The sequence below is a fragment of the Elephas maximus genome, chromosome 7 (genome assembly GCF_024166365.1).
Source record: "Elephas maximus indicus isolate mEleMax1 chromosome 7, mEleMax1 primary haplotype, whole genome shotgun sequence".
NCBI classification, from domain to species: Eukaryota; Metazoa; Chordata; class Mammalia; order Proboscidea; family Elephantidae; genus Elephas; species Elephas maximus.
In genome coordinates, this window is record NC_064825.1 from 115,707,271 (window position 1) to 115,779,359 (window position 72,089).

At 38.4% G+C, this 72,089-nt stretch overlaps 5 protein-coding genes and 1 pseudogene across 5 annotated transcripts; all 6 read left to right on the forward strand.

Moving 5' to 3' along the window:
* The first annotated feature begins 5,351 nt into the window (after positions 1-5,351).
* On the forward strand, positions 5,352-5,888 carry LOC126080489 (endogenous retrovirus group K member 25 Pro protein-like). Its single transcript, XM_049891698.1, has one exon. The coding sequence runs from the start codon at positions 5,352-5,354 to the stop codon at positions 5,886-5,888; it is 537 nt and encodes a 178-aa protein (XP_049747655.1).
* A 5,956-nt stretch (positions 5,889-11,844) lies between these two features.
* LOC126080490 (olfactory receptor 140-like) lies at positions 11,845-13,848 on the forward strand (annotated as a pseudogene).
* Positions 13,849-19,480: 5,632 nt separating this feature from the next.
* On the forward strand, positions 19,481-28,915 carry LOC126080491 (olfactory receptor 140-like). Its single transcript, XM_049891699.1, has 4 exons — positions 19,481-19,635; positions 19,935-20,876; positions 21,540-21,612; positions 28,616-28,915. The coding sequence occupies exons 1-4, from the start codon at positions 19,481-19,483 to the stop codon at positions 28,913-28,915; spliced, it is 1,470 nt and encodes a 489-aa protein (XP_049747656.1).
* Positions 28,916-32,582: 3,667 nt separating this feature from the next.
* Positions 32,583-33,518, forward strand: LOC126080492 (olfactory receptor 4C6-like). Its single transcript, XM_049891700.1, has one exon. It carries the CDS (start codon positions 32,583-32,585, stop codon positions 33,516-33,518), a length of 936 nt encoding a protein of 311 aa, XP_049747657.1.
* A 12,897-nt stretch (positions 33,519-46,415) lies between these two features.
* On the forward strand, positions 46,416-47,351 carry LOC126080775 (olfactory receptor 4C15-like). The gene has a single exon (XM_049891948.1). It carries the CDS (start codon positions 46,416-46,418, stop codon positions 47,349-47,351), a length of 936 nt encoding a protein of 311 aa, XP_049747905.1.
* A 7,990-nt stretch (positions 47,352-55,341) lies between these two features.
* On the forward strand, positions 55,342-56,277 carry LOC126080776 (olfactory receptor 4C15-like). Its single transcript, XM_049891949.1, has one exon. It carries the CDS (start codon positions 55,342-55,344, stop codon positions 56,275-56,277), a length of 936 nt encoding a protein of 311 aa, XP_049747906.1.
* The last annotated feature ends 15,812 nt before the right edge of the window (positions 56,278-72,089 follow it).

The following is a 72,089-nucleotide window of genomic DNA, read 5'->3' on the forward strand; positions in this document are numbered from 1 at the left end:
TAACCTTGACACACATCCTAATGGTCCACCATCGCTGCTTGAATTTCCACCAAAATTCCACATTCACAGAATTACCATTTATTATGACTTTCATTTTCATTTCATTGGCCAAAACTTAGTCATGTGGCCACACCTAGATACATGAGATGTTGGGAATTGTGGTCTTTTAACAAGGCAGTAGTATGTCTTAAAAAAAAAAAAAGGAGAAAACAAAACAAAATCTGTTGCCATCCAGTTGATTCTGACACATATCAACCCTATAGGACAGGGTAGAACTGCCCCTTCAGTTTCCAGGGTTGTGGTCTTTATAGAAGCCAACTGCCATATTTTTCTCCTGTGGAGCAGCTTTGCTTCATAACCAACCATTTAACCATGGTGCCACCAGCTCCCCTTAGTTATGTGTCTAGCTAGTACTATAAATGGGAGTTCTATTACTAAAAGGGAAGAGAAGAACAGGTGTTATGGACTGAATTGTGTCCCCAGAAATAGGTGTTATAAATCCTAACCCCAATGCCTGTGATTATAATCCAATTTGAGAATGGGTTTTCTTTGTTATGTTACTGAGGCTGTATTAGCGTTTGCTAACCTGGATTAACCTGTTGCCCTCGAGAGGATTCTGACTCATAGTGACCCTGCAGGACAGAGTAGAACTGCTCCATAGAGTTTTCAAGGAGTGCTCAGTGGATTCAAACTGTCAACCTTTTGGTCAGCAGTCGTAGCTCTGAACCAGTATGCCATCAGAGTTTGCATTAGAGCAGGGTGTGTCTTAAATCAATTTCTTCTGAGATATAAAAGAACAGATTGAGCCAGCAACAAAGCAAATAGAGTTGGGGGAAGATAAAAGCCATGCTACACGAGATGTCCAAGGAATAGAAGCTGAAAGACAAAAAGACCTCCCTCTAGAGCCAGAAGAGAAAGGCTTCCCCATAGCCAGCACCTTGAATTCAGAGTTCTATCATCCTAAACTGTGACAAAATAAATTTCTCTTTGCCAAAGCTGTTCACTTGTGGTATTTCTGTTATAGCTGCAGCAGATAATTAAGTCAATAAGACCTCTGCCTCACCATGATTGCCTTAGACCAGAGATTGGCAAACTATACCCTAAAGGCCAAATTTGGTTTTCCACCTACTTTAGTTGTTTTTTCTTCCTTTCTTCTTTTTTTAATTGTGACAAGTATATTTATAACAAAACATTTGCCATGTCAACAATTTTTACACTTACAGTTCAGTGATATTTGTGTTGTACAACAATCACTATTATCCATTTCTAAATATTTTCATCATCCTTAATAGACTCTCAGCGCCCCCTAAGCAATGACTTCTCATTTTCCCCTCCTTTCTGCCCCCGGTAACACTAATAAACTTTATACACTTGCCTATTTTGTAAATATTTCATATAAGTGGGATCACATAATATTTGTTCCTTTTGTAACTCACTTATTGCAATCAGTATAATATTTTCCAGCTTCATCCATGTATCAGGACTTTACTTCTTTTAATGGTGAGTAATTTTTTAATACTCTGCCTTATGCATGTAACACATTTAGTTTATCTATCTGAGCCTACTTTTAACACTAGAAAAATTACCCAACAGATCAAAAATATTTAAGGTGAGGAATCTCATTTTGGTCCCTCCAATTATTAAATTCTATAAATGAAATAAGAAAATGATCATCATAAGGTTCTTACACAGGCAGACTTATCATGCTGTCACATACTTTTTCTCTCCTTCTTCAACATGGAGCAAGGTGAATAAATATAAAACGAATCCAGGTATTTAATTCTAAAATACTGTAAGCAGGCAGCAAATGTTATATTCTACTACAGGTATAACAAAAGTTAAATGGAAGCTATGTGCAAAGGTCTCGGTACTAAGTTTCTAGAGTCATCAAAAAACCCATGAAAGATTTCTTTTTTAGTTGTTATTCCAATAGAGTCATGCTGATGTCCGTGTTCTTTTTGGACTTAACTGCTGGGAGCCAGGCTGCAAGGGCGGCCCCTCTGCACCCACTGCCCCCAGCATAAACATCGAAGAATTCCTGAAAAGTCAGGAGGAGCCAGGCTGCAAGGGCAGCCCCTCTGCACCCACTGCCCCCAGCATAAACATCGAAGAATTCCTGAAAAGTCAGGAATATCTCTGTCATCTGTGTTATGTTTCTGTTTCATTTTCAGCCTGTGTATAGCAGAATGCATAAGCATAAAATTCCATTATAGATTTAGGGACCTTTGGAGGGGGGCGTCCTACTCATAATCCCCTGGTAAAATCCCGGGCAGGGACAGCCCGTGCATTACCTGAGGATCAACATGAAGTTGTCTTAGGGGGAAAACGAATAGCTCGACTATGGAAAACTAAAACAGGATGGTGGAATCCTGGTATTTACTGAGGCCCTTTTGTGATTAAACCACCACCCACACATGATCCCATAAAAGTGGAAAAACAAAAGGCAGTGAGTTCTCTCAGCCAATTTCTCAGCCAATTACAGGTCAACCTTCTCGTCTACCCCGCTCACTGCTGCGCTTGACTGGTCTTTGGGTATAGAGATTGGGCTAATTGTCCTTGGCATAATCGTGGACAATATAATGTAACCCAAAGTGGCTGGACTTCAAGAACTTGGCCACCCTGGACAAGATGGACAAGGCCTATGTGGCAATGGTTTTGCAAAAAGATTAATTGTTATAAAAACTGTGGAAGGTATTGCAAGATTAAGCATAAGTGTAAAGCAGTATGAAGTCAATTGTTACTTTAAATCAACTAAACAAAAACTCATTGTATTTGTGTGCGCATGCAGAACTGTACTATGTGTCACTTGGAAAATTATGTCTCTGGGAAATGATGTTATACTGCCCCTTTGTTGATCATGCGATGTTATGCTTTTGTAAGCTTATGATATAAAAGACCATGTAAAAAATAAAGAGAGGCTTCTTCTTCTGCAGAATGAAAATATAAGACACACTACCTCTCATTCTTTTTCGCCGAACTCTACCCCTCCTCTGGTAACCCTGTTCATTGCTGAGGCTGGCCCCCGGCAACTGGCGCCCGAACAGGGACCTGAAGGTAAGCATTGTCGTCTCGGGGTAGATAGGGCTGTTGCCTAGAGCTAGATAAGAAAGGAGAAAAGCTCCCTTTAGCCACCCCGTCGTTAGAGAGGACGGGGATAGGAAAGGAAAGATAGGCAAAACATATGAGAAGTTGTTAGACCCCTGTATAAGCAGGAGAATACTAGAAAAACACTATGGGACAAACATCCTCTGCAGAAAGAAAACTGTTTATTGATATCATCACGTGTATGCTCAAAAAAAGGGGAACCGCAGTGACTAGAAGCCAAGTAGCTCAATTTTTACATTTTGTTCAGGAACAACGCCCCTGGTTCCCAGAGGGAGGCTCGGCTAATTTGGACATATGGAAAGCTGTGGGAGAACAGCTACAAAAACATTATACTAGATGTGGCCCTGAGGAGGTGCCTGTTGATGCGTTTGCATTATGGATGCTTATCAGAGATACTCTTGACCCAACTCCCGATTCTGTTAAAGCATTCCAGGTACTAGACAATCCTGACTCTGATCTCATTTTAGAGGAGGAAGAAACACCTCTGCTTCAGAAACATCCTTCTGTAGTGTCTACCCCTTCAGCCCCCCCCTTTGTTGGTCTATCTAATCCAATCACGAATGACACTCTGAGCCCGGAGGAGCAAGTCGATCTAGAGGAGGAGGCTGTTAGATATCATCAAGATGAGGATATTGTTCTTCCTTTACGAAAGTTGCAAATTGAGTCACAGCCTCCAAAGTATGAGGTTAAATCATTGACCTTTACTCCTCGAAATAGAGTACCTTTACCTCCCCCACCTCCTTCTCTGGCAGGAAAATCAAAAATCAAAGCAGCCTTAAAACAAGGCTTGTCTGAGGGGGACGTTACCCTCCCTTTGTGCTTTCCAGTACATTACAGTGGGGAATTTGATGAGGATGCAAAATGGACTCCTGTTTCTTATAAATTCCTCAAGGAGGTTAAAAATGCCTGCAAAGAATATGGACCCCTGTCTCCATACACATTGTCGTTAATAGATATTCTGTCAACCAGCTGGATGACTCCTTATGATTGGTATCAGCTGGCAAAAACCTGCTTACCAGGGGGTAGTTTCTTGTTATGGAAAATGGAATATGAAGAACGAGCAAAAAAAGAAGTTGCAGCTAGTACCAGGAGGGATAAAATAACTCTTGAGGCTATCCTAGGGACAGCAGACTGGGATCAAAATCAGACTCAGTTAAATTTATCAAAAAAGGTATCTCAAATAGCGGCCCGCTGTGCTACAGGGGCTTGGCGTTCCTTACCTCCGGGAACTGAAAAAACGTCAGTATTGACCGATATCAAACAAAAACCACAGGAACCTTATGAGGATTTTGTAGCTCGACTGCAAACGGCGGTTGAACGCATTATTACTAACAGTGAAGCTTGTGAGTTGGTTACAAAACAGCTGGCATATGAAAATGCTAATGCTACTTGTCAAACCTTATTAAGACCTATAAGGAAGACGGGTGATATTAACGCATATATTAGACAATGTGCTGACTTTTCCCCTGCATTTGTGCAAGGTATCACCCTGGCGGCCTATCTCAAAGGTGAATCCCCCCTGGTATGCTTGCAAGCTATGGCAAACTTTGATAATAAGAGGAAAAGTAATAATAATAATACTGGATGTAATGGAAAAAATGGGAACTGTTACATTTGTAATCAACCAGGACACATTAGTAGACAGTGCCCATCAAAAAATACCGGAAAAATAAATTCTGCTGATTCATCGGCTATAGTAAATATGTCAAATCCAAAAACTCTTTGCCCCCGCTGTCAAAAGGGTTTTCACTGGAAGAAGGATTGTAGGTCTAAATATCATAAAAATGGTCAAATTTTAGGTCCAAATACTAACACTACTAATGTTACTGCTCTTGAACCAACTGGGTCGGGAAACGCCTTGAGGGGCCTGCCCTCGGCCCCGAAAATAATGGGGGTACAAACTCAGTCTCACAACCCATTCATTCCCTTTGTCCGTCTCAAGTCTCATCCGAGCCACCCCAGGAAGTGCAGGATTGGACCTCCGTTCCACCACCTCAACAATGTTAACTCCTGATGTCTCTGTTACTACAATTCCAACAGGTATTGCTGGACCATTACCAAAAGGCGTGGTCGGATTGATATTAGGACGAAGTTCCCTATCGATCCAAGGTCTTACTGTTATTCCAGGAGTAATTGACTCTGATTTTATGGGAGAAATCAAAGTTATCATGTCACCTCCAACTCGAACACATTTTATTCAAAAGGGACAGAGAATTGCACAATTATTGTTACTTCCCTATCATACCATGGGGACTGTGGCCTCACAAGTCGAGAGAGGAGATAGAGGCTTTGGCTCCAGTGATGTGGTTTTTTGGTTACAGGAAATCACTCAGAATAGACCTATGAAAGTACTTTTAGTAGAAGGAAAACCAATAAATGGCCTTATGGACACAGGGGCTGATGTATCCTGTGTTGCTGGAAAAGATTGGCCTGTCTCTTGGCCATTATCCCAGACTCCTACCACGCTGGTGGGGCTGGGACAGGCATCACAGGCCGAGAAAAGTTCTCAAATCTTACATTGGCAGGACGAATCTGAGCCTCAGTGTAATGGTACTTTTCAGCCTTACGTTATTCCTCCTATACCTTTTACCTTGTGGGGACGGGATGTTCTCTCTCAAATGGGCGCATTTCTCTACAGTCCTAGCCCTCAAGTAACGGTGCAAATGACCCAAATGCACTTTGACCCTACTCGAGGTCTGGGAAAAAATCAACAAGGTATTAAGATACAGGCCTCTCCTCAGAATAGATCTCCCCGGCAAGGGCTAGGATATTCAAATTTATAGTGGGGGCCACGCTGTTAAAGGCTGCTGACCCCATACAGTGGAAATCTGAACGACCTGTGTGGGTAGAGCAGTGGCCCCTAACTACAGAAAAACTACAGGCAGCCACAGAATTAGTCCAAAAACAATTAGAATTAGGACATATAGAGCCCTCTAACAGCCCATGGAATACTCCTATATTTGTTATAAAAAAGAAGTCTGGTGCATGGAGACTTCTACAAGACTTAAGAGCCATTAACCTTACTATGCAGGATATGGGAGCCCTACAACCTGGTCTTCCATCCCCTGTTGCTATTCCTAAGGGAGACCCAATAATAGTCATTGACTTACAAGATTGCTTTTTTACCATTCCTCTTAGTGAGCCTGATAGACAAAGATTTGCTTTTAGCCTGCCCTCAATTAATCTAATTAGGCCATATCAGAGGTTCCAATGGAAGGTTCTACCACAAGGAACGAAAAATAGCCCTACTCTTTGTCAAAAATATGTGGATCAAGCTATAAGTCAAGTTAGAAATGCGCATGCTGGTGTTTATCTTGTTCATTATATGGATGACTTATTATTATCTCATAAAGATAGGGTTTACTTACAACAGGTGTTGCAAGATTTGGTTGCTGCATTGGAAGAATATGGGCTAAAAATAGCCCCAGAAAAGATACAAATCGATCCTCCCATTAACTACTTAGGAAGGACCATACATAATCAGTATATTACTCCTCAAAAAATTCATCTAAGAACCACTCATTTAACCACTTTAAATGATTTTCAACAACTGTTGGGAGATATTAATTGGGTTCGACCCTATCTAAAGTTGTCCACTAATGAACTATCACCATTATTTAATATATTAAAAGGAGATCCTAATCCTCGCTCACCTCGAGTTCTAACAGTAGAAGCCCGGTTAGCTTTAAAATTGGTAGAAGAAGCTTTAAATAATAGTTTTTTACAAAGACTTAATTATACATTACCTTGGGACCTGATTATATTAGCTACTCTAAATTCTCCTACTGGTTGCTTATGGCAAGAGGGACCCTTAGAGTGGATACATCTTCCACACACTCATAGGAAAAATGTTCCTTCATATCCCTCCTTGGTGGCTTTGATATTTCAAAAGGGGCGACAAAGAAGTAGAGAACTGTTTGGGCTAGACCCCTTCAATATTATAGTTCCTTATAATGCTGAACAAACAAATTATCTTCTTCAAAATAATGAAGAATGGGCTATTGCTTTGACTGATTTTAAAGGTCAAGTTACATATCACTTACCACCACATCCTGTCCTCACATTTGTCAAAGGCCACGAATTCTGTTTCCCTGAAAGGTGTAAACCACAACCACTTTCCCAAGCAGCTCTTGTATTTACTGATGGCTCAGCCAATGGCAGAGCTGTTTACATTGTTAATGGAACAGAATTTACAGTTCAAACTGAAGAAAAATCCGCCCAGAAAACAGAATTAATAGCAGTAATTAAAACCTTTTCATATTTAAAAAATACTCCATTCAATCTATATACTGATTCTCAGTATATCTATAGACTATTTCCTCATATTGAAACTGCTCCTATTCCAATTCAGTCGACTGTGTCACAATTCCTAATAAAACTTCAAACACTTATTCATATTAGAACACAACCTTTCTTTGTAGGACATGTTAGGGCTCATTCAGGTCTACCTGGACCTATTCATGAAGGTAATAATAGAGCTGATCAGTTAACAAAACTTATTTCTATAACCACAATTGAACAAGCTGCTGAATCACATAAACTGCACCATCAAAATGCTTCAGCACTTAGAAAACAATTTCAAATTTCAAGAGAAGAAGCACGAAATATTGTCAGACAATGTTCCTCATGCCCTACTACATTGCCATCTTTGCCCATGGGAGTAAACCCTAGGGGATTAAGACCCAATTGTCTTTGGCAAATGGACGTAACCCATATATCATCCTTTGGGCGACTTTCTTATGTCCATGTAACTATTGATACTTATTCCCATGTCATAATGGCTTCTGCTCGAACTGGAGAAGCATTTAAGGATATAATTCAACATATGTTTTATTGCTTCGCCATACTGGGAAAACCCGTAGAAATTAAAACTGATAATGCCCCTGCTTACTCTTCTAAAGCATTTCAAGAATTTTGTAAAACATTTAAAATTAATCATACCACAGGGATTCCCTACAATCCTCAAGGTCAAGCAATAGTGGAAAGAGCTCATCAGACCTTGAAAACACAAATTACTAAATTACAAAATGGAGAGTTTAAACATAGTACTCCTTATCATATCTTAAATCATGCATTATTTGTTATTAATTTTTTAAATATAAATGAACAAGGTTTATCCCCAATGGAACGCCATTGGTATATGAAACAAGATACTGTTGTACCTTCAGTATATTGGAAAGATCTGTTAACAGGAAAATGGAAAGGACCTGATCCATTAATCTCTTGTGGAAGAGGCTATGCTTGTGTTTTCCCACAGGACGAAACTTCCCCTTTGTGGATACCCGACAGACTCATCAGACATGCAAAGACCCAAAAACCACCAAAAATCCTCCAACACTTCCTCCCTCGCTGCTCACAAACCTAACACCTCCCACGACTCTTCTGAGAAACCTGTCTCTTGAAAATGCTCCATCTACACCCCCACTTTCGCCTGTCTCTAGTTTTTCCTCCTCTTCATCTTCTACTCCACCCCCTCTCACTGACTTTATACAACCCTCTACAAATCTCAACAACTCTTCATCTCGAGACAAAGTGCAGTGGAGAAGCCGGAGATATACTCCTTATTCAAGAACCCATCGAACCATTGCGGCTGAGCCCCCAACTTGGGGCCAACTCAAAAAACTTACTCATCTGGCTCACACCTTAACCGTGGATCAACATATTCCCGTAAATGCGGGTACTCTTTTTGTGGCTATGCTCGCTATTATTTCCTGCCAGGTATGCATTGTTACGGCTGATATACATTGGGCTTATGTCCCAAAACCTCCTATATTTCACCCCGTCACCTGGGAAGATCCTTCCCCCTCTGTATTTACTAATAATTCTGCATTACTGGGGGGCGAAACCATATTTTGGAACCCTCAGGGCTTTAATTCTAATTATTCCTATTCTGGTATGTCAGATAATCCTCCTATTTGTATTCAATTAAGAAATTTGCAAAAAACTATCCCTGGCTGTATTCCTTTTGGCTTCAAATCAATGATTACTGACTCACCTAATGGAAATCAAAACCAACAGCCTTACAGATTATTATGGGCTCTACGCCTCATCCTTCCAGAAAAAAACTGACTTTCTTAAGGGTATCCCAAAAGTACACACTCCTCTTTTTCCTACCTGTGATAAGTCGCCTCCTGAGAATTCTAAGAGCAATCAAGATTGGGCTATGATTGACCCTTCAAAAGGATTTCCTATTTGGAGAAATTGTATGTATAATTCACAAGTTGTATATGCTCTGCCTGAAATGTCTGCACGTCTTATTGATTGTAGTATTTTAAATCCTGAAGATGATTATCGCCAATATTTACAATCAGCTGGATATCGTTTTAATTGGCAAGATGCCTTAGTCCCTCTCCCACAAAAAGTTAATCGTTGGCATATAAATGGATGGGTTCCCCCTATTCTTTCTACCTTCACGGGTAACATACATCCATCTTTGTGGAGACTGGCAACTGCTGCCGGCAATGTCACTTTGTCCCGTCCTTTTAATAATGAGAGTTTTGATATTCAAGCTTGTGTACCTGCTCCATATGTGTTATTAATTAGCCGCAGCAATCACTCTAGTATTGTTATAGAAAACAAGAAAACACATTATGTTAGTTCTTGTGAAGATTGTATACTGACCAGTTGTATAAACCCTGCAATTCCTGTTGAAAGTATGATGATTTTACAACAGCCAAAATATATTATGATTCCTGTACATTTACAAGAAGATTGGTATGATGATTCAGGCCTAGAAGCCTTAAAACAGGCTTCTGCTATTTTATCTCGAGCCAAACGGTTTGTAGCAGCTTTAATACTGGGGATTTCCGCTCTCATAGCTTTAGCAACTTCTCTTTCACTTTCTACTATGGCGTTAACACAACAGATTCATACTGCAAACTATGTAGATAATTTAAGTAAAAATATTACTTTAGCCTTAGCCACACAAGAAGCCATTGATAGAAAATTACAACAAGAAGTTAATGCCCTTGAAGAAGCAATTTTATATATAGGACAAGAAATCACTAATCTCAAAGTGCGACTTGCTTTGAGATGCCATGTAAGTTTCAAATGGATTTGTGTTACTCCAATGCCTATAAATACTACCATACATAATTGGGAAAAAATCAAAAATCATATCCAGGGCATATGGAATCATTCCGATTTGAGTTTTAATATTGACAAATTACATATGGAAATACAAGATATTACAAATGCAGAAAAAGATTTTTCCTCTTCTCAAACAGCCAAACAATTTATTGATTCCTTAAATTCCTTTATTCAAAAGCATAGTCTTAAAAACATTCTGTTAAACACGGGTATTTCTTTATGTTTATTCTTGATTTTGTTGTTCTTTCTTCCAGTCATCTTCCGAATCTTAAATCAAGCTATCCAAAAGGTGGCTTCAGATCTTCATCTGGCAAAATTAAAAAATAAAAAAGGGGGAGATGCTGGGAGCCAGGCTGCAAGGGCGGCCCCTCTGCACCCACTGCCCCCAGCATAAACATCGAAGAATTCCTGAAAAGTCAGGAGGAGCCAGGCTGCAAGGGCAGCCCCTCTGCACCCACTGCCCCCAGCATAAACATCGAAGAATTCCTGAAAAGTCAGGAATATCTCTGTCATCTGTGTTATGTGTCTGTTTCATTTTCAGCCTGTGTATAGCAGAATGCATAAGCATAAAATTCCATTATAGATTTAGGGACCTTTGGAGGGGGGGCGTCCTACTCATAATCCCCTGGTAAAATCCCGGGTAGGGACAGCCCGTGTATTACCTGAGGATCAACATGAAGTTGTCTTAGGGGGAGAACGAATAGCTCAACTATGGAAAACAAAAACAGGATGGTGGAATCCTGGTATTTACCGAGGCCCTTTTTGTGATTAAACCACCACCCACACATGATCCCATAAAAGTGGAAAAACAAAAGGCAGTGAGTTCTCTCAGCCAATTTCTCAGCCAATTACAGGTCAACCTTCTCGTCTACCCCGCTCACTGCTGCGCTTGACTGGTCTTTGGGTATAGAGATTGGGCTAATTGTCCTTGGCATAATCGTGGACAATATGACGTAACCCAAAGTGGCTGGACTTCAAGAACTTGACCACCCTGGACAAGATGGACAAAGCCTATGTGGCAATGGTTTTGCAAAAAGATTAATTGTGATAAAAACTGTGGAAGGTATTGCAAGATTAAGCATAAGTGTAAAGCAGTATGAAGTCAATTGTTACTTTAAATCAACTAAACAAAAACTCATTGTATTTGTGTGCGTATGCGGAACTGTACTATGTGTCACTTGGAAAATTATGTCTCTAGAAAATGATGTTATCTATGATGATTATATCTTGTACTGCCCCTTTGTTGATCATGCGATGTTATGCTTTTGTAAGCTTATGATATAAAAGACCATGTAAAAAATAAAGAGCAGAGGCTTCTTCTTCTGCAAAATGAAAATATAAGACACTCTACCTCTCATTCTTTTTCGCCGAACTCTACCCCTCCTCTGGTGACCCTGTTCATTGCTGAGGCTGGCCCCCGGCACCTGAGGGAACAAGGGGAAGAAATTACTACAAAAGGAAATATAACTGTAGGAGATATCCACTTAACAAGAGCTGTAACCCTAGTTAAAGGTACCCTATTACTGATAAACCACGGGAGGGACCCAGGAGCATAAACCCTGACATTCTTTTTTTCCCACTCTGTCCTCCTAACATTTATCTAGCACTTCCTGTTGGCCAGAGAAGAAGGAGGCCTGGTTGAGGAATACCATGGAAGCCCGCCATGGAGGAGAAGAGTGAGAATAGATATGAAGGGCTGAGAGGAGTATATCTAGCTCACTTTCCCACTCTTTATTTAATTGTTTTTCTAGGTAAGATGGTGAACACTCCTATTTTGGAAAAAGAAAACACAGGAGAAAAAAGTAAATTATCTTCCAACTTGTTTGCACACTTAGTATTTATTGACTACCACTCTGAGTCAAACATTAAAGTAGATCTGGGGATAAAGAAGTGAAGAAGGCAGGTACAGCTTTGCTTCTCTGTGGCCTATTTAAAGAGCTCTTGAATGGAAGAGCCAGGTGGTTTGGTTTTAATGGGTGTATCAACAGTTTGTGAAACCAGAATCAATAGTTGGTTAGCAGCCATACCTCTTAACCACTGCTCCGCCCGGGTTCCTTGTATACGGATACGTATATGTATATGTGTGTGTGTATATATATATATATACACTTATACAAACACACACTTGTGTATATGTGTGTGTTTGTGTCGTTTTTGTTGTGTGTTGAGTGGTTGATTCTGACTCACAGCAACCATATTTGACACAGTAGAACTGCCCCATAGGGTTTCCTAGGCTGAAATCTTTATGGGAGCAAATGGTCAGGTCTTTTCTTCCGCAGAACGACTGGTAGGTTTGAAGCGCCAACATTTTGATTAGCAACCGAGTGCTTAACCATTGCACCACCAGGGATTCACACACAGACATATATGAGTTCTCTAACATTTCTTGCTGGCTGAGAAGGAATTTATAATGTGATGAGCTCCCTGTGCCTGGATGTCCTCCAGCAAATGCCCAGTGACCACTTGTCACAAAATGTTGTAGATGGGATTACAGCATCAATGGAAGAAGCTGGATTAGACAGCCTCGTTGGTTCTAATCTTTTTGTAAAATAGAAAAAGCATATTTTTTCTCTTCCTGTATGCCATGAAGGAAAACAGTTTATTTATTAAAATGCTTTGGTCTTATTTGAAAACACAAAATATGAAATGCTTATCACTCTGCTATTAAGAATGTTGTCTTTACAGGACAATCCCAATATCTGTGTTCATCATCAGCACTGAAACGAAAGAAAACAGGATGAACGTGGCTGATTTAATTCTAATAGGACTTACACAGAATCCTCAGATGCAGAGAGTTCTAGTTGTTGTTTTGTTTATCACCTACATTGTCACCGTACAGGAAACCTGCTCATTGTGGTCACCATAATCTGCAGTCAGACATTGAAATCTCCAATGTATTTCTTCCTGGCCTTCTTATCTTTGATAGATGCCTGCTACTCCTCTTCCATACTTCCTAAAATGCTAGCTGACTTGCTCTTTGAGACAAAAACCATCTCCTTCAATGGTTGCATGACACAGATCTTTATTGAACATTTCTTAGGTGGTTCTGAGTTTGCCCTCCTTGTGGTCATGGCCTATGACCGTTATGTGGCCATCTGTAGACCTCTGCACTATGTGACCATCATGAAGCACCATGCATGCTGCCTTTTAGTGGGGGTGTCTTGGCCAGTGGGTTTTTTCCATTCTCTTGGACAAATTCTTGTCACTTTCTGGCTCCCCTTCTGTGGCCCCAACATTATGGATCACTTCGTGTGTGACATCTTCCCCCTGATACAACTTGCCTGCACAGACAATTTCCTTGTTGGTCTCCTGATTGCTGCCAATGGTGGGGTAATGTCTGTGATTACCTTTGTAATGTTGTTGGTATCCTATGTCTTCAGCCTGCATTCGTTGAGGATTCACAGCTCTGCAGGAAGGAAAAAGGCCCTCTCTACCTGTGGTTCCCACATCACTGTTGTTGTCTTGTTCTTTGTGCCCTGTATTTTTATGTATATGCGACCAGTAGCCACCTTCTCCATGGATAAAGCCATAACTGTATGCTATACCCTTGTCACTCCCATGTTAAATCTCATTATCTACACAGTAAGGAATGCAGAAGTAAAAAATGCCATCAAAATGTTACTGAAAAGAAATGGAATTTCAGATAAGAAATGACCCAATATGAAGATTTTATTTCTATCATAATCTTTATAGTTTTATGTTACATATATATGTTTGTGGGTTTGTGTGTGTGTGTGTGTATATATGTATATATATGCATATATATATGTATATATATAGCTCTTTTCCACCTATGTCACTTAACTCCCATAGAACCTTTGCCCAAGAATGGCATGGAGGTGGTGTCTGACCTCCTCTAACTTCACAAGGGGAAAGGAGAATCAAAATCAACAGCCCAAACCTGATTCTTGGCGGGAGTCAGGCGTGCCTCCTTTCTCCGCCATCTTTACTAATTCTGTTACCATGCAGAACTAGACTAGACAGGTGTAAGGGAATCTAAAGAAATCTCTCTCCTCACCACTTTAGTTGCTTAGTAGAGATTAGGTGACAATTTAATGGGTCACTGTGAATGGATTTCAATCTTTTAGGAGAATGGGCAAAATGACCTTGTAAGTACATGTTAATTTGACTAATTCTGATTCTGTACTTTCATTCCAGAGTTGAAAGATAAAGTTGAAGACATTTTCACAGATGGAAATCCATATTCATTAGAGTTCTTTGTATAGTTTCACATCCCCTGTCAAACTATAGAACCTGCCATGACAAGCGCTATGACAGTCAGATGTTTAGTCAAAATAAGTTTAGTCACATGGTCACAGACAGCTTTCTTAAATTATTTTTCTCCCACTACACATGCTGCTCACAGTGATTGTACCCTCTTGAACCAATTCAGAAGCTAAACACAATTTATTTTTCCTTTTATTTAAACAGCACAGTTGAACATAGGTGAATAAATGTGGTCCCATATAGGAATGTTTCTGAACTGAATTTATTTTGTTTTTAAAAGTAATTTTTCAAACATTGGCATTTTATTATTTTTAATAGGTGACTTGTAATATACTCAAAATGGATGTCAACATAAATGTGCCATGACACTTCTGCTGTAAAACAATAATCTAAAAATAAGAATCCTGAATCAGGATTCAGGAGGGTTAGTTTCTTCTTTAACCTTGGCAGTCAATTTCCTGATTCCCTGTCTTAGTTTTCCAGGTTATAAAATGTGAATATTGATAGCTGTGTCATTCCCATTACACAGGGCTATTGTTTGACTCAATTTAAAAGGCTGCAGAAAATGGCTCGGTGTATACACTACTTCTGTGTATAAATAATTCAAGACATGAAATTATTTCCTCGCTATCATATTAGTCTAATTCAACTGCTATGAGGAAGTACTTAACAATGTACTCAGTATGAAGGCATCATGTCTGTCTCTTACTGTATACCTGAATACAACACTTAAAAATTATGAGCCACATAAAAGGTGGCTTGATAAAGACACAAAATATTATAGCAAAGAATTAAAAAGTCAGATAGTTACACACATGTCATGGATTGAATTGTGTTTCCCAAAAACATATGTATCAATTTGGATAGGTCATGATTCCCAGTATTGTGCGATTGTCCTCCATTTTATCATCTGATATGATTTTCCTATGTGTTATAAATCCTGTACCTATGATGTTAATGAGATGGGGTTGATGGCAGTTATGTTACTGAGTCAGGACTCAATCTACAAGATTAGATTGTGTCTTGAGCCATCTTCTTTTGAGATAGAAAAGACAGATGTAAGCAGAGAGACATGGGGGTCTCATACCACCAAGAAAGCAATGCCAGAGGCACAGCACATCTTTGGACCTGTAATTCCTGCACAGAGAAGCTCCTAGACCACAGGAAGGTTGATGACAAGGACCTTTGCCCAGAACCCAAGGACAGAGAAAGTCTTCCCTTAGAGCTGGAACCCTTAATTTGGCCTTCTAGCCTCCCAGATTGTGAGAGAATAAATTTCTCTTTGTTAAAGCCACCCATTTGTGGTATTTCTGTTATAGCAGCAATACATAACTAAGAATTTGGTACCAAGAGTGGGGTGCTGCTATAAGAGATACCTAAAATGTGGAAGCAGTTTTGAAACAGTGAATGTATAGAGGATTCAGAGGGAAATGAAGAGAGCTGTTACACTGGAGATGGCACAGATGGCAAGAAGCAGGGGCAGAGAACCAGCAGTGGCAGAAGAAGGAGACCAGCATGAGATGACACTGGAGCCCACCCACAGAGTGAGAGAGCTGAGGGCCTTTGACAGTAGGCTTCTTGGCAGAGTGGGGTGCCTCCAGATACTTATCAGTGGAGCTACAGAGCTTTGGAAAACTTTCCCCAGCAGGGCAGATGTGGGTTGTGAGGCCCTAGGGGCTGAGAGGACAAGAAACCAGGAGGCAGAAGCTGAAAAGACAAGAAACACAGGAAAACAAGCTGTCTCAGTCTCAAAGGGTATGGCCACAACCTCTGGGGTCTCAAAGGGTGGAGCCATGGCCTCTGGTATTTCTAAGAGTGTAGTCACCACTCAGATGGACTAGGAGAATGGTGTGCCTAAAGCTGAAGGAGCAGAGTTGCCGTCCCAATGGGCCTGGAAGGTGGAACAGAGGCCCAGGGCCGAGGGACCTCAACTCAGAATCCAGAAAGCATGGCCAATAGCTAGATCTGGAGGATAGGGCCTTTAAGTAAATGGTCTCAGAAAACAGAGGATTACTTTCAAAGCCTTAAGGGCAAATGTAATGTGTTCTGCTGACTTGCATGGTGCGTGTTATCCCTTCTTCCAATTTCTTCCATTTGTAGTGGAAATATTTAGTTTGGGCCTGTTCCACCATTGTACTTTGGAAGCAGATAACTTCTATTCTAGATTTCGCAGATGAGGAAGAGTTTTTGGATTTTGGACTTGGAGTTGCATAAGACTTTTGCTATGATACGATGGGGTGAATGTGTTTTACATGTGGAGAGAACATGAAGCTTTGGGGGCCAAAGTGTGGAATATCATGGATTGAATTGAATGTGTATGAATTTGGCTAGGCCATGATTCCCAGTATTGTGTGATTGTCCATCATTTTGTCCTCTAATGTGATTTTCCTATGTGTTATAAAACCTATCTCTAGGATATTAATGAGATGGGATTAGTGGAAGTTATGTTAATGAGGCAGGACTTTATCTATAAGATTGGATTGTATCTTGAGACAATCTCTTTTGAGATAGAAAAGAAAGAAGTGAGCAGAGAGACCTGGGAAACTCATGCCCCTAAGAAAGCAATGCCAGGAGCAGAGTGCATTCTTTGTTCCTGAGGTTCCTGCACGGAGAAGCTCCTAGACTACGGGAAGATTGATGACAAGGAGCTTCCTCCAGAACCCACAGAGAAAGAAAGCCTTACCTTAGAGTTGGCACTCAGAATTTGGACTTCTATCTTCCTAGACTGAGAGAGAATAAATTTCTCTTTGTTAAGGCCATCCACGTGTGGTATTTCTCTTATAGCAGCACTAGATAACTAAGATAGCAGCTGTTTGTATAATGCCAAACACCTAGAAAATGCCCACTAAGCTAATTTGTTATCAAAATATCCAGATTCTAATATCTTTTAGTTTATTCTTAAGTGGTCAACTCATTTTTTTCTCTTGTCATGTGATTTTTCCTATTGTAGACTTAGGGAAGAATTTAAAACCTAAGATGGATTGTTATAAAAGTTCTCCTCTGATGTAACTGGAAATAATTGGGTGGTTGGTAAGTTCTGCTAATGATGATGAAATACTCCTGAGATCTCATTTGCTACAGCTAAGAAACTTCAGAGAAGTTGCCTGCAAATAGGATATGTGGTAATACTTTTAAGCCTCAAGAGAAAGGCATTATTCAAAGGTGCCATTTATAAATCAGCAAAGAGATTTATTGTAGCTGAGCTATTGGCACTTTAAATCTTACAACTTTACTTATTCCTTATTTCTGTCTGGGTGATTTAACAGTGGCTTGGGGCCCTGGGCATGAAGCTGTGTCAGATAAGTTCTTTTGAGAAAAGAATATAATTGTAGAATCGCAGATTTAAATGGACCTTAAAACTATATGGTCACCTTCCATCCCCCCCCCCACCAAATAACAACATTTCAAATTATTTTCCTTTCTTTCAATTGAAATATATTTAAATTAGTTAGAATCAAATTAGATGTCCAAATTCATATGCACATCATCCCACTTAAATGACGAGAAGAGTTTTCCTATGACATTACACAATTCTTTTTAAAAAAATCCCTTTTAAAAGTTATACACCATTCCATGAAATGCAAAATATTTGGCTTCACCATTTTTCTAATGCTGGACATGCCATGCAGTTTTATTTTTTATTGTTTTATTAATAATAATTGTGTTGAACATATTTGTACATAACAATTTTTCTTTTTAAAATATTTTCAAGGAAAAATATTATTGCACTAAAGGAAAAAGACAAAATGATTTCTATTTCTTCATAGCTATTGTTAAAACACTTTTTATAAATAGTGCCTTATTTTTCCTTTGTGTACATCATACTCTTTTGGGGGAGTCTACCTCAGAATAAAGGAATTGCAAAAAAGCTGCTGCACTGTGTTTTCACATAGGTGTAAGATTTTCATCTTGCCTAATTAAAAAATAAAAGCCCTTTATCTAATTACCTTTGAAAAGAAAATACATAATTTTTAAAGAATAAATTTTCCTTTATGTTTTCTCTTTTCTCTGGGAATTTTATGCTTCCAAATATGGAATGATTATCCTCAATTTATAAATAATGCAAAATCTTGTAACTAAGAGTGACAGATGATGGACCTGCTGGGCAGGATGGGAGAAGAAGGCACAAGAATTTACATAGCAGGAGCACAAAAGACATAGGAGGATCATTCATCTCATGGATGGATGAGCCATTGCTCTTTGCTAATAAAGTGCTAGGGAGAGGTATCACTAAAGCAGTAACAAGGACTTTTTTCATGACTTCATGTAGTCAAACATATATATTAATGTACACAATGAGAGTCTAATAAATATCTATTGAATGAGTGAACATGTAATAAGTAGATTTTATAGGTATGCATGTATATATTCAACATTTTATTTATCTTACCAAAAATATATTTCTTTCTCTTCTACAAGTTAAAATTCTATTCTTAAAACTTTGGAAATAGGGATTCCCCTTTCTTGATAGACCTTCGTGGACTGAAAACCTATCCAAGAGGTTTGGTTGGTTGTTTGTTTTATCTGATTTTATTAAGGCTGTAATTTTACTGAGTGGAACTAAGTTAAATTACATTGCAATATAATTACATTGCAATATAATTTCATAAAATAAACAGTATTAATGAGCCAAAATTATAATTATCTTGACAGTCAATGATCTGGTAATATTCTGTTTCCTAGAGCCAATTAATATTTTCAACTCACCCCACAAAATTTGCTAGAAAAATTAAACTGGAATATAACTTCCTTCCAAAAGTTTATTTTTCTCATAGAGAGTAGTAATAAACAGAGTGGAAGGACCAGAGCACTTGGGTTCCTAGGTTTACGGACTGGCGAAGCATGTGTATTCTTACACAGGGTTGTATAGAAAGTGTGTCAATTCACCAAGCATTCATCACTTGGTAAGTGCCAGACACTACAGACGTTCTTTGACACTTTTGTAGGCACAGCAAGGAAACAGACATGAATAGCATTTGTTTTGTGGTGGGTGTTTCCAACTGGTTACAAAATTCCCTAATCTGTCTCCTTATGATAGATATTTCTTGACCAAGAGACAATGTCTTTCATTCTGCAGTTAGAACTGGGGATTCAAATGCAAATTCTTCCCGAAGAAATAATAACTTTTACCTGTGTGCAGTACTTAGAAGCTCCCAAGATACATTTCACAGTTACAATTACTAAGCTCCCAGGTGCAGAGGAGAGCTCAGAAACGTAGGGAAAGGACTTAGCAAAGTCACCTGGAGGCAGAAGCAGGATGAGAATCCAGTTCCCCTCATGTATATTGCCGAGTATTTTCTCAGTAAATTACACATCAGTTGTTGCCGTATAGAAGATGCTTTATAGTTGATTAGGTGTCTCTGAAAATAAGGAGAAAGCACATGGAGGAAGCAAGAAAGAATAACAAGCTGCATAATTATGGCAACTACCCTATTTGTATATTGTGAAATTCAAACTATAACCCTTTCACCATTAATTAGGTATCTTTCTTTATCTTTTTGCAGGTGATTCAGGTCTCAGAAAGGCATCATTCCCTTAATAGATCGTCTTATGCCTCCCAACAATGTGACTGAATTTATTCTCCTGGGACTCACACAGAATCCACACTTGCAGAAAATACTTTTCATTGTCTTTTTGTGCATTTTCCTATTTACTGTGCTGGCCAATCTGCTTATTGTCATCACCATCTCCTTCAGCCCCATACTTTCGGCTCCCATGTACTTCTTTCTCACCTATTTGTTGTTTATAGATGCCTCTTACACCTCCGTCACCACACCCAAAATGATCATTGATCTGCTCTACCAGAGAAGAACCATCTCATTGGGCAGCTGCCTGACTCAGCTCTTTGTGGAACACTTTCTGGGAGGGTCAGAGATCATCCTCCTCATTGTCATGGCCTATGACCGCTATGTAGCCATCTGCAAACCCTTGTACTACACTACCATCTTGCGACAGGGACTCTGCCACCTCCTGGTGGTTGTGGCCTGGATTGGCGGGATCCTTCATGCTACAGTGCACATTTTCTTCATGATCAACTTGCCCTTCTGCGGCCCCAATACCATTGACCATTTCATGTGTGACCTCTTCCCACTGCTGAAGCTTGCCTGCAGAGACACCTATATACTTGGAATGGCGGTGGCTGCCAACAGTGGGGCCATGTGCTTGCTGATTTTTTCCATGTTACTCATCTCCTACATAGTCATCCTGTGCTCCCTGAAATCCCATGGCTCTGAAGGGCGGCACAAAGCCCTCTCCACCTGTGGCTCCCATTTCACTGTAGTTGTACTTTTCCTTGTGCCCTGTATATTCACTTACATGCGTCCCATGGCCACCTATCCAGTGGACAAGTTGGTGACTGTCTTTTTTGCAATCCTCAACCCCATGTTAAACCCTAGCATTCATACAGTGAGAAACACAGAGGTAAAAAATGCAATGAGAAGTTTTTTGAAGACAAGGTAGCTTAGGCTGTTCATTATGCCAGAAAGTGATGATGTAAATAGATAGGAAGGATCATATCTGTGGTAAACTGTGAAAGAGAATTTTCAAGTTTTGCAGATCACTGATCAGAACAAGGCCCAGAAACTAACATTTATTGAGCATTTAATGGTGTTTAGGCCCTTCAATAGGTGCTTTTGATAGTTTTTCACGTGCTTTATTGAGGCTCCAATGCTCATTGTGCATACATTCAGGATATACATCAGAGAAAGGACTGCAAGTCCCTTGTTTGGTGATTCTAGAGTACACTTTGCTCCAGCCTTACTACTATTTTATGAAATTCTTCAATCGTATGTTACTTGGGTGAAATTGGCTTTCCCACAGCACCTTGGTCTCAGGACTTCTTTTTTTTTGTATATTTGGTTTTGCCTGCAGTAAGCAAAAAAGAGAAAAGAAGTTCCTGGATATATGGGGGTGGGGGGGGAGGATAGACAGCTGGGAATGAAAGAACCACTGCTGATTTTTTATTGTTGTGGTTCACCACTAATCTACCAAGAAAAACAAGAGACGCTAATAGAAGAAACAATTCGTATCATGTTTCTAAATTTTTTCAGCACAAAATATAAGCCAGACATTTTGAATTTACCTTTAATCTGATCTTATTTTCTCAAATGTGCTCGTAGCATGCAGTTTTTCATGACTATAAAGGACTTTTTTTTCTTACCAAGACTTGAGGAGCCATTTGAAACAATGAAGGTAAACATTTTTTTTTTTAATTTAATCTCAACACAAAGACTTACGGTAAGGTTCCAAAGCTATTGCTCTGTAAATGTATTTACATCAAATGAATGTTAGGTCATTTCATCTATGTACTCAGTTGGTAGTTTCAGTATATGCCCATCCTACAGAGAAGCAAATTGAAGCTAAAAGAGGTTTAGTTAATTTAGTTGCCTCAGGTCAGACGTCTAAGATCTCAGCTACAGAATTTAAATCCAGAACTTCCATATCTCAGTCATATTCTCTTTGCAAATAAAATATACTTTCTGTGTTATGTTTACGTCTCTATATAAGAAATTTACTTTCAGTCCTAATGATTCAATTTGTCCTCCAGGAAAAATTACCTCAAATTTGTTGCAGATATTTTTCTCATGTAGCAATATTTTCCAGCAAAAATGCTTCTTTATGCAGGTCATTCTGTTACTATGTTGTTGTTGTAAGGTGCTGTTAAGTCAGCTCTGACTCATAGCTACCCTAAGTACCACAGAACGAAACACCACCCGGTCCTGCGCCATCCTTACAACCGTTGTTATGCTTGATCCCACTGTTGCAGCCACTGTGTCAATCCATATTGTTGAGGGTCTTTCTCTTTTCTGCTGACCCTCTACTTTACCAAGCATGATATACTTCTCCAGGGACTGATCCCTCCTGACATCATGTCCAAAGTATGTAAAATGCAGTCTCGCCATCCTTGCTTCTAAGGAGCATTCTGGCTGTACTTCTTCCAAGACAGATTTGTTCATTCTTTTGGCAGTCCATGGTATATTCAATATTCTTTGCCAACACCACAATTCAAAGGCACCAATTTTTCTTCGGTCTTCCTTATTTGTTGTCCAGTTCTCACATGCATATGATGTGATTGAAAATACCATGGCTGGGATCAGGCACCCTTTAGTCTTCAAGGTGACACATTTGCTTTTCAACACTTTAAAGAGGTTATTTGCAGCAAATTTACCCAGTGCAATGTGTCTTTTGATTTCCTGACAGCTGCTTCCATGGGTGTTGATTGTGAATCTGAGTAAAATGAAATCTTTGACAACTTCAATCTTTTCTCCTTTTACTTAAAGGCAGTATGCAAATTTTATCCTAAAATGAATAAGATAAATCATATTTGGATCTTCTGTGTGAGGATACTTTGGTTTAAACAGGGAGAATATTAGTCATTATCTAATTGAGGGTAGAGAGCTAACCATTGTGGAAGGCCAATTATGAGGCGTACACTTTGTTAGGTTCTTTATACACTAAAACTCTCTTAATTCTAGTCACAAGTACTGTTAGAATGATTGTGAGGATGGCACAGGGTGAGGCAATGTTTCGTTCTGCTATACATAGGGTTGCTATGAGTCAGAACCAACTTGACAGCACCTAGCAATAACAACATTGTTAGTAGGCCTTTGCCCCATTTTCTACAAGAAGAAAACAAGTCTCAATGAGGTTAAGCAACACTGTCAAATTTTTAGACTACGTCTCCTTTATTCTTTTCACTTCATACAATGCTTCCTGGCATGATGCAAAAATATCAAAACACAGACCTGTTCCTTATAAAGATTGTCCTTGAGGTTTTCCTCCATTGTTTTTGAGGGAGCCACTTTCTTCCTTTCATCTCTTTCTTGACTTCAGCTTCCCAGGTTACTCACACTCTCTTGATTCCTGTGTCAGAGAAAATGATCTCATTCCCATAAATGTATTACCCTTCAAGAGAGTATGTGTACTTAAAAAGTGGGATTCAATGGACTCAAGGAATGAATAAATAATTGTTGAATTTAAAAGAAAGTGACCCATAAGTAAGAGAGACGTTTGGAGGAAAAATAAGCAACTCAACCATGCAGGTGAATTGATACTCTGCTTGGGCATGAAGATAGAATCTTGAAGAGGTAAATATTGTTTCTTAAGGGTTTTTCCCAGTGTTATTGCATACCGTGTTATATGCAATATATTACTTGAAAAATGGCTGTGTGGCCAATTAAGTTTAGGAAATTTTGTCTTATTTTTTTATCCAAGAAATATTGTTCAGTGCTTACAGTGTGCCGTACAGTTCCAAAGACTGGGCATATAGTGTAGAACACTATAGACAAGGGTCGTGTTTGTGTGAAACTTAAATTCCAGTGAGGATTAGATGAATAATAAACAAGTAAACAAATAAATGAACAATGTAAGTTTGTTAGAAATAAGTATAATGAAGAAAATAGTTTTATTAAGGAGTGATGCAAAAGATAATAACTGGATGTAGATTTTTGTACTTGTTTGAAGTGTGTGTGTGTGTACGTATATAGCACAGAGATAAATGAAGTACATAAACAGGTAGATAAAATATCTGTGTGTGATAAGGAAAAGCATGTCTCATTGTTGTTTGTTGCCATTGAGTTGATTCTGACTCATGATGACCCATGTGTATAAGAGTAGAACTGCCTCATAGGATTTTCAAGGTTGTGACCTTTCAAAAGCAGAGCACCAGACCTGTTTTCCAAGGAACCTTTGGGTGGGTTCAAATGGCCAACTTTCCTGCTCGTAGTTGAATGCTTAACCATCTGCACCACTCAGGGACCTTAGAAGGCTCCATGTATAAATCGTTAGATGAGAAGGTAGAGTAATTGTAGTAGATTAGCAAAGATGATCCAAATGCAGAGGTTGTCCATCATCTGTGAAGATGATATTTTGTAAAATTTCCTCTCAGGAGACTTGCAAAGTGTAAGATCAAATATGTCAATGAACCAGCTGTAAATTCCCAAGTGTAAGGTCAAATATATGAATTACCCAGTTGTAAACTCCAATGAACAAGTTGCAAAAGTAGGATATTGGTATCTCTTTTATTAATGAAGGTAGAAAAGAATAAAAGCTATAACCTCAAATATATCTAAATTGGAAACAAGTTATTTGAGAATACAATTTCTTATGAAGTAAGAGAGAATTAATCCTTATTTTTCCTGGCTGAGATACTTTTTTCAGTCCTTAATAGTAGAAACCATTTTTTTTTCTTTAACCAGTTTTTGTTGTCGTTGTTTGCTGTGGAGTTGGTTCCTATGCATGGTAACCTTACGCATAGCAGAATGAAACACCCAGTCTTGTATCATCTTTTTTATTTGCCCTTAAAATAATTGTTCACATTGTTTCTAGAGTAGGAGATGAAAATATGACTCAACGAGTCTTACAATAAACATTCAAACATAAAATGAATAATCTAAAAACATCTTTCTTCAATCCAGCAGCGCACTGCCATTGAAGATTAGAAAGTTGTTGTATGAGATAATTATATATTCTGCCATAATTTTATATGCAACTGAGGCATTATGTTAAAAATATCAAGGAAAAATTCTATCAAATGCTATGTGATTATAGACATGTGCCAGTAACCCAAGGCACAGAGGTTCTGTCTTTCTTGACTTTGGAATTCACAAAGTCAGATGTGGTATAATTTTAATGATAGTGTTACAAGATGAAAAGATCATCAGGCTAGGTGATAGAAAAATTCGGTCCTGGTCCTTGCTAGATGGCCAAGAGTAAGTTGTATTCTTTTTTATTTTTTTGCATCTATATTATTAAGCAGAAAGATCATTGTGGTCATTCTGTTATTTAAGGACAGAGCTTAGTTCTGGAGTAAATAATTGAATGGTTAATATGATCTGTATTTGTGCTTGTGAATCATCAGCTTGGTCTGGTCCCAGTGATGCTCAGCCCCTGAGGGCTAGATGGGAATTCACCGCACGGTGATTAGCTCCTGAGTCAGCAGAGACCCAGCCTCAAAGAGATGCAATTGCAATGATGCAAGTTGGTGCATTTCCAGTTTTTGAAAATAGCTCTCTCTCCTCTTTTAGTACAGGTCCGTTACCCAAAGGAAGGTATCTTATTAATGATGCTTCTTCTAAGATATGGATTGGAAACTCCTTTCAAATTAAGTTCAAAGTACAGCCAGATGGCAGGCACAGTCCCTTGAATGATTTTGTAAATAGCTTTCCTGGCTGTCTTTTGGCAATCTTTCCTATTGAGAGAAAATTTAAATTACTCTGCCAACCACAAAGGTCGTTTCCTATATAAGTCCTTGTCACTTAGAGCACCTGTTTTTAATTTCTTTTGAAAATCATTAGACACTCTACCTGTTGCCATCGAGTTCTATAAAAATAATGCCCCATTAAGTAATAGGACTATTTGTTGGCTGTACATGTCCTGATTTACTTGCTTCTACATTTGGAACAACCAAGCTGAAACTCTCACATGTCATAATTTCTTGATGTTCTATAAAAGAAGCTTCATGTGAGTAAATCCTGGATGGAGTCAGACCTTTAGTTACTCTGATGTGATCCTAGAATATTTATCTCAACGGCCTTGTACCCTCTACCTGCCGAGATCATTGGGTAACTGGCTGGCTTCTCAGACGTCAGAGATGACACCAGACTGAGCTTTGGAGATGGCCCTAAAAACTTAAGTATTAAACATGTTCTTATTAATTTAAGTTGCTATTTTGAAATTGTTGAAATAATTGAATCATCTAAACACACACAATTATACCTAAAATGTGTTAATAATTCACCTGTTTGATCTGTTTACACAAATTGTGTTCTCAGGGTAAGAGCCTTGAACTATCAACAATTTTTAGCTTCATTTACCTTAATAACTTTTGGCACGTTATCAAAACAGAAATGTCATCATTTGATATTTGGGCCTTTATCCAGATATGGATACTAGCAAATAAAAGAGTGTGTATACATGCTTCAAAGATGTGCTTGTAGAAAGGAATGGGAACACTTGGTGTGATGAGGATAGTTTAAATTTTTTTATATATATATATATATATACATATATATATATATATATATAGCCCTGGTAGTGCAGTGGTTAAGCATTTGGCTGCTAACCAAAATGTTGGCAGTTCGACTCCATCAGCCGTTCCTTGGAAACCCTGTGGGGCAGTTCTACTCTGTCTTACAGGGTCATTATGTGTCTGAATCAACTCAACAGTAACGGTATATATTTGTACATATTCATTGCCGTTGAGTCAATTTTGACTCATAGCAACCCTATAGGACAGAGTAGAACTGTCCTATGGGATTTGCAAGGCTGCGATCTTTACAGAAGCAGACTGCAACATCTTTCTCTCACAGAGTGGTTGGTGGGTTTGAACTCCTGATCTTTTGGTTAGCACTTGAGCACTTTGACCACTACACCACCAGGGTGCTCTCTCTCTCTCTCTCTATATATATATCTTGTTTCCTTTTGTACCAATTTCTTTAACCTTAATTTTTCTAGTAATAGCCTCTGAGAAAAAACTTACATGGTGTTTTTATTTTTTTCTCTTTTACTTAGTAAATGGTACTTCAGATCTCTCATTTTCATTATCAATGTCATGGTGAGTTGAAATCTTTAAAATGTATCTCTCAATCATTATAAAAACTTACACACTTATTTGTGAGCATCTCTGCTGAAGCAGGTGGTGGTAGTGTTGTGTTGAGGGTGATGCTGGTGATTTGCTTAGGAAGAGGGTGGAGAAGTTAAGAAAGAATAACCCTTCCTTTCTGCAGAAGAATTCCAAGCAAACATTAATTTTTGTGTCTACAATCATAGTAACTTCCATCCTACACAAAAGCACAACTGGAGATTTTTCCATCTTCACTAACAAGTCCTCGACTCTCAAGAAAAGCAAGGTGTATTCGGAAGACTTACGGACGGAAATAGTCCTTTTAAAGTCCTTATTGATGATGTATATGCTTGGGGCACATACCTTCCCAAGAAAGCAGGGCTGCTTATTGCTCATTAAAAATGACGACCCAGAGACACTCACTGAACACATTGCTAACCTCTTCTTGTTATCCAGGACTTCGTGGGAGAAATTATCTCTGTGAGAAATTCAGGCAGAGGAAACATACATCGGCTATAAAGTTCATACAATGCAGCAATGAACATCACTTTACAAATGTCTTTGTTTACTAGTTTGAATATTTTTATTGGAGAAATTCCTAGAAACATCATCACCAAGACCAGAGGCGTATCTACAGAAAATAGTGCCTAAGGCAATTAGTTTTAAGTTGCTGAATGATGTCTCACAACTAGAGATGTAAAGTGCAATGGTGAATAGATTCAAATCCAGACTTTGTCACTTAATAACTGTATAACCTTGAGCAGTTTGTTTGTTTTGCTCTTCCTCAGTCATAAACTGTGCCTTGTCATTGCCAGATGTGAGAATTAAATAAGATAGTTACATCAAAAACTAACCAAGTATAAAAATGCAGGTGCTTAACAATTTATTGTTATTATTAGTTTGACATGGATAGTTGTATATAGACAGTATATCTCTATACAGATGTTACATTGTATTTCACCCAGCTTTTTCTGGGTACCAATGTGTAACCTATGTCATCAATGAAATTCTTTGAATGAATCATTGAATGAATGCAAATTAAATGAGATATTATTTTTCACCCTATAATTTGTTGAATATAACCAAGATTGAGAATATCTAATGTTAGTAAGAATGCAGGGAAATGACTCTTTAATACACTACTGATGGGAATAAAACAGAACTTTGAGAGAGTAATGCTATGGAAAGGAACCCTTGTGGTGCAGTGGTTAAGTGCTCAGCTGCTAACCTAAAGGTTCGTGGCTCGAACCCACCAGCTGCTCTGAAGGAGGAAGATGTAACAGTCTGCTTCTATAATGATTAAAAAAAAAATTTTTTTTTTTTTTTTTTTTTACAGCCTTGGAAACCCTATGGGGCAGTTCTACTCTGCCCTGCAGGGTCACTAAGAGTCCAAATCAACTTCAAGGCAAAGGGTTTTAATGGTACAGAATCCATCAGAGTTAAAAATGCGCATATTTTTAGAAGCACATCTAGGGTAGAAGCATAACTAGGGTATGGCAAGTATGAGACAGGCCTTGGACACCACTTGAGGGGAGGAAGGGAAGGGCACCAAAGAGCAGTTTCTATTCACCGTCGCAGTTTACATCTCTAGTTGTGAGACATCATTCAGCAACTTAAAACTAATCTCCTTAGGCACTATTTTCCGTAGATATGCCTCTGGTCTCGGTGATGATGTTTCTAGGAATTTCTCCAATAAAAATATTCAAACTAGTAAACAAAGACATTTGTAAAGTAATGTTCATTGCTGCGTTGTATGAAAGGCAGACTATTAGAAACACCATAAATGTCAAGCAAAATATTCGTGAAGACTGTGGTGAAAGGGTATTAGGAGTGAGGCATGAAGGAGGGATGATGATGGATTGGGTGACAGCCGAGGGCATGGGCAGAGGAAGCAGTAACTTAAATGAATGGAAAATAATCATGAATATTTGAACAGTGCACTCCAAAGAATCTCATGCTTTTTACTTCCTTTGACCTTCACTACAGCATTGTGAGGCAGGATATAAAATTCTTGGAAGGGTTGTAGAGCACAGTGGCTGGTAGCCTCTGCTGTGAACTCAATCAAGTACCTGCCAAAAGGCTTTAAGCAAGTTTCACAAGCTCCTAAGCCTTATTCACTGCATCAGAGTCAGGTTGGAATTTCAAAAAATGATAAAAAATAGTTCCTATCTCATACAGTTTTTGTGGGAATTAAAAGAGAAAATCATGTGCCCTCAAGTGGTAAGTACTTGACACATGTTGACTTTACTTATTATTGCATTCTTTTATTTTTTGCAGGATTTGAACGTTAGGAAAGTTGATACTAAGAAGTGAGTAAGCAGCCTGATGGAGTCCCTGGGTGGTGTAAACAGTTAACACTCTTAGTTGCTACCTGAAAAATTGGAAGTTCAAGTCCACCCAGAAGTGCCTTGGAAGAAAGGCCTGGTGATCTACTTCCAAAAAATTAGCCATCAAAAACCCTATGGAGCACGGTTCTACTCTGACACACATGGGGTTCCTGTGAGTTGGAATTGACTCAAGGGCAGCTGTTTTCTCCAGTGCCTGATTGTAATGGAAAACTAAGTCTGCTCACTGTGAATCCATGGCCTTTCCCAGGGTATAAAATAATTGGCTGAGGTGTGTGTTCTTGTAGCAGGAGATGGGCCTGACTGCAGTGGGAAGGAGAAGAACAAAAATAGCAGGTTGACTAGTTGTGGGGTAAGTCATAAACGTCAGGCTCTGTTTAGACGTGCACTAGTAGTCAAAGTCGAATTGTGATAAATTAATAGATTTCAACAGAGGAGCATTTTAATCTATTCCAGTGTGTGTTGTTTTAAAACATTTCAAGTGCTAAATTGGCTCAAAGGAAATTTTACTTGGAAGAGTAAACATTTAGTGAAGATGAGCTGAGCTGCTGTGTTTGAAAGAGATAGAGCCCTGAGATGTATCCCTTGAACTCCTAGGATTCCGTCATCTGCCAAAATCAAGTCCCACCGCAGAGGAGGAAACTGAGGCCCAATGTGGTAAGCATCCTAACAAGGTATCCTAAGGCAGTAGAGAGACAGTGTGGAATAAAACCCAGCTATCCCGATTTCCAAGAATGTGTTCTTTCTTTTTAATTAGAGCTATTCAAGAACTTTTGAATTATTTGAGCTCAAGGTGAAAGAAATTCAGGTTGGTCCATACTGTAGATTTGAAAAGAGTCTTCTGGAAGTTGCTTACTTTGTTGAGTAAGGGGTAAGGGTGATGCTAAGAACGGTACTCTTAGTATTTAGAGGACATGTAGTTTATATCACCATTTAAAGCAACTCCCTTTGTACATTCCTGCCAAAGAAAAGACAGCCTGTTCTCAAGTACCCTTAGTAAAGGGGAGTTTGGTGGCTACTGAAACAGTGCTTTTATCATATCATTTGTTCTTTGCTACAGAAACAATTGCATCTAGCTAATAGAGGCTGCTGATCACTTCCTCAGTGGTAGAGTCTAGCGGTGAAGCACTTGTGCTTCGAAATAAGATACTTGGATCCATAACCCACATTCATCATAGATGAGATAATGATTTTAAGCTTCAGTTTCCTTATCCTCAAGGTGGGATTCATAATAACACCTATTTCGTATGATACGGAAGAAAAAAAAAATGAGATAATGCATAAAGCAGACCAAGCACATTGCTAGCATGTAATAAATTAAATAAATAAATAAATAAATGAGTTGATTTATTGATACTTTGGTTCAGCTTTAGATCCCTTTGTTCTATCTGAGAGTCCCCCTTCCCAAGGAAGAATGGAAGGAATGATATACACTATGCTTATGTGCAGAGATGGTGTCTATCAAGTTGTGAACCTGGGTCTTCCTGGAACAGAGAAAGAGAATTAAGTTTTATTTTCTGTAAGCAGCACATCTGGGAAATTGCTAGAAACAATTGGGCAGTCAGTCAGTCATTGTAATTTACAGGTTCAGGACTGGGTACTTAATGTATACAAGCAGAACATGTTCTTTACTGTAGACTTGTTGAATGTTCTGGTGAGTATGGGAAGAACATATCTATTTCATTGGATTATTAGGAAAGTGAAATTATATCATGAAACAGTGGTTCACACATATTGTGCACTTGATACTACAGTAAGAGATACCATATAATTTGTTAATGGAAATGATTTTAGAAGGAGAAGAATCTGGCTTCTGTGTTTACTATTTATATGATGACCTTGATGTCATTTTTTCACCCCAAGAGCTATAGATGCTAACCAAAAGTTCAGCAGTTCAAATCCACCAGGCTCCTTGGAAACCCTATAGGGCAGTTCTACCGTGTCCTATAGAGTTGTTATGAGTTGGAATCAATTTGATAGCAATGAGTTTTTTTAAAGTTTTTTTTTTAAAGCTTCAGTATCTTAACTCTAAAATGACAGAAATATCTCATAGGATATTCTACTGCCTGAGACATAGTAAAGACTCATTGAATATTATAAATACAAAATGACATTAATAATAACAATGACAACACTAAGCCAATTTGAAAAGGAAGAAATGTAGATGGGAGGAGCAGGGGAAGCCTTAATAAGTAGAGATTCCTTGGGATATGGCCTCTCTGTCTTGTAGGCTTTCCAAATAGCACATTCTAGGGGCTCAATAAATATGTGCAATAAATGAATGAAAATTCCCAAGTTCTTGGATGTCTAGTGATTAAAGGTCAGCATCCTAGCTTGGGCTCCAAGAAGAGGCTGAGAGAAGAGCTTGTATGTAGGTGGTTTATTCTGGGAAACAGGATGGAAGAACTGGGAAGAGTGAAAGAGGGAAGGAAAGCAAGTTAACCCAAGGTTGAGTTAAGCTGGTTACCATTTATCTTCTGGCTCCTATATTCAAATGATCGAGAGTTTCCCTCTGGAATGTGAAATCCCTCATACTTCTAAGTGTGTGTTTGTGTGAGAATGATGTATCAGGGTCTCCAAAATATCTCAAGCAGCAAGTGCATGGACAGAAAGCAACAGATGTGACTGTGAGAGGAGGTAGCGTTGAATCAATTTGTAGAATTAAACTACTGTCAGGCTATAATTGTGAACAGCTGGTTGCGAGGGTAATGGTTGGAAAGATAGGTCAAGAGGGTGTGAGATGGGGCACAAAAAATGCTAACACCTGGTGATTATCAATTAAAAATAATATTGCTGTCACATTGTGAGGTTTGCAAATGGGTGTAAATTTTTGAATGAGAAATTGACTTGAGCTGTAAACTTTCACCTAAAGCAAAATAAAAAGAAGTAATAATATTGCTTTTGCAAAGGACAAATGTTGTATGTCCTTTGACTAATATGAAAAACCCAGAATAGGCAAATGCATAGAGATCAGAGTTTAACAGTAGCTACTAGGGGCAGGAGAGAGGATGAAAGGGGGAATCATTACTTATGAAGCATTGAGTTTCTGTTAATGAATGGAAAATTTGGCAACGAATATTGGTAATGGTTGCACAACACGATTGATGTAATTGCTATCGGTGAATTGTACATGTGAAAAATATTGAATTGACAAACGTTGCGTTTGTATTAATACATTTTTACAATAATTAAAAAAAAACTGCTCTTGCAGATTTTCCAGCTCACAGTTGTGTGCTTACATCAGCCTACAGTAAATGGAAAATCAAAATCAAAACAATGTAACTGAATTCATTCTTTTGGGTCTTACAAAGAACCCAGAGCTACGGAAAATATTCTCTGCTGTGTTTCTAATCATGTATGTGGCCACCGTACTGGGAAACTTACTCATTGTGGTAACTATGACTGCAAGCCAGAGTCTGAGGTCACCTATGTATTTTTTCCTTACTTCTTTGTCACTTATGGATGCCACCTATTCTTCTGTCATAGCTCCCAAGATGATTGTGGATTCCTTCTCTGAGAGTGCTACCATCTCCCTGGAAGGCTGCATGATCCAGCTCTTTGCAGAACATATTTTTGGTGGGGTGTCAATCATCCTTCTCATCGTGATGGCCTATGATCGCTACGTGGCCATCTGTAAGCCCCTGCACTACATGACTATCATGAATTCTCAGGTGTGCTGCCTGCTGCTGGGAGGGGCCTGGGTAGGTGGGTCCATGCATGCAACAATACAGCTTCTCTTCATGTACCAAATACCCTTCTGTGGTCCCAATGTCATTGATCACTTTATGTGTGATTTATTTCCATTGCTGACACTGGCCTGCATGAATACCTGCATGCTGGGCCTCTTGGTCATCCTCAACAGTGGAGTGATGTGTGTGACCATCTTCCTTATCCTCATTGCCTCCTACGTGGTCATCCTCTGCTCCCTGAAGTCTTGCAGCTCTGAAGGGAGACGCAAAGCCCTCTCCACCTGTGGCTCCCACCTCACAGTGATTGTCTTGTTCTTTGTGCCATGCATTTTCTTGTATGTAAGACCATTGGCTACTTATCCCATAGACAAAGCAATGGCTGTGTCCTTTACCATTGTTGCACCCATGTTAAATCCCTTGATCTACACCCTGAGGAATGCAGAGGTAAAAAATACCATGAAGAAACTCTGGAAGAGGCAACAAATCCTGGATTGTCACTAGCTTCCATGCCATGAACAAATTTTTCCTGTAGGTACAGGGGGGTCTCATCCTCCCCATTCAATCAAATCTCTTGCTTGTACAATACTAAGTGGCATGTTTTAAGCATACAAATCTGCTCAAGACACTGCAGTACTCTGCCTAACCACATTGCTGCCTACCTCTCTGGTACATTTTGTACTTCATCATTTTCACAAGGCTCTAGCCCCCTTTGTCTTTCTTTTCTTCTTCTTTTTTTTTTTTTAACTGATTTTTGGAGAATCCGAGCTTTTCTCAGTTCATGGCTTTTGTTCTGACACTTCTGTCTGATGGCATCTCCTTCTCCAGATGCTTCATCTGGCTCAATCCTATATATATATATATATATATATATAATTTCATTTTCAGACGACTACCCACCTCCTCAAGAAGTCTTGTCTCTAGTAATTTCTTTCAGTTATTCTCTCACTTTCCACCCCGTTTATATCCTTATAATAAATAAGCAGAAACTGTACTACTTTATAAGTGTGTTTTTATTTTCTCTGTTTTCTCCACAAAATTGTAATTGGTAGGACAGGGATGGTGTTTATTCATTCATGTTGTAAACCTAGTGGTTCATACACTTCCAGTCAGCTAACTAGTTGCCATGGAGTTGATTCTGACTCATGACAACCCTATGTGTGTCAGAGTAAAACTGTGATCTGTAGGGTTTTCAACAGCTGATTTTTTTCAGAAGTTGATTGCCAGGTCTTTTTTTTCTGAGGCATCTCTGGGTGGACTTAAAACATCAAACTTTTGGTTACCAGCAGAGAACATTAACTGTTTGTACCACTAAGGGACTCCTCTAGTTCTCTAGTCAACTAGCAGATGCTTAATAAATATTATTCAATAAATGTCAGTCTAAAACAGACTTAGTTGTTGATTTTTAATCTTTTTAAATTCAATGGTTGGGAAAAATTGGGAAAGATAAATACATATAAACACCTAAGGAGTTAGAATTCTCCTGGTTTTTGTGCTACAAAGTGTCCTTTTTGAAGGCAAGCATAATCTCGGTTTAGTGATGTGCTATTTAATATGGAGGCCACTCTAAAAAAAAACAGCTTGTTGTCGAGTTTATTCCAACTCATAGCAACCCGACAGGAGAGATTAGAGCTGCCCCATATGGTTAATTCTCCACTGCCTTTTGTTATCATTTACAGAAACAGACTAAGGGCCACTCATGCAGGAGTCAAGGGATTTTAGATTCTAGTGTCTTTGTCCGCTGCTATTCATTTCAGAAGTAGACTGCCAGTTCTTCTTCCTAGTCTGTCTTAGTCTGGAAGCTCAACTGAAACCTGTCCTCCATGGGTGACCCTGCTGGTATCTGAACACTGGTGGCATAGCTTCCAGCATCACAGCAACATGCAAGCCCCCACAGTACGGCAAACTGACAGACACGTGGTAAATCTGCTGCAAAGGACCTCTTTAAAGTGTTGAAGAACAAAGATGTCACCTTGAAGACTAAGGTGCGCCTGACCCAAGCCATGGTATTTTCAATTGCATCATATGCATGTGAAAGCTGTACAATGAATAAGGAAGACTGAAGAAGAGTTGATCCCTTTGAATTGTGGTATTGGCGAAGAATATTGAATATACCATGAACTGGCAAAAGAACGAACAAATCTGTCTTAGAAGAAGTACAGCCAGAATGCTCCTTAGAAGTAAGGGTGGCGAGACTGCGTCTTACATACTTTGGACATGTTGTCAGGAGGGATCAGTCCCTGGAGAAGGACATCATGCTTGGCAGAGTACAGGGTCAGTGGAAAAGAGGAAGACCCTCAATGAGGTGGATTGACACAGTGGCTGCAAAACTGAGCTCAAGCATAACAACGATTGTGAGGATGGCTCAGGACCAGTTGGTGTTTCATTCTGTTTTGCATAGGGTCACTATGAGTCAGAACCGATTTGATGGCACCTAACAACAACAAAGACAGTGTCCGTGTCATGAAGTTACACATTCTTTATTGGACAAGAAAGAAGTCCTGGTGTCACATTGCCTAAGTACTCACCTGCTAATTGAAAGGTTGATGGTTTGAATCCACCAGCTGCTCTGGGGAAGAAAGATGTGCAATCTGCTTCTTTAAAGATTAAAAAAAAACTAGCAAATCTTACGGGACAGTTCTACTTTGTCCTATAAGGTTGCTGTCAGTCAGAATCAACTTGAGGGCAACAGATATGGGACAAGAGAAATGATATTGACCTATTTTATTTTTAACTATGGGAGAGAGATTCCTGCTGTTACCTTCTAGATGTGGGTTTCTAAATACAAAGGGTGTTTATTTTCTCCCTGATCCTGCTGTGGAAAAGCTGTCACCACAGAGACACTGTTTCTTTTCTAAAAGTCTCCCCTGACTAGGTCTATGGGAAGTCAAAGGTCACAGCATGGTTTTACATTGTTATCATTTTCTTATTAAGACAAATTATGTGATATATATGATGATGATAATTGTAATGATCGGTTATAGTATTTGAAACAAAGCACAGCATTTAAATCAATATTTTTATTTTTAAGTACAAAATTTATATGTACAATAGTTATCTAGCTATAAAAATTTCCAATAATTTTCCTTAACCACCAGGTTTATTCATTATTGAGGTATAATTGCTGAGTTTGTGCTGGGTATACGGTGGTCTATATGACAATCAGTTTTGCTTTCCTCTTGGAGCTTACATTCCAGTAGAGGAGACAAAAATATATGTAAGATGATAATAAAGTCATATAGTGATAACAGACTCTTAGTAAATTATAATAGAGTGGTATACGTGAGACTGGATGGGCATTCTATTTAGGTGGACACGGGTCTTTCTTGAGAGGTGGCTTCTAAATTAGGATCTGAATGATGAGACAGAAGGAGCACAAAACAAATCAATGGGAAAAGAATCCCAGGCCAAAAAAAAAAAAAAGCTTATGCAGAAATCCTAAGGCAGCAACTAGCCTGAAGTTAAGAAGATCTGGGTAATCTGTACACAGAGGGTAAGGGGGAATTTGGTACAGGATGACATATGGAAACTAGGCAGGGCCTTGATAAGAGGGGTTCTATTATTTTTTAACCTTTAAGTCCAAAAAGAACACGAACATCAGCATGACTCTATTGGAATAACAACTAAAAAAGTAATCTTTCGTGGGTTTATTGATGACTGTAGAAACTTAGTACCGAGACCTTTGCACATAGCTTCCATTTAACTTTTGTTATACCTTTTTTTTTTTTTATAGTAGAATATAATGTTTGCTGCCTGCTTACAGTATTTTAGAATTAAATACCTGGATTCGTTTTATATTTATTCACCTTGCTCCATGTTGAAGAAGAAGAAAAATATGTGACAGCATGATAAGTCTGCCTGTGTAAGAACCTTATGACGATCATTTTCTTATTTCATTTATAGAATTTAATAACTGGAGGGACCAAAATGAGATTCCTCACCTTAAATATTTTTGATCTGTTGGGTAATTTTCCTAGTGTTAAAAGTAGGCTCAGATAGATAAACTAAATGTGTTACATACGTAAGGCAGAGTATTACTCACCATAAAAAGAAGTCCTGATACATGGATGAAGCTGGAAAACATTCTGCTGATTGCAATAAGTGAGTTACAAAAGGAACAAATATTATGTGATCCCACTTATATGAAATATTTACAAAATAGGCAAGTGTATAAAATTTATTAGTGGTTACCAGAGGCAGAAAGGAGGGGAAAATGAGAAGTCATTGCTTAGGGGGCACTGAGTTTCTGTTAAGGATGATGAAAATATTTAGAAATGGATAATAGTGATTGTTGTACAACACAAATATCACTGAACTGTAAGTGTAAAAACTGTTGAAATGGCAAACGTTTTGTTATAAATATACTTGTCACAATTTAAAAAAAAAAAAAAGAAAGAAAAAACAACTAAAGTAGGTGGAAAACCAAATTTGGCCTTTAGGGTATAGTTTGCCAATCTCTGGTCTAAGGCAATCATGGTGAGGCAGGAGTCTTATTGACTTAATTATCTGCTGCAGCTATAACAGAAATACCACAAGTGAACAGCTTTGACAAAGAGAAATTTATTTTGTGACAGTTTAGGATGATAGAACTCTGAATTCAAGGTGCTGGCTATGGGGGAAGGCTTTCTCTTCTGGCTCTAGAGAGAGGTCTTTTTGTCTTTTAGCTTCTATTCCTTGGACATCTCATGTGGCATGGTTTTTATCTTCCCCCAACTCTATTTGCTTTGTTGCTTGCTCAAACCGTTCTTTTATATCTCAAAAGAAATTGATTTAAGACACGCCCTGCGCTAATGCAAACTCTGATGGCGTAGTGGTTCAGAGCTACGACTGCTGACCAAAAGGTTGACAGTTCGAATCCACTGAGCACTCCTTGAAAACTATGGAGCAGTTCTACTCTGTCCTGTAGGGTCGCTATGAGTCAGAACCCTCTCGAGGGCAACAGGTTAATCTGGGTTAGCAAACGCTAATACAGCCTCAGTAACACAACAAAGAAAACACATTCCCAAATTGGATTATAATCACAGGCATTGGGGTTAGGATTTATAACACTTATTTCTGGGGACACAATTCAGTCCATAACACCTGTTCTTCTCTTCCCTTTTAGTAATAGAACTCCCATTTATAGGACTAGCTAGACACATAAATAAGGAGACCTCGTGGCACCATGGTTAAATGCTCAGCTATGAAGCAAAGCTGCTCCACAGGAGAAAAATATGGCAGTTGGCTTCCACAACCCTGGAAACCGAAGGGGGAGTTCTACCCTGTCCTATAGGGTTGATATGTGTCAGAATCGACTGGATGGCAACAGGTTTTGTTTTGTTTTCTCCTTTTTTTTAAGACATAGTACTGCCTAGCTAAAAGACTACATTTCCCAGCATCCCATGTATCTAGGTGTGGCCACATGACTAAGTTCTGGCCAATGAAATGTAAATGAAAGTCATAATATAAATGGTAATTCTGTGAATGTGGAATTTTGGTGGAAATTCAAGCAGCGATGGTAGATCATGAGGATGTGTGTTAAAGTTAGCAGAAAAGCAAAACAGAAGGAGCCTGTAATCGTGATGTTGTGGAGCTGCCATACACATACAACTTGCCCCAGGCTTCCTTTATGTAAGAGGAAAATACATTTCTGTCTCATTTAAGTCACTGTTAAAAAAAAAACAAGTAGGCTCAGAATCTACATCTTCTATTACATGAGTTGTTCTGACCATTCATGTAATATTACCTATCGATTAGATCTCACAAATTTTTTATCTGTTCTATGCATCCTCCAAGTTGTTGTTGTTGTTGTTAGATGCCCTTGAGTCAGTTCCAGCTCATAGCAACCCTATGCAAAACAAAACGAAACACTGCTCAGTCCTGCGCTATCCTCAAAGTCCTTATGCTTGAGTCCATTGTTGCAGCCACTGTCAATCCATCTGGTTGAGGGTCTTCTCTTTTTCACTGATTCTCTACTTTACTAAGCCTGGTGTCCTTCTCCAGGGACTGCTCCCTCCTAATAATATGTCCAAAGTATGTGAGACATAGTCTCGCCATCCTTGCTTCTAAGACTGCTACTTCCATGGGTGTTGATTGTGGATCCGAGTAAAATGAAATCCTTGACTTCAATCTTTTCTCCATTTATCATGATGTTGCTTATTGGTTCAGATGTAAGGATTTTTGTTTTCTTTATGATGAGGTACAATTCATACTGAAGGTTGTGGTCTTTGATATTCATCAGTAAGTGCTTCAAGTCTCCATGCTAGCAAGCAAGGTTGTGTCATTTGCAAATTGTGGATTGTTAATGAGTCTTCATCAATCCTGATGCCTCATTCTTCTTCGTATAGTCCAGCTTCTTGTTTCATTTGCTCAGCATACAGATTGAATAAGAATGGTGAAAAGATACAACACTGATGCACACCTTTCCTGACTTTAAAACAAGCAATATCCCCTTGTTCTATTCAAAGGACTGCCTCTTGATCTATGTACAGGTTCCTCATCAGCACAATTAAGTGTTCTGGAATTTTCATTCCTCAAAATATTATCCATAATTTGATATGATCCACACAGTCAAATTCCTTTGCATAGTCAATAAAACACAGGTAAATATCTTTCTGATATTCTCTGCTTTCAGCCAAGATCCATCTGACATCAGCAATAATGTGCCTGGTTCCATGTTCTCTTCTGAATCCTGCTTCAATTTCTGGCTGTTCTGTGTCAATGTACTGCTGCAGCCGCTTTTGAATGCTCTTCAGCAAAGTTTTACTTGTGTGTGATGTTAATGATATTGTTCAATAAGTTCCACATTCAGTTGGATCAGCTTTCTTTGGAATAGGCATAAATGTGGATCTATTCTAGTCACTTGGCCAGGTAACTGTCTTCCAGATTTCTTGGCATAGATGAATGAGCACTTCCAGCACTGCATCCATTTGTTGAAACATCTCAATTGGTATTCCCTCAATTCCTGGACCCTTGATTTTACCAACGCCTCCAGTGCAGCTTGGACCTCTTCCTCCAGTACTATTTATTCCTGATCATATGCTACCTCCTGAAACAGTTGAACATAGACCAGCTCTTTTTGGTAGAGTGACTGTGTATTCTATCCATCTTCATTTGATGCTTCCTGCATTGCTTACTATTTTCCATGTAGAATCCTTCAATACTGCAACTCAAGGCTTGAAGTTTTTCTTCAGTCCTTTCAGCTTGAGAAATGCTGAGCATATTCTTCCTTTTTGGCTTTCTATGTCCAGCTCTTTGCACATGTCATTATAATTCTTTACTTTGTCTTCTATAATCAACCTTTGAAGTCTTCTGTTCAGCTCTTTTACTTCATCATTTCTTCCTTTCCCTTTAGCTACTCAACATTCAAGAGCAACTTTCAGACTTCCTTCTGACATCCATTTTGGTCTTTTATTTCTTTTCTGTCTTTTTAATGACTTTTTGCTTTCTTTAGGTATGATGTCCTTGATGTCATTCCACAACTAGTCTGATATTTGTTCGTTAGTGTTCAGTGAGTCAAATCTGTTCTTGAGATGGTCTCTAAATTCAGGTGGGATATACTCAAGACAGTACTTTGGCTCTTGTGGACTTGTTCTAATTTTCTTCAGCTTCAACTTGAAATTGCATATCAGCAATTGATTGTCTGTTCCACAGTCGGCCCCTGGCCTTGTTCTGACTGATGATATTGAGCTTTTCCATTATCTCTTTCCACATATGTAGTTGATTTGATTCCTGTGTATTTCACTGGTGAGATCCAAGTGTATAGTTACTGTTTATGTTGTTGAAAAAAAGGTATTTACAGTGAATAAGTCATTTGTCTTGAAAACTCTATCACACTATCCCTGACATCATTTCTATCACCAAGGCCATATTTTCCAACTACCGATCCTTCTTCTTTGTTCCCAGCTTTCACATTCCAATCACCAGTATTTATCAATGCATGTTTGATAAATTTCAGCCTGCATAAGATGGTAAAAATCTTTAACTTCTTCATCTTTGACCTTAGTGGTTTGTGGGTAAATTTGAAGAATAGTCATATTAACTGGTCTGGTAGATGTATGGATATTATCCTATCACTGAGAGCGTTATAGTTCAGGATAGATCTTGAAATGTTCTTTTTGACAATAAATGCAACACCATTCTTCTTCCAGTTGTCATTCCCAGCATAGTAGACCATATGATTGTCCAATTCAAAATAGAGCCAATACTAGTCCATTTCAGCTCACTAATACCTAGGATATCAATGTTTTTGTGTTCTATTTAATTTTTGACAATTTGTAATTTTCCTAGATCCATAATTTGTACATTTCATGTTTGGATTATTAATGGATGTTTGCAGCTGTTTCTTCCCATTCTGAGTCATGCAACCTCATAAAATGAAGGTCTAGAAGGCTTCACTCCATCTTTGTCATTAATGTTGACTCTACTTTGAGGAGGCAGCTCTTCCCCAGTTGTATTTTGAGTGATTTCCAACCTGAGGGACTCATCTTTAGGCACTATATTAGATAATGTTCTGCTGCTATTCATAAGGGTTTTCACTGGCTAATTCTTTTTGCAAGTAGACCACCAAGTTCTTCTTCCTAGTTTGTCTTAGCCTGGAAGCTCAGCTGGAACCTGTCCACCATACGTAACCCTGCTGGTGTTTGAATACTGGTGGCATAACCTCCAGCATCACAGCAACACGGAGGCCCCCACAATACTACAGACTGACAGGCGCGTGTGGGGGGGAGGTGGGATTAGGGGCAGTAATGTTAATAAGATAGGACTCAATCCACAAGTTTACATTGTATCCTGATTCAATCTCTTTTGAGATATAAGAGAGGGAATAGAGCAAAGAGGAAGAGGACCTCACACCACCAAGAATGAAGAATGAGGATTGGAGCACATCCTTTAGACCTGGGGTTCCTGTGCTAAGAAGCTGCTGGACCAGGAGGAGATTGATGCCAAGGGTCTTCCCCCAGAACAGGCAGAGAGAGAAAACCTTACCCTGGAGCTGGTGCCCTGATTTCAGATTTCTTGTCTCCTAGACTGTGAGTTAAAGAATTTCTGTTTACTAAAGCCATCCACTTGTGGTATTTCTGTAATAACAGCACTAGATAACTAAGACAGCAACTAAATGCTTAACTACTGTGCCACCAGGATTCCTATAGGGATTTGGGTTTCCTAATCTTAGCTTGTAAAATACGTGATTATCTCTATATTAAAATTCGAAAAATTCACCGCTACTCATGATAAAAAAAGTTTAATAAAGTGGAAATAGAAAGATCGTTTAATTTGAGAAAAGATATCCACCTAAAAAGCTACCAGAAAAATCAAACTTAGTTGGAAACACTAGATGAACATTCTATTTCACTGAGATAATTTAAGCCATCAAACGAAAGCTTCCAGACTCACACAACTGTATCTATCAGTCTACGAGCATCCATTCACTTATATGCTGCCTTTTAAATGCTACTGTAAATGAAGTATCTGTGACCCTTGCCAAAGACAACCAGTCTTTCTATACTTCTACATGTGACTTCATCTTCTCACTGCTTACCCAGGACTTTTGTCTAAGAATCTCCTTTGTCTATTATTTCAACCGTATTTCCCTCTCTACTGAAAAAGTTACATCATCAAAGAAGCAATCTGTTACTGCTCTCATTGTTAAAAATATTTTTTTGACTCCTCCTGGATAGATGTTGTTCCTTATTCCAGAACTCAGCTCTTGCATTTTGTAAGAACATAGGGGTTTCCATCCCAGCATACACATTGTTAAATTCCTGAACAGAAAGGGAAGTGAAAACATCTTCACATAGAATCTCAGGGGTAGTTATAAAAGAAGGAGATTAAAAAAAAAAAAAAAAAGAATTCCCAATTGATTTGGGACATCACAATTCTGCCAGTGCTTAAGTACTTCAAACCATGTAAAAGTATCTTGGATAATCATGCTGACTGAAACTTTTGAAACCCCCGAGAGGCAACTGAGAGGCAGTTGTACAGGTTCATGTCGTCTCAGGGAAACCTCTTTAAATTCCAGTTGGAAATAAAGGAGGAAACCTTTGCTTCTCTGTGTTTTGTTCCATGACACCAAATTGGAAACAGCACTTGAGAAGCAGTGGGGAACATTCTTTGCCCAGTGTGCCTGTGAGACTTTCTCTCTCTCTTAGATGTAGAAACAAGACTTGGAAATGGCATTTACATTTTATCCAGCCACTGAATGGACTTTTCTCCACAAAGAATAGGAGATTGGCAACACCAAATTTTCAAAAAAACATGATACATGGTGAGATTTATAATTCACATTTTTGCATTTTCAGAATTATTTAATCATTAATATAAACTGGCATCAGTTAATTTACAGACGGCTTGATTTTCTTTGTATAAAGAAGCTGCCTGAAGTAGAAGTGGACTCATGTGGGTTTGAGAGCTACTAAAGGATTACAAAGACCATTCAAAAGTTCTATGCATTAAAAAAATTGGCATACCTACACTGTGACCAAATAAAATAATTTCCATTTTTAAATTAATAAAAGAAGAAGGGAAAAAGCTGATCAGTAAAAGCACTTGTCAGCACTGTTCATGATAAAGGGGGAATTAAGTGTAAGTAAAAATGTTGACAATTCTTCTTTGTGTCAGTGGTCTGGGGTCTTGATCTCCTGTTGAATGTATTTATGTGTATTGTGTTATCTGATTCTATCAACAGGCATTCTTATTCGCTCACTTTTCAGAGGTGGAAACCAAGGATTTGAAGTAACTTGTTCCATGAGCCATAACTAAATAGAAGAGCTTGGATTTGAATACAAGCTTGTATGATCCTGGAGGTGATGTTCTTACTTATTTCACTTCATTGTCTCCCTTACTTTTGTCCTAGGCTAAACTGACCACTGTTGGATCCTATATCTGTTGTAGAGTGATAACTTTCACTAAAGCCTTCTGCAACAGAGTTTTTTATTGTGACATATCAGAAAACAAAAAAGGGAAATTGGCTGTAAGCACTCAGGCTACAAACAAACCAAAATCCAAAGAAGGATAATCAGTAAGTGCTTTTTATACAATTTTGACAGGTGCTGATTCATGAAGAGTCAGGGTGTTTCAACCGGCTCTTTACAATCCTTGGAACAATTACCTATGAGTAAATAACTTACAGAGTATCATTGGTTAAGGGAAAGACAAAGAACTAAGATCATGATTGGGAGGCATTTTCTTGTTTCTCTTTTCTAACAATTTGGTCTGTTGGCTCAGGGGTCCTGCCTCTATCATATAATGATTGCCTTCTGTGGTGTGGGCTACCTGTGATATAGGGTAGATGTCCAACTCCCTTCCCGGGGTAAGTTGTTACTTACTTTTGGTAAGCACTTCCTCAGTCCATTGAACAAGTTAGAGCACTCAGTTCTACCCCATTGATATAATCTCTTAGTGTTTAAAGCCCTATGGATTCTGAGAAACAAATTGGCCTGTTGTGGTTATGGCCTTCTGTGGTTAGGTTAACCCTTTATTCTACTGATAATCTTTATGTTTTAATATGTGGTCGTTGACAGACCCAATGACCCTTTTGGGTTTGTTTTATGCTTTGTTTTGTGGGTAACTGCTTGCAGCTGGATATGGAGTTATCTGTGCTGGCACAATTTAGGATTGCCTAGGTCCCCGGGAACATAAGGAAAATGGCTGTTTAAAAGCAAACAGATGACATTAACCTGTAAAATTGTATATTCATTAGTTTTATTTGTCAATTCTAAGTGGCACTCAACAAAATCAATTTACTGATATAAGCCCCACAAGTATTTTATTCATCTCTTTAGCAAACATGTAATTCCGTAAATGATTTGAGTGATAAATTTCTGTTATAGGTATAAAGGAGGACACACTCATCCTTCAAAGCTGTGTCTACCTATGGAAAATGAAGTCAGAGGTTGAAGTAATTACGTGGCTGAGTCACGGAAATGCTTTCTATGGGGAAAGCAGCTGGTTTACTGAGTGAGATAATAATAACCACAATCTGCAACACTTCTTTGCCATAAGCAACGCCTTCACATTTTCAGAATTAGCCCTCATTGTAGTCTTAGGAGATGCTTAGGTAAGCAATGCATGAACCATTTTACAATAATGTTATATAATGGTGAAACAAATAAACCGTGAGGACTTGCACTTGATCGTATTGAGTCACATTGTTTAAATATTTGGTTAAGAATTAATAAAGTCTTAATTAATTAAAGAATTAATAAAGACTGGCTTATGTTGAACATGTTGTTTCTGTTCTTTACTTCTATGGTTGTTGCCCTTTGTATATGTATTTGATGTGTGTGTGTATATATATATAGTCGGGCCATTACCTTCTGGTTATAAATCATGTGGAGTTTCTTTTCCCCGAGGTGTCTAATTTAAACATGAACAAATGAATCAGAAGGTTTTAACCTTGAGAGGTGTGTGGAGAGCGTAGAAAGGCCATCCTCACTCTGAAGTTCTCCCTAGAAAAGAAACATTCTCACTACTTTCTTTATGGGTCCAGTGGAATGGACGTTGGCTGTGGCACCAGAAAATCCCAGATCTACCTTTTGTTAATTTCTTGAACTCTCAAACTATAACTTAGCTAATAGTAAACTAGGGATAATAAGACCTCATATGGACAGTATCCTAGACACTAGGCACTGAGCAATTGCTTTTTTCCTTGCATTATTTCACTCAGTCATCAGCAGAACACTTTGAAGTAGGTATTATTATTTTTGTCAGCTTCTGTTTATATTTTAAAATGATGACTAAAACAAAAACGAAGACAAACCAAAACTTAATGCATCCTTATTTTTGTTAAACATACAGTTAGGGAAATTTCTGTTGGCCTTTATTTTTGATAAGAAATGAATTAATTCATCTTAAAGGCCCAGTTCAGCTCAAATTTTTAAAGCAATAAGTGTGGGAGTAGGCATGATTTCCAATTGCCTGTTAAAATGCATGTTAGCTGTTCTTTTATTTGTAGATAAGTCAGTCTCCTGGAGAGAGATGCATTTCCCATGCAAGTCATCCTGGTTCCCATGCCATGTCAATGGGAGGCATAACTAATACATTACAGTCCTCCTTTCCTCAGAGCTTGGTTGTGCTTCAGAATCCTCCTCAACATTTCACTCTAGGTGGCCACTCCTAACAAGTCAAAGCTGGCACCCACTTTAAAAACTATGTCATCCCTACCACATGTGAATTGTTCCCTTCCCCCATATTGAAACTCTGACTGTTAGAAAGAGTTTAACCTCAGTTCTGACTGATGGCTCAAGAACTTTCTAATTTTGTATTCTTAACAACAACAGAAGCACTTAAAATAATTTTGATTATGAATGCACCAATACTTTGATGACTACGCTAATATCATAAACTCATTTGAGACAAATATCTTTCTCATAATTTCAGATTCTACATGATCACTGTGTTAGCTTCCACCTTTTCCTCTGAAATATGCAAAACCAAAGCTTTGTAACTGAGTTCGTCCTCTTGGGTCTTGCATGGAATCCAAGTGTTCAAAAAATAGAATTTGTTGTATTTTTGTTCTGTTACATTGCAACTGTTGGGGCCAATTTGCTAGTTGTGGTGACCATCATCAGCAGCCCGACACTCCTGGGATCCCCCATGTACTTCTTTCTGGCCTTCCTGTCCTTCCTGGATGCCTGCTATTCCTCTGCATTTGCACCAAAGATGATTGTGGACTCCCTCTATGAGAAGAAAACCATCTCCTTCAAGGGCTGTATGACCCAGCTCTTTGCTGAGCACTTCTTTGCTGGAGTGGAGGTGATTATCCTCACCGCCATGGCCTATGACCGCTATGTGGCCATTTGCAAGCCATTGCACTACCCCTCTATCATGAACTGGAGGCTCTGTGGTATCCTGATGGGGGTAGCCTGGACAGGGGGCTTCTTGCATTCTGTGATACAAATTCTCTTTACTTTCCAGCTGCCCTTCTGTGGCCCCAATGTTATCGATCACTTCCTATGTGATTTGTACCCATTATTGAAGCTTGCCTGCACTGACACTCACATCCTTGGCCTTTTTGTGGTTGCCAATAGTGGGTTTATCTGCACCATAATCTTATTCTTGTTGCTCATCTCCTATTGTGTCATCTTGCTCTCTCTAAGAACTCATAGTTCTGAAGGACGGCTGAAAGCTCTCTCCACCTCTGGCACTCACATTGCTGTGGTGGTTTTGTTTTTTGTTCCCTGCATAATTGTGTATGCCCGACCTCCATCTGCTTTCTCCTTCGACAAGATGGTGACCATAGTTTGCACTTTCGTAACTCCCTTGCTCAATCCTTTGATTTATACTTTCAGGAATAAGGAAGTGAAAAGTGCGATGAGGAAATTATGGACCAGGTTGGTGGTGGTTTCCGATGAAAAATAAAACATTAAACTTAAAAATTTAAATTTCAAGAGGAAAGAATTCAAAATGGGCTGAATAAAATACTTTATGGGTGGGAACTTGTAAGGCAGAAAGTAACATAATGCCACAGAAAAATACTGACGGGTAGGTCAGGAAATGCTATTACCACCCTCGGATCACTCATATCTTGGAGTTGGCAGCTCAGTATCCTTATAGGTAATTTAAGGAAAGTTGAATTTTATGTTTGTTTAGAATATAGTAAAGAAAAGAAATCACTAAAAAAGAGGAATCATATTATCTACTAAACTTCTTGCAATGCACACCATACTTTTAAAAGCCCTAAGGAGAGTAGAAAAAAAAAAATCTTAGATATCAGGAATAGGAACTTCATGAACTATTTTAACTGGAAAAGAAGTTCACTTTTAGGGTCCTTATCCTAGCTAAGCAGCTCTGGTGGCACAGTAGGCAACCCCTTAGCTGCTGACATAAAGTGTGGTGGTTCAAAGCCACCACCTACTCCACATCAGAAAGTTGTAGCGGTCTGCTTTCCTTACAAACATCACAAATCTGGAAGTCTTCTGAGTCCAAACTCAGGGGATGGCAATGGTTTTTGTTGTTGTTTGTTGCTGTTGTTGTTTTCTTAAGAATCATTGCTTCCTAGCTAAAAGAGATTTCCCAGCATCCAATGTAGTTAGGTGTGATCATGTGAACAAATTATGGTGAATAAAATGTAAATGAAAGTGGTATATTAAATGGTAAATCTGTAAATGTGGAATTGTCATGGGAATTCAGGCAGCCATCTTGGACTATGAGGATGTGTGTTAAGGTTAGTGGAAAAGCAAGATTGAAGGATCCTAAAACCCTAAAGTTGTAGAGTTGTAATAGCAGCCCCATACTACTTGGCTCAGACTTCCTATATGTAAGAGGTAAATAAATTTCCAACTTGTTTAAGTTACTGCTAAAAAATAAAGTAATATCAGAATCTACATCATCTATTACAGTTATGAGTTGTTCTGTTCATTAATGATGCAATATTCCATGTTCATTTGTTCTCACAAATTTCTTATATTCTATAGGATCTCTGAATTAGTTCACATTAAATAGCCTTTACCCATTAAACATGTTATTTAACAGCTCAATGTCTGACTTTTTTTTTTCTTTTGACATCCTGACATCTGAAACAAATCTTGGTCCTACTGTTTTGTTATGGAGACTTGATGTTACTAATACTATCTGGTAAATTATATGATTACCTCTGTATTAGAATTTGAAAAATTCTCAACTGTTTACTATACTGAGGTTTAGAAAAGTTGGAATTGAAAGGTGCTTCAATTTGAAGAAAGGTATCTGCTTAAAAAATTACTACAAGCATCAAACTTAATGGGAAACACTGATGTACTTTCTCCCTATTTCAATGAAATAATTTAAATTATCAAAAGAGAATTTCCAGACTCCTACAGCTATTTTTTACAGCTGTATCTATCAATCTGACAACATCCATTCACTTACATGCTGCCTTTTAAGTGCTACTGTAAGTGAAGTATCTGTAACCCGTATCAAAGACAACCAGTCTTTCTTTACTTTTACATGGGAACTCATCTCCTCACTGCTTACACAAGGATGCTAGCCTAAGGATCTCTTCTGACTCTTATTTCATCCATGTTTCCCTCTCTACTGGATCACTTACATCATCAAAGAAGCAATCCATTACCTCTGTCATCGTTAAGAATATTTTTTGGACTCCGCTTCCTTTGTATCTAATACCCCATTTCATTCTCTCTCCATGGAAGGAAAAATAAATGGGGTCTCTAAAATGCCCAGCCCTGATTTCTCTCCTTCCAATCTCCTTAAACTCCCTTCAGTCACATGTAAATAGCTAGACCTATCTGAAAATCCTCTCTTCAAGGTCACCACAGACCTCTGCATCATTAAATTAAACAGCAGTTGTTCATTTCTCATCTTATTACAACCTTTTACATCTTTTAACCCAGTTGCTCTATTCACTCTTCATTTACATAATCTCTTACATGACCAAGGTTCCCAAATTAATATTGCCAGCCCAGGCTTCTTCTTTGAGGTTGAGATCTGGACATCCAACTGCTTCCATGGTATTTCCATCTAAATGACAAGTTGGTTTCTTAAACTGAGTAAATCCAAATCTGTATTTCTGGTTGTTCTGACCCAATCCCCAATCAGTCTCCACTCACATCATCCTCCATCTCTGCCAATGGCTCATTTGGTTTATTTGTTTTTCTCCTTGCCCACAACCACTCTATCAGGAAATGCTGTTAGCTTTAAACTATATCCCAAATTCAAAAACTTCTTATCATGTTTAGAGCTGTTGCTTAATTCCAAGGCACCACCCTCTTTCACCTCAGTTATTGCAAATCCCTCTTACTCAGTCTACCTGCTTTTACCTTTGTATACAAAACTCCAGTTCTATGCTCAGCAAGGCATTCATAGTTATCCTTTACACCCATAAGTCAGATCATGTCATGAATCTGCTTAACTGCAGTGGTGCTCAGGGTAAAAGCTAAAACCTTACAATTGCTAAAGATCAGGCAGCAGTAATCTTGCTACCCTCCCACCTCTCTGAACTCTTCTCTCATGGCTGACCCCTCACTGATCCTCCAGTCCATGTGACCCCTTTCTGTTCTGCTTGCTGACCAGGTACACTCTTGCCATAGGGCCTTCACATCCACAGGCTGTTCCTTCTGTCTGGAATACTTTTCCTTCCCCTGAACTCTCTAAATGGCTTACAATCTCATTTTATATTCACAGATCTGAAGAACTGATATTTTATATGAAACTACCCTTGGACCTGGACAAGCAGAACCCTGTCCCTGCTTCCATGCTTTGAAGTGCCTGCTGCAAAATTGCCAACATTCTCCAGTGCCTGTGACTGGGAAGTCTGTAGTGCCATCTGGGTATAGCATCCCAACTTGGACAAGACTTTAAGGACCCCTGACTATTTCTACTTTTAATGTTGTTCTTCCATACTCTATCCCATTTATGGAGTCCTCCAGGAGCTCTTATTCAGCCCCAATCAAGTTATGACTGGTCCTGCGGCTGGGACCCCAGTTCGAGTTACATGGTCTGGCATGCAAATGGCTTCAGCAGGCTAGATCTTTGTTTACTTATTTTTTCCAGAGGATTACAGTAGTTTGGGTTGCCAGAGTGGTGCTGACATGCTCAGTTCAGGGGACACAAGTTCAGTGCTCTGGGATAAAAATAGTCCACTGCAGATCCTTGGCCTTGGGCCCTTTGTGTGGGGCCTTATCAAGCTCTCATCTGTCTATGCTCTGACTGAGGGTGTTAAGAGTGGATGAAGACATCCTTTACCCTGAGTGTCCATCCTGATGGTACCTAACAAGATCACCCAATCTTTCCACAGACTCCAGGGCCTGTATCAGGCAGCTCTCCGTGGATTTCTATCCTTGAATCACAAGGAATGTATCCAGGTCAGCTAGTTGTTCTGGTCAGGGCAAACCTCTAAAATTTTAATAAAAAGAAAGCAACCCTTGTTCTTTGTTCCCATAGGTGCTTGATGTGAAGGTGATTCTGGCCCTTAACTTTTCTGATGAATCACTTCAATTCTACATCTTTTGTGGGGTATAAATTACCCTAGAAGTAGGTAGAGTAAAATGTTTACATGCTGAATGGAGTAACAAAGTGTTTACTTTGGCCCCTTTCTGAAGCGGACTGATGGGGGATCTCCAGGTTTCCCTCAAACTTCAATCACAATGCTACATTTCATCAGAGTAAACTGATCTGTCATTCATTCTTTTCATAGAACATGAGAAGAGAAGAAAATATTAAACAAATCAACAAAGCCCAGGTACTGTCGAGTTCATTCTGACTCATGGGAACCCCATGTGTGTCAGAGGAGAGCTATGCCTCATAGGGCTTTCAAGTACTAATTTTTTGGAAGTAGATGGCCAGGACCATGTTCTGAGGTGGCTCGAGGTGGACATTAACATCCATCCTTTTGGTTAACAGGTGTGTGCATTAACGATTTGTTCCACCCAGGGACGGAAATCAGGCTTTTAGTTTTAAAGTCATGGAATATCAACATCAGGTATGTCGAGAAAAAGGTAACATTTGGATTAATCCACATAGTTTTGCATATTTGTATATGAAATATGTCATTCCTTAATAAGCACTCATTTCTACCCCAGCCCAAGAACAGCACATGCTGTCCTCATGTATAGGTGCTGTGCCTGATCCCAGAACTGAGCTCTTGCTTTTAATAAGAACATAGGCATTTCCATTCCAGCATACACATTGTTATATTCCTGAACAGAAAGGTAAGTGGAAACATCTTCACATAGAATCTCAAGAGTAGTTATAAAAGAAGGAGATTAAAAAAAAAAAAAATTCCCAATTGATTTGGGACCTCGCGATGCTGCCAATGCTTAAATACTTCAAACCACGTAAAAGTGCCTGGGATAATCATGCTGATTGAAATTTTTCAAACCCCCAGGGGCAACTGAGAGGCAGTTCTACAGGTTCATGTTGTCTCAGGGAAACCGCTTTAAATTCCAGTTGGAAATAAAGGAGGAGACCTTTGCTTCTCTGTGTTTTGTTCCATGACACCAAATCGGAAACAGCACTTGAGAAGCAATGGGGAACATTCTCTGCCTTGTGTACGTGTGAGACTTTCTCTGTCTCTTAGATGTAGAAACAAGACTTGGAAATGGCATTCACATTTTATCCAGCCACTGAATGGACTTTTCTCCATAAAGAATAGGAGATTGGCAACACCAGAATTTTCAAAAAAAACATGATATATGGTGAGATTTATAATTCACATTTTTGCATTTTCAGAATTATTTAATCATTAATATAAATTAGCATCAATTAATTTTCAGACAACTTGATTTTCTTTGTATAAAGAAGCTGCCTGAAGTAGGAGTGGACTCATGTGGGTTTCACAGGTACTAAGGGATTACAAAGGTTATTTAAAAGTGCTATGTATTAAAAAAAAAAAAAAAAAAATTGGCATATCTACACTGTGACCAAATAAAATAATTTCCATTTTTAAAGTAATAAAGAAAGAGTCAAAGAGTTTATCATTAAAAGCACTTGTCAGCCCTGTTCATGGTAAAAGGGGAATTAAGTGTAAGTAAAAATGTTGACAATTCTCTGTGTCAGTGGTCTGGGGGCTTGATCTCCTGTTGACTGTATTTATGTGTATTGTGTTATCTGATTCTATCAACAGGCATTCTTATTAGCTCACTTTTCAGAGGTGGAAACCAAGGATTTGAAGTAACTTGTTCCATGAGGCATAACTAAATAGAAGAGCTTGGATTTGAACCTAAGCCTGTATGAGTCTGGAGTTGATGTTCTTACTTATTTCACTTCATTGTCTCTCTTACTTTTGTCCTAGGCTAAACTGACCACTGTTGAATCCTACATCTGTTGTAGAGTGATAACTTTCACTAAAGCCTCCTGCAACAGAGTTTTTTTTATTGTGACATATCAGAAAACAAAAAAGGATATTGGCTGCAAGCACTCAGGCTACAAACCAAAATCTAAAGAAGGATAATCAATAAGTGCTTTTTATACAGTTTTGGCAGGTGCTGATTCATCATGAGCAATAGTGATTCTAGGGGTTCTTCACAGCCATTTGTATAATTGCCTACAAGAAAATTACTTAGAGACTATCTTTGTTTTAAGGAAATAAAAAGAACTATTTGTTTTAAGATCATGATTGAGTGACCTTTTCTTGTTTTTCTTTTCTAACAGTTTGGTCTGTTGGCTCAGGGGTCCAGGATCTGTCATATGATAATTGCTGTCTGTGATGTGGGCTATGTGTGATATTGGGTAGATCTCTAACTCACTTTCTGGGGTAAATTGTCACTTAGTTTTGGTACGCACTTCCACAGTCCATCGAACAAGTTAGAGCACTCAGTCCTCCTCCTTTGGTACAGTTTCTTAGTGTCTGAAGCCCTGTGAATCCTGAGAAACAAATTGGCCTGTTGTGGTTATGGCCTTCTGTGGTTAGGTTAACCCTTTAGTCTACTGATAATCTTTATATTTTAATACATGGTTGTTGACAAATCCAATGACCCTTTTGGGTTGGTTTTATGTTTTTTGTTTGTTTCTGGGTAACAGCTTGCAGCTGGATATGGAGTTAACAGTGCTGGCACAATTTAGGATTGCCTAGGTCCCTGGGAACATAAGGAAAATGGTTGTTTAAAAGCAAACAAACAGATGACATTAACCTGTAAAATTGTATATTCATTAGTTTTATTTGTCAATTCTAAGTGGCATTCAACAAAATCAGTTTACTGATATAAGCCCCACAAGTATTTTATTCATCTCTCTTGCAAACATATAATTATGTAAATGATTTGAGTGATAAATTTCTATTATAGGTACAAACAAGGACATGCTCATCCTTCAGTGCTGTGTCTACCTGTGGAAAATGAAGTCAGAAGTTGAAATAACTATCTGGTTGAATCGTGGAAATGCTTTCTATGGGGAAAGCAGCTGGTTTATTGAGTGAGATAATAATAACCACAGTTTGCAACAGTTCTTTGGGATAACCAACGCTTTCACATTTTCAAAATTGGCCCTCATCATAGTCTTGTCAGATGCTTTGGTAAGCAATGTATTTACTATTTTATAATAAAAAAAAAAATTTTTTTTTTTTTTTTTAACATTATATAATTTCGAAATGAATATACCTTGAGGAGTTGCACTTGATCATGTTAGGTCATGTTGTTTAAACAATTGGTTAAGAATTAATAAAGTCTTAAGACTGGATTATGTTGAATATGTTGTTTCTATTCTTCACTTCCATGGTTGTTGCCCTTTGTACATGCATTTGATATTTATTTATATGGTAGGGCCATTACCTTCTGATTACAAATCATGTGGAGTTTCTTTTCCCTGAGGTGTCTCATTTAAACATGAATAAATGAATCAGAATGTTTTAACCTTGAGAGCTGTGTGGAGACTGTACAAAGGCCATCCTTGCTCTGAAGTTCTCCCAGAAAAGAAACATTCTCACTGCTTGTTATTGATCCAGTGGAATGGACTTTGACTTTGGAGCCAGAACATCCCAGATATACCTTTTGCTAATTTTTTAACTTAACCTCCCAAATTAGGGGTAATAAAATCTAATATGGACTGTATCCTAGAAACTAGGCACTGAGCAATTGCTTTCCTTGCGTTATTTCACTTAGTCAACAACACAACATTTTAAAGTAGGTATTATTATTTTTATCGGTTTCAGTTTTCATTTTAAAATGATGAATTAAAAAAAAACAACACTTAATATATACTCATTTTCTTTAAGCATACAGTTAGGCACTTTTTCCATTGGTCTTTATTTTTTAAATGGAATGAAGTACTTCATCTTAAAAGCCCCGTTCAGCTCAAACTTTTAAAGAAACATTTGGGGGAGTGGGCATGGCTTCCAAACGTCTCTTAAAATACACGTTATCTGTTCTTTTATTTGTAGATAAGGCAGTCTTCTGGGGAGAGATGCATTTCCCATGCAAGTCATCTTGGTTCCCAATGCCATGTCAATGGGAGGCATAACTAATACATAATAGTCCTCCTTTCCTCAGAGCTTGGATGTGCTTCAGAATCCTCCTCAACATTTCACTCTAGGTAGCCACTCCTAACAAGTCAAAGCTGGCACCCACTTTAAAAACTATTTGTCATCCCTACCGCATATGAATGTTTCCATTCCCACATATTGAAACTCTGACTGTTTTAAAGGGTTTAACCTCAGCTCTGACCACATATGAATGTTTCCATTCCCACATATTGAAACTCTGACTGTTTTAAAGGGTTTAACCTCAGCTCTGGATCATAGCTCAAGAAATTTCTTTTTTTGTATTTTTAACAACAAAGGACTTAAAATAATTTTGCTTATGGATTCACCAATACTTTGATGACTATGCTAATATCATAAACTCATTTGAGACAAACATCTTTCTCATAATTTCAGATTCTACGTGGTCACTGTGGTAGCTTCCACCTTTTCCTCTGAAATATGCAAAACCAAAGCTTTGTAACTGAGTTCGTCCTCTTGGGTCTTTCATGGAATCCAAGTGCTCAAAAAATAGAATTTGTTGTATTTTTGTTTTGTTACATTGCAACTGTTGGGGCCAATTTGCTAGTTGTGGTGACCATTGTCAGCAGCCCGAAACTCCTGGGATCCCCCATGTACTTCTTTCTGGCCTTCCTGTCCTTCCTGGATGCCTGCTATTCCTCTGCATTTGCACCAAAGATGATTGTGGACTCCCTCTATGAGAAGAAAACCATCTCCTTCAAGGGCTGTATGACCCAGCTCTTTGCTGAGCACTTCTTTGCTGGAGTGGAGGTGATTATCCTCACTGCCATGGCCTGTGACCGCTATGTGGCCATTTGCAAGCCATTGCACTACCCCTCTATCATGAACTGGAGGCTCTGTGGTATCCTGATGGGGGTAGCCTGGACAGGCGGCTTCTTACGTTCTATGATACAAATTGTCTTTATTTTCCAGCTGCCCTTCTGTGGCCCCAATGTTATCGATCACTTCCTATGTGATTTGAACCCATTATTGAAGCTTGCCTGCACTGACACTCACATCCTTAGCCTTTTGGTTGTTGGCAGTAGTGGGTTTATCTGCATCATAATCTTCTCCTTGTTGCTCATCTCCTATTGTGTCATCTTGCTCTCGCTAAGAACTCATAGCTCTGAAGGATGGCGGAAAGCTCTCTCCACCTGTGGATCTCACATTGCTGTCGTGGTTTTATTCTTTGTCCCATGCATAATTGTGTATGCCCGACCTCCATCTGCTTTCTCCTTCGATAAGATGGTGGCCATAGTTTACACATTCGTAACTCCCTTGCTCAATCCTTTGATTTATACTTTCAGGAATAAGGAAGTGAAAAATGCCATGAGGAAATTGTGGACCAGATTGGTGGTGGTTTCTGATGAAAAATAAAACATTAAACTTAAAAAAATTAAATTTCAATAGGAAAGAAATCAAAATGGGCTTGACCAAATACTTTATAGGGGCTGGAACCTTTATTGCTGAATGTAATGTAATGCAACAGAAAAATACTAATGGGTAGGTCAGGAAATGCTATTTCCACCCTCAGGTCACTCATATCTTGGAGTTGGCAGCTCAGTATCGTCTTAGGGAATCTGAGGAGAGTTGAATTTTATGTTTGTTTAGAATATAATACTGAAAAGAATTCACTAAAAGACAGGTATCAGATTATTAAGCTTCTTGCCATTCAAACCATACTTTGAAAAACCTTTATGGAAAGAAGGAAAAAAAATATCTTAGATATCAGGAATAGGAACTCTCTGAAGCTATTTTAACTGAAAAAAAAAGTTTACTTTTAGAATACTGATCCTAGTTGAGCAGCCCTGGTGGCACTGTAAGTAAGCCTTCGGCTGCTGATGTAAGGAGCGTTTGTTCGAAACCATCTCCTGCTCTACAGCAGAAAGATGTGGCAGTTTGCTTTCCTTATAAAGATCACAAATCTGGAAACTTTTCCAGTCAGAATTCAAAGGATGGCAATGTTTGTTTCTTTGTTTTTTTAAGGCACATTTCTTCCTAGCTAAAAGACATTTCCCAGCATCCAATGTAGTTAGGTGTGGCCACGTGACGAATTATGGCCAATAAAATATAAATGAAGGTGGTATATTAAATGATAATTCTGTGATTGTGGAATCGTTGTGGGAATTCAGGCAGCCATTTTGGACCCTGAGGATGTGTGTTATGGTTAGTGGAAAAGCAAGACTGAAGGATTCCATATCCCTAACATAGAGTTGTAATACCAGCCCCATACTACTTGGCTCAAACTTCATTTATGTAAGAGGGAGCTAAATTTCCAACTTGTTTAAGTCACTGCTAAAAAATAAAGTGATATCAGAATCTATATCATCTATTACATTTATGAACTGTTCTGTTCATTAATGCTGATATTCCTTGTTAATTAGTTCTCACAAATTTCTTATCATTCTGTGGGATCCCCAAAGTAGTTCACGTTAAATAGACTTTACTAATTAAGCATGTTATTTAACAGCTCAATGTCTGACTCTTTTTTTTTTTTTTTTTTTGGCATCCTGACATCTGAAACAAATCTTGGTCTTACTCTTTTGTTATCGGGACTTCTTTTTACTAATTCCAGCTAATAAGTTATATGGTCACCTTTGTATTAGAATTGGAAAAAATCACAACTCTTCATGATACTAAGGTTTAGCAAAGAAAAGAATAGAAGGATACTTTAATTTGAAGAAAGGTATCTGCCTAAAAAACTACCACAAGTGTCAAACTTAATGGGAAACATTGATGTACTTCCTTCCTATTAAATTGAGATAATTTAAACCATCAAAAGAGAACTTCCAGACTCCTACAACTATATCTATCGTTCTACCAGCCTCCATTCACTTATATGCTGCCTTCTTAACTGCTGTTTTAAACAAAGTGTCTGTGACCCTTACCAAAGGCAACCATTCTCTTTATTTTTGCATGGGATGTCATCTTCTCACTGCTTACACAAGGGCACTTACTTGTCTAAGAATCTCTTCTGTCTTTTATTTCATCTATATTTCCCTCTCTCTTGGAATAGTTACATTAACAAAGAAGCAACTTATTATCTCTCTCATCCTTAAAGAAACATTTTTTTTTAATCCACTTCCTTTTTATGTAATACCTCATTTCATTCTCCCTCTTTTGCAGCAGAACTCAAGGGATTACTATGATGCCTGTCTCCCATTTCTCTTCTTCCATTCTCTTTAAACTCCTGTCAGTCACACTTTAATACCTAATACTATCTGCAAATCCTATTCTCAAGGACAACTCAGACCTCTGCAACATAAAACTTAACAGCAATTGCCAGTTTCTCATCTTATTAAATCTATTAGCAGCATTTAACCCAGTTGATGTAGTCCTCTGCCTTCACATACTCTTTACATGACCAAGGTTCCCAAATTAATATCTAAGTCCCAGAATCTTCCTTGAGTTTGGAATCTGGACATCCACCTGCTTTCATGGTATCTCCATCTAAATGGCAAATAGATATCTCAAACTGAACAAACCCACAGCTGTATTCCTGGTTCTGCTCCCATCCCCAGATTGATTCCACCCATGTCATCCTTCATCTTGACTGTTGGCACATTTGATCTATTTGTATTTTCTCATTCCCCACATCCACTCTATCCAGAAATCTTGTTGGCTTTAACTTTAACATGTATCCCAAATTCAAGAGCTTCTTATCATTTCCAGACCTGTCACCTAATTCCAAGCCGTCATTGTAATCACCTGGATTATTGCAATTACCTCCTACATAGTCTCCCTGCTTTTATCTTTGAACCCTCTACCCCAATACTCTACCCTCAGCACAGAGAAATGATTTTAAACCATAAATAAGATCATATCATGACTGCAGTTGCACTCCATGTCATTCAGGGTAAGTTAAAACATTGCAGTTACTGAAGATCAGGCAGCAGTAATCTTGCTGCTCTCCTACCTCTCTGAACTCCTCTCTCATAGACAACCCCTGATGATCTTCCAGTCCATGTGGCCCCTTTCTGTTCCTCTTAGTGACAAGTTATGTTCTTTCCATAGGGACTGTGCATTCATAAGCTATTCCCTCTCTCTGGAACAATTATCTTTCCCCTGACTCAATAAATTGCATCGATTGTCACTTTATGTTCATAGATTTAGAGAACTGATATTTTAGACAGCAGTATGGTATCAAAATGACAGCAATGTGTTACCCTTAGACCTGGGCCAGCAGAACGCTATCCTTGCTTCCACACTTTGGAGTGTCTTCTGAAAATTTTCTAAGCTCTCCAATGCCCAGTATTGGGAAGCTGGAGGTGCTTTCCAGATGAGGCTCCCCAACCTTGACTTGACTGCATGGGCCCATTTCTATTTCTCCTTTTCAAGTTGCTCTTCCATACTCTAGCCCATCCATGGGGTCAACCAGCAGCCTCCATAAGCTCTTATTCAGCCCCAATGATGTTATGCCAAGTCCTATGGCTGGGACCTTAGCTCCAGTTGGGTCATCTGGCAAGCAAATGGTTTTTGCACTTTGGGTATGTATTTTCTTCACAGGATTGCACCACATTGGGTTACCAGAGTGGTGCTGACGTGCTAAGTTTGGGTGACATAGCACATGTTCAGGGCTCTGGGATAAAAATGGTCCCCTGCTACTCCTTGGCCTTGTGCTGTGTGTGTGGGCCCTTATCAGCTCTCACCTGTCCATGCTCTGACTGAGGGTGTTGAGAGTGGGGGAAGACATTCTTTACCTTGAGTGCCCCTCTTGTTGCTACCTAGCAAGATCACCCAGACCTTCCATAGGCTCCATGCTGTGACTCAGGCAGTTCCCTGGGGATTTCTGTCTGTATCACAGTATGTGTGGTCCATATTGGTCAGTTCTTCTGGTTGAGGCAGACATCTAAAATTTTAATAAAAAAAAAACAACACACATTCTTTAATCCCATAGGCAACTGATGTGAAGGTGCTTCTAGGCCTTGACTTTTCTATGAATCAGTTAAATTTTGCATCTTTTGTGGGGTACGAATAGCCATATAAATAGGTAAAGTAAAATGTTTAAAGATTACATGGAGCAACAAACTGTTTTGACCCCTTTCTGAAGTGGCCTTATGGGTCAAATCCAGGCTTCCCATCAAACTTCTATGGATCTGTCATTCATTCTTTTCCAATTAAAGGAAAAGAGAAAAAATTCTTAGAAAACAAAAACAGTTGCTGTCAAGTGTAATCTGCCTCACGGGGAACCTGTATGTGTCAGAGAAGAACTGTACATCATAGGGTTTTCAAGAACTAATTTTGTGGAAGTAGATGGCCAGGCCTTTCTTCTGAGGTGCCTAGATGTGGATTGAACTTCAAAGTTTTAGGTTAGTAGCTAAGTGTGTTAACCATTTGTTCCACTCAGAGTCAGAAACCAGGCTCTTCGTTTCAAAGTCATGGAAAATAGGGATCAGTTATTGAGAAAAAGAGATAATATTTGTATTAATTTATAACCCTGGTAGCATGGTGGTTAAGTGCTATGGCTGCTAACCAAAGGGTTGGCAATTCGAATCTGCCAGGCACTCCTTGGAAACTCTGTGGGGCAGTTCTACCCTGTCCTCTAGGGTCGCTATGAGTCGGAATCGACTTGATGGCACTGGGTTTGATTTGGTTGGTTTTTATACATTTTTGCATATTTATACACGAAATGTATTATTCTTTAATAAGCACTCATTGGTCCCCAAACCTGAGAACTAGATATGCTATCCTCATGGATTGATGCTGTGCCTTATCCCAGAACTCAGCTCTTGCTTTTAATAAGAACATAGGCATTTCCATTCCAGCATACACAGTGTTCTCTTCCTGAACATAAAGGGAAATGTAAGCACCTTCAAATAGAAACTCAAGAACAGCTAAAAAAAAAAAAAAAAAGGTAGGAGAAAGAAAATAGCCTAATTACTCAGGGACATAAAAGTTTTGCAAACAGTTAAGCAAGTCAGACCACATAAAACCATGTCTTGGAGACTCATACTGTTGGGAAATTTTCAAATCCCAGGGGGCAACTGAGAGACAGTACTATAGGTTCATGTCCTCTCTGGGAAACTTCTTTAAATTCTAGCTGGAACTAAAGTAGACAACTTTTGAATCTTTATTTTTTGTTCCCTGAGACCACGTTGAAGGCAGCACTTGAGAAGCTGTGGGGAATATTCTCCATCTTGTGTGCCTGTGAAGCTCTTTCTCTCTCTTTCAGGTGTAGAAAAAAGACTTGGGAACAACCTGCGCCTTTTATCCAGCCACTGAATGGACTTTTCTCGATGAGGAATATGAGATTGCCATCACCAGAGTTTTCAAGGAACTGATACATGGTGAGATTTATAATTCATAATTTTGCATTTTCTGAGGGAGTTTCAAAGTGTAACGTAGTGCTTAAAAGTATGAGTGTAGTGTTCAGGCTACCAAGTATAATACATGGGTTTATCAATGACATGCACACTTGCGCTAGTTACATCATCTCTCTGGTTCTCAGGCACCTCATCTCTAAAGGGAATAATGGTATTAACAAAGTTGGTGGAAACATATGAAGTAGTGCATAATTAATGCTGCACAAATAACAGCTGATGTAATAGAAACCTTTTTCTGGGTTGGGAGTACCAATTACTTAAAATCTAATGAAACTAGATCTGTCTTCAGCTTGTCATCTTCAAGTTAAATCCAAATAACTTAGAAGTGCAAGAAGTTCATTTTTTTCCTAGCTCTCGATATTTTTTTAAAATAAAAAAAAATATTTTTTTCTCGATATGGCATTTCATTTATTCTTTCTGAATATATTCTCATTTATCATTTCTCCCCTAATACTCTTCCCATCCTGGAGTTTTAGGCTGAAAAGTAGGATTTTGCTGAGATTTTAAAGTATACTGCTATAGGAGCCTGGTATCTTGAGTGCTACTTTTTCATTTATACAGCTTCTATACATAATACCTCCTTTAATGTTTCCAGAAATATTTCAGGGCAGGGCATTGAGAGTAAGGAAATATGATTTATTCAAATCCTGCCTCCTCCCATAGACTAAACTGTGATGCACAGAATTTTTTTTTTCTCTGTGGTTCACTGATGTATCACTAGTTTCTAGAACAGTCTGTCACAAGAGCTCAATAAATGCCTGTTCAGTAAATGAAAACAAATGAGACATTGTTCCCTATTCAAATTTAAATGTGTTTATGATACTAACCCACTAACTGTATGTGAATCCACCACATGTCTGTCAGTCCACCATGTGTCTGTCAGGATGCAGTACTGTGGCACCTTGAATGTTACTTTGATACTGGACATTTTGCAACCAATATTTCAAATACCACGAGGGTCACCTTTGGTGGACAGGTTGCAGTGGAGCTTCCAAACTAAGACAGACTAGGAAGAAGGAACTGACTGTCTACTTCTAAAAAAAATTGGCCAGTGACAACCTTATTATGAAGAGCAGTGGAACATTGTTTCATATAGTGCCAGAAAATGAGCCCTTCAGGTTGGAAGGCACAAAAATACAACTAGAGAAGAGCTGCTTCCTTAAGCTAGAGTCTACCTTAGTGACATGGATGGATTCAACCTTTTGAGATCTTCACCTGCTGAAGTGGCATTACTCAAAATGAGAAGAAACAGCTGCAAACATCCATTAATAATCAGAATGTAAAATGTACAAAGTATGAATGCAGGAAAATTGGAAGTCATCAAAAATGAAAAGGAACACATAAACATTGATATTCTAGACATTCGTAAGCGGAAATGGACCAGCATTCACCATTTTGAATCAGACAATCATACAGTTTACTATGCTGGGAATGACAAATTGAAGAGGAATGATGTAGCATTCATCATCAAAAAGAACATTTCAAGATCTATCCTGAAGTACAGCATTGTCGGTGATGATAATAGCCATATCCCTACAAGGAAGACCAGTTAATATGACTATTATTCAAATTTACACACCAACCACTGAGGCCAAGGATGAAGAAATTAGAGATTCTTACCAACTTTTGTAGTCCAAAATTGATGGAACATGCAATCAAGTGTATCGATAATTACTGGTGATTGGAATGTGAAAGTTGGAAACAAGGAAGAAGCATCAGTAGCTGTAAAATATGGCCTTTGTTATAGAAATGACACCGGAGATTGAGTGACAGAATTCTGCAAGACCAATGACTTTTTTCAAGAATGTAAATCGTGACTATACACTTGGACCTCACCAGGTGGAATATGCAGGAATCAAATCAACTGCATCTATGGAAAGAGATGATGGTAAAGCTCAATATAATCAGTTAGAACAATGCCAGTGGCAGACTGTGGAACAGACCCTCAATTGCTAATATGCAAGCTCAAGTTGAAGCTGAAGAAAATTAGAACAAATCCAGGAAAATCAAAGTATGACTGTGAGTATATCCAACTTGAATTTAAAAAACATCTCAAAAATAGATTTGAAGCATTGAACATTAATGACTTAATTTCAGATGAGTTGTGGAATGGCATCAAGAACAACATACATGAAGAAAACAGGAGATCAATAAAATGACAGGAAAGAAAAAAAGATCAAAATGGATGTCAGAAGAGACTCAGAAAGTTGCTCTTGAATGTAGAGTAACTAAAGAGAAAGGAAGAAATGATGAAGCAAAAGATCTAAACAGAAGATTTCAAAGGATGGTGAGAGAAGGAAAAGTAAAGGATTATAATGAAATGTGCAAAGACTTGGAGATAGAAAACCAAAAGGAAAGAACATGATCACCATTTCTCAAGATGAAAGAACTGAAGAAAAAATTCAAGCACGATCTGCAATAGTGAAGGATTCTACGGGAAAATATTGAATGACACAGGAAGCATCAAAAGAAGATGAAAAGAATACTCTGAGTACTGTACCAAAAAGAATTGGTTGCCGTTCAGCCATTTCAAGAGGTAACATATGATCAAAAACCAATTGTACTGAAGGAAGAGTTCCAAGCTGCACTGAAGGCATTGGAGGAAAACAAGTCTACAGGAAATGGTGGAATGTCAATCAAAATGTTTCAACAAACAGATGCAGTGCTGGTAGTGCGTACTCATCCATGTCATGAAATGTACACGACAGCTACCTGGCCATATTTGGAAGCTACTCATATCTGTACCCATTCCAAAGAAGGGTGATCCAATAGAATGTAGAAATTATTGAACAATATCATTAATAACACACACAAGTAAAATTTTGCTAAAGATCACTCAAAAGCAGTTGCTCAGTACATTAACAGGTAACTGCCAGAAATTCAAGCCAGATTCAGAGGAAGGTATGGAACCAGAAATATAATTGCTGATGTCATATGGATCCTGGCTGAAAGCAGAGAATAACAGAAAGATGTTTACCTGTGTTTTATTGACTATGCAAAGGTATTCTACTGTGTGGATCATAACAAAATACAGATACCATTTTGAAGAATGGAAATTCTGGAACACTTAATAGTGCTCATGAGGAAGTTGGGCTTAGGTCAAGAAGCATACGTTTGAAAAGGACAAGGAAATACTGTGTGGTTTAAAGTCAAGAAAGGTGCATGACAGGGTTGTATTCTTTCACCATGCTTATTCATTCTGTATGCTGAGCAAATAATCCAAGAAGATGGACTACATGAAGAAAAACAGGGCATCAGGACTGGAGGAAGACACATCAATAACAGCAGATATGGGAATGACACAACTTTGTTTGCAGAAAGTGGAGAGGCCTCAAAGCACTTACTGACTAAGATGGAAAACCATGGCCTTCGGTATGGGTTACACCTTGTCTTAGTCATCTAGTACTGCTATAACAGAAATATCACAAATCAATGACATTAACAAAGAGAAATTTATTCTCTCACAGTCTATTAGGTTACAAGTCCAAATTCAGGGTGTCAGTTCCAGAGGAAGGCTTTCTCTCTTTGTTTGCTCTGGAGGGAGGTCCTTGTCCTCAATCTTCCCCTGGTCAAAAGGCTTCTCAGAAGCAGGAACCCTGGATACAAAGGATGTGCTTAGCTCCTGGTGCTGTTTTCTTGGTGTTCCAAAGTCCCCAACTCTCTGCTTGCTTCTCTTTCCTTTTATCTCTTAAGAGATAAAAGGTCGTACAGGCCACACCCAGGGAAACTCCTTTTACTTTGGATCAGGAAGGTGACCAGAATAATGGTGGTGTTGCAATCCCACCCTAATCCTATTAACATAAAATTACAATCACAAAATGAAGGAAAACCACATAATACTGGGAATCATGGCCTAACCAAGTTGATACACACATTTTTGGGGGGACATAATTCAATCCATGACACACCTCAACCTAAAGAAAACATAAATTCTCGCAACTGGACCAATAAGCAACATCATAAGAAACAGAGAAATAATTGAAGTTGTCAAGGATTACGATTTACTTGGATCTGCAATCAATGCCCATGGAAGCAGCAGTCAAGAAATATTAGGACGTGAGATGAGACCAAGATGGCAGAGTAGTCAGATACTTCCTCTGGTCCCTCTTACAGCAAAGACCCCCAAAACAAGTGAATCGATTGCATATGACAATCTAGGAGCCCTGAACATCAAAGACAAAGTTGAGGAATCAGACCAAGTGGCAAGAAGAGTGAGAGATGGTTCAGAAGCTGTGACTAGTTGCCAGACCTGACCTGGCTGACATAGGCACCCTGCATGCTGGATTGGCTGGCACTTGAGGTGAGACAAGCAGTGGCATTAAGGATGCATTTTCCACATGAGGAGAGACTGAATGGCTGAGTGTCCAGAACCGGAGAAAAACAACAGACAATTGGCAAGGTAACTACAAGCATCTAACCTACCAAGAGGATTAAAAAAAAAAAAAAAAAAACCTTTTGGGAAGTACCTCTCTCCCATTCTGCTCCCCCTCCCCCAGCTTCAGTGATTGCTGCACTTTCTGGGCCAGAAGTAGGACCCATCCTGTATCCGGAGCCATTCTCCCAGCTTTGGAGAGGGAACAAATTAACAAACAGGAAAAAATAATCTACCAGCTCCCCTAAGCTGGGAACTTGGGGCAGGCACAGCCCCTTTGCCTAAGCTCAGCCATAAAGGGTTCAGAAACTTTGAATGCCTTTCACTCCTCCATAAACCTGTGTGGGCCCATTTCAACAGTGTAGGCCCTCATTAGCACTGTAAAACAGGTTATATACCTGAAGTCTATTTTCACTTGTATCTGCTATAATGGGGAGTGGCAGATTCCTGACATTTAATGCCATCCTGTCCATTAAGCAGTGTCCTTTCCTACTCACATCAGGGATTTGAGGACTGGTGTCTCCACTCATCTCACCGAGCCTCTTGTGTCATGGATCCAAGAATAAGTGGTGACTCCCAGTCCTTAGAGCCAACAGCATTGGATGACCAAAGTCTTGCTGCAAAACCCACGTGTCTACAAGTTCTAGGGAACTGGGGCACACCTTCCAACCAGACACTCAGGGGCAGCAGCCACCCCCTGCCTTGATCAGCGCATGATCCCCTAATGCAGCCAGATACCTGTGCCTACACGAATCACACCTTCCCATCTAGTACTGTAGGTGAGAGCCTGCACCACACACTTGGTGACTGATGACCTGGGCACCTGAGCTGAATCTACACAAGAAAAGTGAGCTCACATACCTAGTAACAGCTCTAACCACCAGGAGACAGGACATGAGAGCTTCAAAGACACCAATAATCAAACTAGCTCACATGGTTAGCCTACTTGAGCATATCAAAACAAGAAGCTAGGACACAACAAGTAAACATAAAATAAGTAAATATGATAACTTACTGATGGCTTGGAGAAACAGTCAATATCAAATCACATAAAGAGGCAGACCATGATGGCTTCAGCAACCCATAAAAACAAATAATCAAGAAACCTTCCAGTGGAAGATAACTGCTTGGAATTATCAGAGGAAGAATTCAGAAGATTAATATACAGAACTCTTCAAGACATTAGGAAGATCAGGCAAAATATAGAACAAGCCAAAGAACACACAGACAAAGCAATTGGGGAACTTAAGAAGGTCATTTAAGAACTTAATGACAAATTTATCAGGCTACAAGAATCCACAGACAACAAACAGAAATATGAAAGATTAACAATAAAATTTCAGAATTAGAGAACTCAATAGAAAGTAATAGGAGCAGAATTGAGATAATGGAAGTCAGAATTAGTGAGATTGAAGATAAAGCACTTGACAACAACTTATTTGAGGAAAAAATCAGATAAAATAATTTTAAAAAGTGAAGAAACCCTAAAAATTATATGGGACTCTATCAAGAGGAATAACCTATGAGCCATTGGGGGATAACAGAGAATATAGAGAGAATTGTTGAAGATTTGTTGGCAGAAAACTTTCCTGATATCACGAAAGATGAGAAGATATCTTATCAAAAAGCTCATTGAACCCCACACAAGGTAGGTCCCAAAAGAAAGTCACCAAGACATATTATAATCAGACTTGCCAAAAGCAAAAATAAAGAGAGAATTTTAAGAGTGGCTAAGGATAAAGGAAAAGTCATCTACAAAGAAGAGTCAGTAAGACTAAGCTCTAATGGCTAGGCAGAAACCATGCAGGCAAGAAGACAACGAGAAGACATACACAAAGCCTTGAAGGAAAAACAATTTCCAGCCAAGGATTATACATCCAACAAAGCTGTCTCTCCAATATAATGGCAAAATTAGGGCATTTTCAGATAAACAGAAGTTTAGGCAATTTCTAAAAACGAAACCAAAATTACAAAATACTAAAGGGATTCCTCCAGTAAGAAAATCAATAACATCAGATAACAACCCAAGACTAGAACACAGGACAGAACAACCAGATATAAATCCAGATAAAAAAGTCACAAAAATAAACCAAAGCTAAAACACTGAAAATAGGGAAATGGAGCTGTCAATGTGTAAAAGATGACAACATTAAAACAACAAAAAAGGAACTAAATAATAAAGTCATTGAACTTTCATATGGAGAGGAAGTCAAGGCTATATCAATAAATAAAAGACTGTTTTAAACTTAGAAAGATAGAGGTAAATATTAAGGTAACCACAAAGGAAACTAACAATCCTACACACCAAAAAAAAAAAAAAAAAATTAAAACATGGAAAACATAAGGACTCAGCAAATACAAAATCAACAACAATGAAAAAGAGGAAAAGAATACATTAAAAAAAAAAAGACTCAGCACAGAAAATTAAATGGAATGAAGAAACTGTCAACAACACACACACGAAAAAGACAGCATCAAAAACCTACCTGTCAATAATTACACTGAATGTAAATGGACTAAATGCACCAATAAAGAGACAGAGAGTGGCAGGATGGATTAAAAAAAAAAAACATGATCCATCTATATACTGCCTACAAGAGACACACCTTAGACTTAAAGACACAAACAAAAACTCAAAGGATAAAAAATATATATATCAAGCAAACAACAATCAAAAAAGAACAAGAATGACAAAATCAGTCTCTGACAAAACAGATTTAAAGCAAAATCAAGAGGGTCCATATACCATAACTGTAACAAATATTTACGCACCCAATGATAGGGCTCCAAAATATATAAAACAAGCTCTAGCAGCATTAAAAAGAGAAATAGACAGCTCCACAATAATAGTAGGAGACTTCAACACACCACTATCGGTGAAGGACAGAACATCCAGAAAGAAGCTCAATAAAGTCGTGGAAGATCTAAATGCCATAATCAAACAACTTAATCTCATAGACTTATACAGAACACCCCACCCAACAGCAGCAAAGTATACTTTCTTTTCCAATGCACATGGAACATTTTTCAGAATAGACCACATATTAGGCCACAAAGCAAGCCTTAACAGAATCCAAAACATCAAAATATTACAAAGCATCATTTCTGAACATGAAGCCATAAAAGTAGAAATCAATAACAGAAAAAGCAAGGAAAAAATCAAATACATTGAAACTGAACAATACCTTGCTCAAAAACTACTGGGTTATAGAAGAAATTAAGGGTGGAATAAAGAAATTCATAGAATCAAATGAGAATCAAAAGACATCTTACCAGAACCTTTGGGACACAACAAAAACAGTGCTTAGAGGTCAATTTACAGCAATAAATACACACATCCAAAATGAAGAAAGGATCAAAAATCAAAACACTAACCCTACAACTCCAACGAGTAGGAAGAAAGCAGGAAAAGAAGCCCTCGGGGATCAGGAGAAAGGAAATAAGAAAAATTTGAGCATAATTAAATGAAATAGAGAATAAAAAAACAGTGGAAAGAGTTAACAAGACCAAAAGCCGACTCTCTGAACAGATCAACAAAATCGATAAGCCACTGGCCAAACTGAAAAAAGAAAAACAGTAGAGGAAGCAAATAATCCAAATGAGAAATGAGATGGGCACTATGACAAAAGACACAACTGAAATGAAAAGAATCATAACAGAATACTATGAAAAATTGTACTCTAACTAACCTAGAGGAAATAAACAAATTTTTAGAAACAGACTACCTACCTAACACAAACAGATGTAGAACAACTAAAACCTATAACAAAAGAAGATATTGAAAAGGTAATTTAAAAACTCCCAATGAACAAAAAGCCCTGGCCCTGATGGCTTCACTGGAAAATTCTACCAAACTTCCAGAGAACTGTTAACACCAGTAGTAATAAAGGTATTTCAGAGCATAGAAAAGAAAGGAATACTTCCAAACTCATTCTATGAAGCCAGCATAACCCTGATACCAAAACTAGCTAAAGATAACACAAACAAAATTACAGACCAATATCTTTCATGAATATAGATGCAAAAATCTGCAACAAAATTCTAGCCAATGGAATTCAACAACACATCAAAAAAAAAAATTCACCATAACCAGGCAGAATTTATACCAGGTATGCAGGAATTTTTCAACATTAAAAAAACAGTATAAAGCATCACAGAAAAAAAAAAAAAGACAAGAATCATGTGATCTTATCAATGGATGCTGAAAAGGCATTAGACAAAGTCCGACACCCACTCATGATTTAAAAAAAAAAAAACTCTCAGCAATATAGGAATAGAAGGGAAATTCCTCAAGATAATAAAAGACATTTATACAAAGCAAACAGCCAACATCATCCTAAATGGAGAGAGTCTAAGAGCATTCCCTTTGAGAACAGGAATCAGACAAAAATGCCTTTTAGCACCACTTTTATTCAACATCGTGTGGTAGGTCCTAGCCAGAGCAATTAGGCTAGCAAAACAAGTAAAGGGCATTCAAACTGGTAAGGAAGAAGTAAAAGCATCCCTATTTGCAAATTGTATGATTTTATACACAGAAAATCCCAAATAATTCACAAGAAAACCACTTGAACTAATAGAAGAGTTCAACAAATTATCAGAATACAAGATAAACATACAAAAATCAGCTGGATTCCTCTACGTTGACAAAGAGAATTTTGAAGAGGAAATTACCAAATAAATACCATTTACAATAGCCCCCAAAAGATAAAATACTTAGGAATCAATCTAACGAGGTACATAAAAGACCTATACAAAGAAAACTACAAGACAGTGCAGCAAGAAACCAAAAGAGACCCACACAAGTGGAAAAACATACCTTATTCACAGATAGGAAGACTCAATAGTGTGAAAATGTCAATTCTACCGAAAGCAATATGCAGTAAACAACGCAATCCCAACCCAAAGTCAAATGACTTTTTAAATGAGATGGAGAAACAAATCACAAACTTCATATGGAAAAGGAAGAGGCCCTGGACAAGCAAAACATTACTGAAGAAGGACTAGTGGTAGGCCTCACACTACCTGATTTTAGAACCTATTATAGTGCCACAGTAGTAGAAACAGCCTGGTACAACAACGGATATATAGACCAAAGGGACAGAATTGAGAATCTAGAAGTAAACACATCCACCTCTGAGCAGCTGATATTTGACAAAGGCCCAAAATCCATTAAATGGGGAAAAGACAGTCCCTTTAACAAATGGTTCTGCAATAAGTTGATATCTATCTATACACACCATGTACAAAAACTAACTCAAAATGGATCAAAGACCTAAACATAAAGTTTGAAACTATAAAGATCATGGAAGAAAAAAATAGGGACAATGCTATGAGCCCTAATACATGGCATAAACAGAATACACAACCTAACTAGCAATGAACAAACTACCAGAGAGAAACTATGAGCTCCGAAAAATCAACTATGAGCTCCTAAAAATCAAATGTGTTTATACAAAGAATTCACCAAAAGAGTAAAATGACAACCCACAGACAAGAGAAAAATTTTGCCTACAATATACCTGATCAGGGTCTAATCTCTAAAATCTACAAGATACTGCAAAACTTCAACCACAAAAAGACAAATGACCCGATTAAAAAATGGGCAAAGGATATGAACAGGCACTTCACCAAAGAAGACATTCAGGTGGCTAACAGACACATGAGGAAATGCTCACGATCATTAGCCATTAGAGATATGTAAATCAAAACTACAATGAGATACCATCTCACCCCAGCAAGGCTAGCATTAATCCAAAAAAACACAAAATAATAAGTGTTGGAGAGGTTTTGGAGAGACTGGAATACTTATACACTGCTGGTGAGAATGTAAAATGGTACAACCACTTTGGGAATCGACTTGGTGCTTCCTTAAAAAGCTAGAAATAGAACTACCATAAGATTCAGCAATTCCACTCTGTGGAATATATACTAGAGAAATAAGAGCCCTTACATGAATAGGCATATGCACACCCATGTTCATTTCTGCACTGTTTACAATGGCAAAAAGATGAAAACAACCAAGGTGCCCATCAATAGATGAATGTATAAACAAATTATGGTATATTCACACAACATAATACTATGCAAGGATAAAGAACAATGATGAATCTGTGAAACATCTCATAACATGGATGAATCTGGAAGGCATTATGCTGAGTGAAATTGGTCATTTGCAAAAAGACAAATATTATATGAGACCACTGCTATAAGAACTCAAGAAAAGGTTTAAACACAGAAGAAAATATTCTTTGATAGTTACGAGGGTGGGGAGGGAGGGAAAGGGGCATTTAGATAGTAGACAAAAATTATCTTAGATGAAGGGAAGGATGACACACAATATGGGGGAAGTCAGCACCACTGGACCAAACCAAAAGCTAAGAAATTTCCTGAATACAACCAAACACTTTGAGGGCCAGCGTAGCAGGGGCAGGGTTCTAGGGACCATGGTTTCAGGGGACATCTAGATTAATTGTCATAACAAAGTTTATTAAGAA

Coding starts and splice junctions, on each gene's coding strand:
- LOC126080489 (XM_049891698.1), top strand. CDS start 5,352: ATGGGGACTGTGGCCTCACAAGTCGAGAGAGGAGATAGAGGCTTTGGC.
- LOC126080491 (XM_049891699.1), top strand. CDS start 19,481: ATGTCTTTCATTCTGCAGTTAGAACTGGGGATTCAAATGCAAATTCTT. Junction 19,636..19,934: donor GCAGAGGAGAGCTCAGAAAC/GTAGGGAAAGGA, acceptor CAGGTGATTCAG/GTCTCAGAAAGGCATCATTC. Junction 21,613..28,615: donor AGCCATTTGAAACAATGAAG/GTAAACATTTTT, acceptor TAATCTCCTTAG/GCACTATTTTCCGTAGATAT.
- LOC126080492 (XM_049891700.1), top strand. CDS start 32,583: ATGGAAAATCAAAATCAAAACAATGTAACTGAATTCATTCTTTTGGGT.
- LOC126080775 (XM_049891948.1), top strand. CDS start 46,416: ATGCAAAACCAAAGCTTTGTAACTGAGTTCGTCCTCTTGGGTCTTGCA.
- LOC126080776 (XM_049891949.1), top strand. CDS start 55,342: ATGCAAAACCAAAGCTTTGTAACTGAGTTCGTCCTCTTGGGTCTTTCA.